Source organism: Pseudophryne corroboree, chromosome 1 (assembly GCF_028390025.1).
Source record: "Pseudophryne corroboree isolate aPseCor3 chromosome 1, aPseCor3.hap2, whole genome shotgun sequence".
NCBI lineage: Eukaryota > Metazoa > Chordata > Amphibia > Anura > Myobatrachidae > Pseudophryne > Pseudophryne corroboree.
The window spans coordinates 1225606882-1225678970 of NC_086444.1; the positions used below are offsets into that span (position 1 = coordinate 1225606882).

Here is a 72089-nt window from a genome sequence, read left to right on the forward strand (position 1 = left end):
CGTCATTATATAATATATACCTGTCCTGCAGTAGTGATATATATATTTCTCTGACGTCCTAGTGGATGCTGGGAACTCCGTAAGGACCATGGGGAATAGCGGCTCCGCAGGAGACTGGGCACAAAAGTAAAAGCTTTAGGACTACCTGGTGTGCACTGGCTCCTCCCCCTATGACCCTCCTCCAAGCCTCAGTTAGATTTTTGTGCCCGGCCGAGAAGGGTGCATGCTAGGTAGCTCTCCTGAGCTGCTTAGAGTAAAAGTTTTAAATAGGTTTTTTATTTTCAGTGAGACCTGCTGGCAACAGGCTCACTGCATCGTGGGACTAAGGGGAGAAGAAGCGAACTCACCTGCATGCAGAGTGGATTGGGCTTCTTGGCTACTGGACATTAGCTCCAGAGGGACGATCACAGGTTCAGCCTGGATGGGTCCCGGAGCCGCGCCGCCGGCCCCCTTACAGAGCCAGAAGAGCGAAGAGGTCCGGAAAAATCGGCGGCAGAAGATGTTCCTGTCTTCAATAAGGTAGCGCACAGCACTGCAGCTGTGCGCCATTGCTCTCAGCACACTTCACACTCCGGTCACTGAGGGTGCAGGGCGCTGGGGGGGAGCGCCCTGAGAAGCAATAAAACATGTTTTAAACCTTATATGGCTAAAGAAATGCATCACATATAGCTCCTGGGCTATATGGATGCATTTAACCCCTGCCAGTTTTCCTAAAAAAAGCGGGAGAAAAGGCCGCCGAAAAGGGGGCGGAGCCTATCTCCTCAGCACACAAGCGCCATTTTCCCTCACAGCTCCGCTGGAAGGACGGCTCCCTGACTCTCCCCTGCAGTCCTGCTACAGAATCAGGGTAAAACAAGAGAGGGGGGGCACTAATTGGCAGAAATTACATATACAGCAGCTATAGAAGGGAGAAACACTTATATAAGGTTATCCCTGCATATATATAGCGCTCTGGTGTGTGCTGGCAAACTCTCCCTCTGTCTCCCCAAAGGGCTCGTGGGGTCCTGTCCTCTATCAGAGCATTCCCTGGGTGTGTGCTGTGTGTCGGTACGATTGTGTCGACATGTATGAGGAGGAAAATGATGTGGAGGCGGAGCAATTGCCTGTAATAGTGATGTCACCCCCTAGGGAGTCGACACCTGACTGGATGGTCGTATGGAAGGAATTACGTGACAGTGTCAGCACTTTGCAAAAAACTATTGACGACATGAGACAGCCGGCAAATCAGTTAGTGCCTGTCCAGGCGTCTCAAACACCGTCAGGGGCTCTAAAGCGCCCGTTACCTCAGATGGTCGACACAGACACAGACACGGATACTGACTCCAGTGTCGACGGTGACGAGACAAACGTAATGTCCAGTAGGGCCACACGTTACATGATCACGGCAATGAAGGAGGCTTTGAACATTTCTGATACTACAAGTACCACAAAAAAGGGTATTATGTGGGGTGTGAAAAAACTACCCATAGTTTCTCCTGAATCAGATGGATTAAATGAGGTGTGTGACAAAGCGTGGGTTTCCCCCGATAAAAAACTGCTGATTTCTAATAAATTATTGGCATTATACCCTTTCCCGCCAGAGGTTAGGGCGCGTTGGGAAACACCCCCTAGGGTAGATAAGGCGCTCACACGCTTATCAAAACAAGTGGCGTTGCCGTCTCCTGATACGGCCGCCCTCAAGGAACCAGCTGATAGAAAGCTGGAAAATATCCTAAAAGGTATATACACACACATACTGGTGTTATACTACGACCAGCAATCGCCTCAGCCTGGATGTGCAGAGCTGGGGTGGCTTGGTCGGATTCCCTGACTGAAAATATTGATACCCTGGATAGGGACAGTATATTATTGACTATAGAGCATTTAAAGGATGCATTACTATATATGCGAGATGCACAGAGGGATATTTGCACCCTGGCATCAAGAGTAAGTGCGTTGTCCATTTCTGCTAGAAGAAGTTTATGGACACGACAGTGGTCAGGTGATGCGGATTCCAAACGGCATATGGAAGTTTTGCCGTATAAAGGGGAGGAGTTATTTGGGGTCGGTCTATCAGACCTGGTGGCCACGGCGACGGCTGGGAAATCCACCTTTTTACCCCAGGTCACCTCTCAGCAGAAAAAGACACCGTCTTTTCAAACTCAGTCCTTTCGTCCCCATAAGGGCAGGCGGGCAAAAGGCCACTCATTTCTGCCCCGGGGCAGAGGAAGGGGAAAAAGACTGCAGCAGGCAGCCTCTTCCCAGGATCAGAAGCCCTCCCCCGCTTCTGCCAAGTCTTCAGCATGACGCTGGGGCTTTACAAGCGGACTCAGGAACGGTGGGGGCCCGTCTCAAAAATTTCAACGCGCAGTGGGCTCACTCGCAAGTGGATCCCTGGATCCTGCAGGTAGTATCACAGGGGTACAAATTGGAATTCGAGACGTCTCCCCCTCGCCGGTTCCTGAAGTCTGCTCTACCAACGTCTCCCTCCGACAGGGAGGCAGTATTGGAAGCTATTCACAAGCTGTATTCCCAGCAGGTGATAATCAAGGTACCCCTCCTACAACAGGGAAAGGGGTATTATTCCACGCTGTTTGTGGTACCGAAGCCGGACGGCTCGGTGAGACCAATTTTAAATCTGAAATCATTGAACACTTACATAAAAAGGTTCAAATTCAAGATGGAGTCACTCAGAGCAGTGATAGCGAACCTGGAAGAAGGGGACTATATGGTGTCTCTGGACATCAAAGATGCTTATCTCCATGTCCCAATCTACCCTTCTCACCAAGGGTACCTCAGGTTTGTGGTACAGAACTGTCATTATCAGTTTCAGACGCTGCCGTTTGGATTGTCCACGGCACCACAGGTCTTTACCAAGGTAATGGCCGAAATGATGATTCTTCTTCGAAGAAAAGGCGTCTTAATTATCCCTTACTTGGACGATCTCCTGATAAGGGCAAGGTCCAGGGAACAGTTAGAGGTCGGAGTAGCACTATCTCAGGTGGTGCTACGTCAGCACGGGTGGATTCTAAATATTCCAAAATCGCAGCTGATTCCAACAACACGTCTACTGTTCCTAGGGATGATTCTGGACACAGTCCAGAAAAAGGTGTTTCTCCCGGAGGAGAAGGCCAGGGAGTTATCCGAACAAGTCAGAAACCTCCTGAAACCAGGACAAGTGTCAGTGCATCAATGCACAAGGGTCCTGGGAAAGATGGTGGCTTCTTACGAAGCGATTCCATTTGGAAGATTCCATGCAAGAACTTTTCAGTGGGATCTGCTGGACAAATGGTCCGGATCGCATCTTCAGATGCATCAGCGGATAACCCTGTCTCCAAGGACAAGGGTGTCTCTCCTGTGGTGGTTGCAGAGTGCTCATCTTCTAGAGGGCCGCAGATTCGGCATTCAGGACTGGATTCTGGTGACCATAAATATCCTGGAACTAAGCGCAATTTACAATGCCCTGAGTCAAGCAAGGCCTCTGCTTCAGGGTCAGTCGGTATTGATCCAATCGGACAACGTCACGGCAGTCGCCCACGTAAACAGACAGGGCGGCACAAGAAGCAGGAGGGCTATGGCAGAAGCTGCAAGAATTCTTCGCTGGGCGGAAAATCATGTGACAGCACTGTCAGCGGTGTTCATTCCGGGAGTGGACAACTGGGAAGCAGACTTCCTCAGCAGACACGACCTCCACCCGGGGGAGTGGGGACTTCACCCAGAAGTCTTCCACATGATTGTAAACCGTTAGGAAAAACCAAAGGTGGACATGATGGCGTCTCGTCTCAACAAGAAACTAGACAGATATTGCGCCAGGTCAAGGGACCCTCAGGCAATAGCGGTGGACGCTCTGGTAACACCGTGGGTGTACCAGTCAGTGTATGTGTTCCCTCCTCTGCCTCTCATACCCAAAGTACTGAGAATCATAAGAAGGAGAGGAGTAAGAACTATACTCGTGGCTTCGGATTGTCCAAGAAGGACTTGGTACCCGGAACTTCAAGAGATGCTCACGGAGGACCCGTGGCCTCTACCTCTAAGAAAGGACCTGCTCCAGCAGGGACCTTGTCTGTTCCAAGACTTACCGCGGCTGCGTTTGACGGCATGGAGGTTGAACGCCGGATCCTGAAGGAAAAAGGCATTCCAGATGAAGTCATCCCTACCCTGGTCAAGGCCAGGAAGGATGTAACCGCAAAACATTATCACCGCATTTGGCAAAAATCTGTTGCGTGGTGTGAGGCCAAGAAGGCCCCTACAGAGGAATTTCAACTGGGTCGTTTCCTACATTTCCTGCAAACAGGACTATCTATGGGCCTAAAATTAGGGTCCATTAAGGTTCAAATTTCGGCCCTGTCGATTTTCTTCCAAAAAGAACTGGCTTCAGTGCCTGAAGTTCAGACGTTTGTCAAAGGGGTACTGCATATACAGCCTCCTTTTGTGCCTCCAGTGGCACCTTGGGATCTCAATGTAGTGTTGAGTCTCCTAAAATCACATTGGTTTGAACCACTCACCACTGTGGAATTGAAATATCTCACATGGAAAGTGGTCATGCTGTTAGCCCTGGCGTCAGCCAGACGTGTCTCAGAATTGGCGACTTTATCATATAAAAGCCCTTACCTAATTTTTCATTCAGACAGGGCAGAACTGAGGACTCGCCCTCAATTTCTCCCTAAGGTGGTTTCAGCGTTTCACATGAACCAGCCTATTGTGGTACCTGCGGCTACTAGGGACTTGGAGGACTCCAAGTTGCTGGACGTAGTCAGGGCCCTGAAAATATATGTTTCCAGGACGGCTGGAGTCAGAAAATCTGACTCGCTGTTTATCCTGTATGCACCCAACAAGCTGGGTGCTCCTGCTTCTAAGCAGACGATTGCTCGTTGGATTTGTAGTACAATTCAGCTTGCACATTCTGTGGCAGGCCTGCCACAGCCAAAATCTGTAAAAGCCCATTCCACAAGGAAAGTGGGCTCATCTTGGGCGGCTGCCCGAGGGGTCTCGGCTTTACAACTTTGCCGAGCAGCTACTTGGTCAGGGGCAAACACGTTTGCTAAATTTTACAAATTCGATACCCTGGCTGAGGAGGACCTGGAGTTCTCTCATTCGGTGCTGCAGAGTCATCCGCACTCTCCCGCCCGTTTGGGAGCTTTGGTATAATCCCCATGGTCCTTACGGAGTTCCCAGCATCCACTAGGACGTCAGAGAAAATAAGAATTTACTTACCGATAATTCTATTTCTCATAGTCCGTAGTGGATGCTGGGCGCCCATCCCAAGTGCGGATTGTCTGCAATACTTGTATATAGTTATTGTTACAAAAATCGGGTTGTTTATTGTTGTGAGCCATCTTTTCAGAGGCTCCTACGTTTATCATACTGTTAACTGGGTTCAGATCACAAGTTGTACGGTGCGATTGGTGTGGCTGGTATGAGTCTTACCCGGGATTCAAGATCCTTCCTTATTATGTACGCTCGTCCGGGCACAGTATCCTAACTGAGGCTTGGAGGAGGGTCATAGGGGGAGGAGCCAGTGCACACCAGGTAGTCCTAAAGCTTTTACTTTTGTGCCCAGTCTCCTGCGGAGCTGCTATTCCCCATGGTCCTTACGGAGTTCCCAGCATCCACTACGGACTATGAGAAACAGAATTATCGGTAAGTAAATTCTTATTATTTTTTATATCATTATCATCCAGTCTATACTAGCAGACGCAGTACGGTAGTCCACGGCTGTAGCTACCTCTGTGTCGGCAGTGCTCGTCCATAATTGTATACCTACCTGTGGTGGGGTTTTTTTTTCTATCTTCTTCATACTAGTAGTTTAGGAGTCTGCTGCTGACAGTGTCCAGCAGGTCCGTCATTATATAATATATACCTGTCCTGCAGTAGTGATATATATATATTTTTTATATCATTATCATCCAGTCTATACTAGCAGACGCAGTACGGTAGTCCACGGCTGTAGCTACCTCTGTGTCGGCAGTGCTCGTCCATAATTGTATACCTACCTGTGGTGGTTTTTTTTTTCTATCTTCTTCATACTAGTAGTTTAGGAGTCTGCTGCTGACAGTGTCCAGCAGGTCCGTCATTATATAATATATACCTGTCCTGCAGTAGTGATATATATATATATATATTTTATATCATTATCATCCAGTCTATACTAGCAGACGCAGTACGGTAGTCCACGGCTGTAGCTACCTCTGTGTCGGCAGTGCTCGTCCATAATTGTATACCTACCTGTGGTGGGTTTTTTTTTTCTATCTTCTTCATACTAGTAGTTTAGGAGTCTGCTGCTGACTGTGTCCAGCAGGTCCTTCATTATATAATATATACCTGTGCTGCAGTAGTGATATATATATATTTTTTATATCATTATCATCCAGTCTATACTAGCAGACGCAGTACGGTAGTCCACGGCTGTAGCTACCTCTGTGTCGGCAGTCACTCGTCATCCATAAGTATACTAGTATCCATCCATCCATCTCCATTGTTTACCTGAGGTGCCTTTTGGTTGTGCCTATTAAAATATGGAGAACAAAAATGTTGAGGTTCCAAAAATAGGGAAAGATCAAGATCGACTTCCACCTCGTGCTGAAGCTGCTGCCACTAGTCATGGCCGAGACGATGAAATGCCATCAACGTCGTCTGCCAAGGCCGATGCCCAATGTCATAGTACAGAGCATGTAAAATCCAAAACACCAAATATCAGTTAAAAAAAAAGGACTCAAAAATCTAAAATAAAATTGTCGGAGGAGAAGCGTAAACTTGCCAATATGCCATTTACCACACGGAGTGGCAAGGAACGGCTGAGGCCCTGGCCTATGTTCATGGCTAGTGGTTCAGCTTCACATGAGGATGGAAGCACTCAGCCTCTCGCTAGAAAAATGAAAAGACTTAAGCTGGCAAAAGCACAGCAAAGAACTGTGCGTTCTTCAAAATCACAAATCCACAAGGAGAGTCCAATTGTGTCGGTTGCGATGCCTGACCTTCCCAACACTGGACGTGAAGAGCATGCGCATTCCACCATTTGCACGCCCCCTGCAAGTGCTGGAAGGAGCACCCGCAGTCCAGTTCCTGATAGTCAGATTGAAGATGTCAGTGTTGAAGTACACCAGGATGAGGAGGATATGGGTGTTGCTGGCGCTGGGGAGGAAATTGACCAGGAGGATTCTGATGGTGAGGTGGTTTGTTTAAGTCAGGCACCCGGGGAGACACCTGTTGTCCGTGGGAGGAATATGGCCATTGACATGCCTGGTGAAAATACCAAAAAAATCAGCTCTTCGGTGTGGAAGTATTTCAACAGAAATGCGGACAACATTTGTCAAGCCGTGTGTTGCCTTTGTCAAGCTGTAATAAGTAGGGGTAAGGACGTTAACCACCTCGGAACATCCTCCCTTATACGTCACCTGCAGCGCATTCATCATAAGTCAGTGACAAGTTCAAAAACTTTGGGCGACAGCGGAAGCAGTCCACTGACCAGTAAATCCCTTCCTCTTGTAACCAAGCTCACGCAAACCACCCCACCAACTCCCTCAGTGTCAATTTCCTCCTTCCCCAGGAATGCCAATAGTCCTGAAGGCCATGTCACTGGCAATTCTGACGAGTCCTCTCCTGCCTGGGATTCCTCCGATGCATCCTTGAGTGTAACGCCTACTGCTGCTGGCGCTGCTGTTGTTGCTGCTGGGAGTCGATGGTCATCCCAGAGGGGAAGTCGTAAGACCACTTTTACTACTTCCACCAAGCAATTGACTGTCCAACAGTCCTTTGCGAGGAAGATGAAATATCACAGCAGTCATCCTGCTGCAAAGCGGATAACTGAGGCCTTGGCATCCTGGGCGGTGAGAAACGTGGTTCCGGTATCCATCATTACTGCAGAGCCAACTATAGACTTGTTTGAGGTACTGTGTCCCCGGTACCAAATACCATCTAGGTTCCATTTCTCTAGGCAGGCGATACCGAAAATGTACACAGACCTCAGAAAAAGACTCACCAGTGTCCTAAAAAATGCAGTTGTACCCAATGTCCACTTAACCACGGACATGTGGACAAGTGGAGCAGGGCAGACTCAGGACTATATGACTGTGACAGCCCACTGGGTAGATGTATGGACTCCCGCCGCAAGAACAGCAGCGGCGGCACCAGTAGCAGCATCTCGCAAATGCCAACTCTTTCCTAGGCAGGCTACGCTTTGTATCACCGCTTTCCAGAATACTCACACAGCTAAAAACCTCTTACGGCAACTGAGGAAGATCATCGCAGAATGGCTTACCCCAATTGGACTCTCCTGTGGATTTGTGGCATCGGACAACGCCAGCAATATTGTGTGTGCATTAAATATGGGCAAATTCCAGCACGTCCCATGTTTTGCACATACCTTGAATTTGGTGGTGCAGAATTATTTAAAAAACGAGAGGGGCGTGCAAGAGATGCTGTCGGTGGCCAGAAAAATTGCGGGACACTTTCGGCGTACAGGCACCACGTACAGAAGACTGGAGCAACACCAAAAACGCCTGAACCTGCCCTGCCATCATCTGAAGCAAGAAGTGGTAACGAGGTGGAATTCAACCCTCTATATGCTTCAGAGGTTGGAGGAGCAGCAAAAGGCCATTCAAGCCTATACAACTGACCACGATATAGGAGGTGGAATGCACCTGTCTCAAGCGCAGTGGAGAATGATTTCAACGTTGTGCAAGGTTCTGCAACCTTTTGAACTTGCCACACGTGAAGTCAGTTCAGACACTGCCTGCCTGAGTCAGGTCATTCCCCTCATCAGGCTTTTGCAGAAGAAGCTGGAGACATTGAAGGAGGAGCTAACACAGAGCGATTCCGCTAGGCATGTTGGACTTGTGGATGGAGCCCTTAATTCGCTTAACAAGGATTCACGGGTGGTCAATCTGTTGAAATCAGAGCACTACATTTTGGCCACCGTGCTCGATCCTAGATTTAAAACCTACCTTGGATCTCTCTTTCCGGCAGACACAAGCCTGCAGGGGTTCAAAGAACTGCTGGTGAGAAAATTGTCAAGTCAAGCGGAACGCGACCTGTCAACATCTCCTCCTTCACATTCTCCCGCAACTGGGGGTGCGAGGAAAAGGCTCAGAATTCCGAGCCCACCCGCTGGCGGTGATGCAGGGCAGTCTGGAGCGACTGCTGATGCTGACATCTGGTCCGGACTGAAGGACCTGCCAACGATTACGGACATGTCGTCTACTGTCACTGCATATGATTCTCTCCCCATTGAAAGAATGGTGGAGGATTATATGAGTGACCGCATCCAAGTAGGCACGTCAGACAGTCCGTACGTATACTGGCAGGAAAACGAGGCAATTTGGAGGCCCTTGCACAAACTGGCTTTATTCTACCTAAGTTGCCCTCCCACAAGTGTGTACTCCGAAAGAGTGTTTAGAGCCGCCGCTCACCTTGTCAGCAATCGGCGTACGAGGTTACTTCCAGAAAATGTGGAGAAGATGATGTTCATTAAAATGAATTATAATCAATTCCTCCATGGAGACATTCACCTGCAGCAATTGCCTCCACAAAGAACACAGGGAGCTGTGATGGTGGATTCCAGTGGGGACGAATTGATAATCTGTGAGGAGGGGGATGTACACGGTGATGAATCGGAGGATGATGATGAGGTGGACATCTTGCCTCTGTAGAGCCAGTTTGTGCAAGGAGAGATTAATTGCTTCTTTTTTGGTGGGGGTCCAAACCAACCCGTCATTTCAGTCACAGTCGTGTGGCAGACCCTGTCACTGAAATGATGGGTTGGTTAAAGTGTTTATACAACATAAGGGTGGGTGGGAGGGCCCAAGGACAATTCCATCTTGCACCTCTTTTTTCTTTCATTTTTCTTTGTGTCATGTGCTGTTTGGGGAGTGTTTTTTGGAAGGGCCAGCCTGCGTGACACTGCAGTGCCACTCCTAGATGGGCCAGGTGTTTGTGTCGGCCACTAGGGTCGCTTAGCTTACTCACACAGCTACCTCATTGCGCCTCTTTTTTTCTTTGCGTCATGTGCTGTTTGGGGAGTATTTTTTGGAAGGGCCATCCTGCCTGACACTGCAGTGCAACTCCTAGATGGGCCAGGTGTTTGTGTCGGCCACTTGGGTCGCTGAGCTTAGTCACACAGCTACCTCATTGCGCCTCTTTTTTTCTTTGCGTCATGTGCTGTTTGGGGAGTGTTTTTTTGAAGGGCCATCCTGCGTGACACTGCAGTGCCACTCCTAGATGGGCCAGGTGTTTGTGTCGGCCACTAGGGTCGCTGAGCTTACTCACACAGCTACCTCATTGCGCCTCTTTTTTTCTTTGCGTCATGTGCTGTTTGGGGAGTGTTTTTTGGAAGGGCCATCCTGCCTGACACTGCAGTGCCACTCCTAGATGGGCCAGGTGTTTGTGTCGGCCACTTGGGTCGCTGAGCTTAGTCACACAGCTACCTCATTGCGCCTCTTTTTTTCTTTGCGTCATGTGCTGTTTGGGGAGTGTTTTTTTGAAGGGCCATCCTGCGTGACACTGCAGTGCCACTCCTAGATGGGCCCGGTGTTTGTGTCGGCCACTAGGGTCGCTGAGCTTACTCACACAGCTACCTCATTGCGCCTCTTTTTTTCTTTGCGTCATGTGCTGTTTGGGGAGTGTTTTTTGGAAGGGCCATCCTGCCTGACACTGCAGTGCCACTCCTAGATGGGCCAGGTGTTTGTGTCGGCCACTTGGGTCGCTGAGCTTAGTCACACAGCTACCTCATTGCGCCTCTTTTTTTCTTTGCGTCATGTGCTGTTTGGGGAGTGTTTTTTGGAAGGGCCATCCTGCGTGACACTGCAGTGCCACTCCTAGATGGGCCAGGTGTTTGTGTCGGCCACTTGGGTCGCTGAGCTTAGTCATCCAGCGACCTCGGTGCAAATTTTATGTCTAAAAATAATATTGTGAGGTGTGAGGTGTTCAGAATAGACTGAAAATGAGTGGAAATTATGGTTATTGAGGTTAATAATACTTTGGGATCAAAATGACCCCCAAATTCTATGATTTAAGCTGTTTTTTAGGGTTTTTTGAAAAAAACACCCGAATCCAAAACACACCCGAATCCGACAAAAAAAATTCGGTGAGGTTTTGCCAAAACGCGTTCGAACCCAAAACACGGCCGCGGAACCGAACCCAAAACCAAAACACAAAACCCGAAAAATTTCCGGTGCACATCTCTAAAAGTTATGTGCGCCAGTTATGCTATGCAAAGCGTTCACCTAAACCTGCAGACCACACAGCCCAGCCATGCTGTAGGAGCAGTCACACCCGTTGTCTATACAGTATGTACTGAGCAGTGTCATGTAGAGCAGGGGTGTCAAACTCACGGCCCGCGGGCCACATGCAGCACCTACCACAGCCTTTTACGGCCCGTTGGCATGGTTTAACTTGGGGCATAACTGCGTCCCCGCCGTTCCTCTTCCATCCGCCACACTGACATTGCCCTGCTGCCTGCACCGCCCACCGGCACGCATACACTAAGTCACGGCCAGCGGCGGTGTGGAGCAGCCAGCAAGGAGCCGCGGAGCCCTGACAGACTACATAAACGTCATTGGCTGCCTAACTGCTATTTGATGCAGTTAGGCAGCAAGGCAGGGCACAAGTAGCAGGGCGCTACATGTGCCCTGTTACATGCTAATGTGCCATTCTGGTTATTATGCCCAGTAGAGCAGGCAGTGGTGCAGTGTTTAAGGGCCCTGTTGGCACATAGGGGGTGTGGTGGCCACAAAGGTGGGCTGTGCAGGGGGCATGGCGGAGGAGCGAGTGGCTGGGTGGGGATGTGGGAGACTTGCCCACATTTCTGGGCAGCCGGGAGTGCCACACAATATTTGGGAGCTGCCCGGCTGCTTCCGGAGAGTATGCAAGTATAGGTGTTTGCAGTGCCTGCACATTCTCCGGGGTAGCAATTTGCATAGGGGCATGTTCTCTTCTAACGGCAGATGGGGAGAGAAGACATGTAGAGAGGCCGCACATGTGCACACTTGGGTCAGAGGTCACTTGTGATGTCAGTACACCTCTGTCTCTGTCACACCCAATCGCAACCACAACATTTTTTCTCTAAAGGGCAAAACCATGCTGCACTGCAGGTGAGGCAGATGTAACATGTGCAGAGAGAGTTAGATTTGGGTGTGGTGTGTTCAAACTGAAATCTAAATTGCAGTGTAAAAATAAAGCAGCCAGTATTTACCCTGCACAGAAACAAAATAACCCACCCAAATCGAACTCTCTCTGCACATGTTACATCTGCCGCCCCCCCCCCCCCCCTGCAGTGCACATGGTTTTGCCCATTAGAGAAAGATTTTGCTTTTGCGATCAGGTCTGAATTAGGCCTAAGGAGTCCCAGGCTGCTCTTGCCATACCAATGATGCAGGTTTCGATGGTGTGACCGATGGTGCATGTAAAGACAGACGGATACTCGCATTAGAAAAAGGGAGACATGTACTAAGCACTGGTAATAGTGGAGAAGTTGCCCATGGCAACCAATCAGCTGCTCTCTTTACTTTTATAGTATGCAAATTATAAATGTTACGTCAATGCTGATTGGTTGTCATGGGCAACTTCTCCACTGGCTCACTTCTCCACTTTTATCACTGCTTAGTACATGTCTCCCTAAGTCAGTTAACCAGCTGCCATGGCAAAATGGAAAGTGTCCGTAAATACAGTATGTCTGATCAGGTCCTTACTGTTTTTTTACTGAGGTTTATTCCTGCCATTTCCCACACATGATGATCGCTCTCTCTCCCGTCTCCTCTGTAAATAGGTACAGGAGGTAGAAGTGTTTTGAGGGTACCAATTTTCAAATCAAACATTTCCCGGGCAGGGGATGTTCTGCACTCAGCAGCATGCAGTGACCAACTATCGTATTCATTTATGCAGAGCTGTCCTGACATTCCATAAGACCGTATCGTATGCATCACTATTGCTCGCAACAAATATTATGGGCAGCTTGTTTATTTGCAAACATTAAAAGTGTTCCCTAAGTAACAGATATTTCTTATCACTGGGAAGTAACACAAATCCGGCTCCTGTGTGTATTGCTCAGGATGGCTGAGCTGTGTGAGGAAGACATTGGCTGCTAGCCCAGAAAGTGTACGATGCTGCCTCCCCAGATTGCTATTGGGTGAGTAACTCTCTCAGATGGGACAGGAGGTACACACAGGGTATTGTCATGGTAACACATAACTTCAGACATAGAAAGTGTATGGCATGATGCAACAGCCTCCCACACTACCACTGAGAGCCACCACCCCCGTCACATGGGCCCAGTACAGGGGAGGACAGATGTGTCAGACACTGGCAGCTGATAGCATCATTATGTTGCTGGTCCTATTCCTGCTGGGCATGGCCCCAGGTGAGTGTAATCTCTACTGTGCTATACTGTCTCTGCTGTGCCATACTCTCTCTGCTGTGCCATGCTCCCCCTGCTGTGCCATACTCTCCCTACGGTGCCATGCTCCCTCTGCTGTGCCATACTCTCCCTGCTGTGCCATGCTCCCCCTGTTGTGCCATACTCTCCCTGTTGTGCCATACTCTCCCTACTGTGCCATGCTGTCCCTGCTGTGCTATACTGTCCCGGCTGTGCCATACTCTCCCTGCTGTGCCATGCTCCCTCTGTGTGCCATACTCTCTCTGCTGTGCCATACTCTCCCTGCTGTGCCATACACTCCCTGCTATGTCATACTCTATCTGCTGTGCCATACACTATCTGCTGTGCCATACACTCCCTGCTGTGCCATACACTCCCTGCTGTGCCATACTCTCCCTGCTGTGCCATGCTCCCCCTGTTGTGCCATACTCTCCCTGTTGTGCCATACTCTCCCTACTGTGCCATGCTGTCCCTGCTGTGCTATACTGTCCCGGCTGTGCCATACTCTCCCTGCTGTGCCATGCTCCCTCTGTGTGCCATACTCTCCCTGCTGTGCCATGCTCCCCCTGCTGTGCCATACTCTCCCTGCTGTGCCATACTGTCCCTGCTGTGCCATACTCTCCCTGCTGTGCCATACACTATCTGCTGTGCCATACACTCCCTGCTGTGCCATACACTCCCTGCTGTGCCATACACTCCCTGCTGTGCCATACTCTCCCTGCTGTGCTACAGTGCTATACACTTACTGCTGTATTACTCTGTAGTTACTAAACTTTCAGAACTCTTCTCACTTTCAAGGGCTCGGCTTTCCCTGTATACTACCTGAATATAAGTCTGTGTTATTAGTCAGCAGTTCTTGTACTTACTAGTCAACCCCGTTGCTTGAAATCGAGACAAAATAATATATTGTTCTACAGTGTGGCCATTTGTAGACACGCTTTTCTCTTTGAATGTTATGCTTGGTTTTGGCACTGTGTGAGATTGGTAATTTGGTCATGTTGTACGACTTTTATTCTGTTGCACCATCTGCGGTGTGTGCTTTAGACTGGAGACTATTTGTTAGTAGGAAACAGAATTCCCCCCAAAACAATCCGTGAAATTCGATTGCAAATCTTTTTGGCGAGCGCTTCACTGCAATTTACAGCCCAACCGTCCTGACCACTTATCAGAATTCTGTGGCCTTACTGCACATCTACGTCACACACCCTATCGGATGACACCCAAACATCGCTGTTGAGTATTTACTCTCACAAAGAGCATTCCACCAAGCACATGACGTGACAGAACTCCTGGCTGTGAGCCCAGGCAGTGGTTACTTAGTCATACCTGAAGATAATTATGTATCAGGTGCTGGAAAGGGCGAGGGGTCACAGACAAACAACAGACAGAGAGGGGAGGGGGTGCAAATTCCCACCCCTAAATTTCCCTTCAGCACACTAAAAATTACCTGTAGCCATCCCTGAACCTATCTGGTAATCGAAATTCAGAGAATTAGTTTACACATGTTTGCAAACACATGTTTAGCTGCTGAGCCACTTTCAAGGCTTCTCCGATGTCAGCAGTCCTAACACTACACTAACTAACACTAAGTTTGCAATCATTGCAATCATTGCATTCACATGGATATTGTTCCTATTTAAAGTCTAGTATACGGCTGGATAGACGTCGGCTGGCAGTGCTTCCATAGAAGTGCTGACATAAAAGTGTTATTATAAAAATAGCGTTATACCTGCGTTAAACCGAAGGAAACCAGAAGAAAAACATCAACACACCAACACTACCACAAAAGGACTGCCTTACTGCTCAAAAGTATGTAATTCATCTTATGCATATCATCCGTTTTTAAAAAACCTAGGAAAAGGCATCCCCAATCTGCTCACTACAGTTCTCTCTTATGCAAACTTATGTATGTTTCTTTATGTAATGATTTCTTGAAAATGTCATTGCATGTGTGGGGAAGTTGCTCAGTGAAACAGTTTAGTATTGCATACTAGCTGGTGATTACCTCCTTTGAACATTAACCCATTGTGGTCAGGTGTACTATGTCTTTATATTTAGTAAGGTATAGTCATGGTGTAAAGGACAGAGTATGATTACTGATTAGTAAAAGAAAACAAATACTGAGCAACATCCCCAAACAGGTAATTTCAACTTTAAACTTGTCATTTATTTTGTACGCTCTGGACATGGCTACTACTAACAAATGCACAGAAACATTTTTTAAAGCTATGTCTGCAAATGCTAGGAGCTTAGGAGACAAAATTCCAGAGCTAAGTGCGATAATGACAAGGGATAACCTGGATTTTGTGGCAATTACAGAGTCTTGGTGCAATGAGAATCATGACTGGGACTTAACTATACCAGGATACAATTTATTTAGGAAAGATAGAATAGGAAGAATAGGAGGAGGGGTAGCAATGTATGTGAAAAAAAGCATAAATGCTACTTTAATACAAAATATTGAAGCCAAAACTGAGGCCCTTTGGGTCACCATAGAAACTGGGAAGAAGGACATTATTCGCATTGGGGTGATCTATAGACCACCAGGCCAGGGGCAGGATTTGGACAGGAACCTATTGTTGGACATCTCTAAAATGGCTTTTAAGGGAGAAGTCATAATCATGGGAGACTTTAATTTACCTGATGTAAATTGGGAGGGGTCTTTTGCAAGTTCAGCTACAAGTGGCAAATTTCTACATTCCTTACAGGGAGCATCTCTCAAGCAATTGGTGACGGAGCCCACTCGCAAAGACTCAATATTAGATCTAATTCTTACAAATGGTGATAGGATATCTGATATATATGTGGGTGAGCACCTGGGATCCAGTGATCATCAAGCAGTATGGTTTAGTATAAAGACAGGATCCAACTCCTCTCACACAAAAACAAAGGTGTTGGATTTTAGAAATGCAGACTTTGCAAAAATGGGGAGATGTTTAAGTGATTCATTGGCAGACTGGAGGAACTTGGAAGGGGTGCAGGAGAGGTGGAAAAAAATTAAAAGTGCATTACTAAGTGTAACAGACCTTTGTATCAAAATGGTTAGGAAAAGCACCAGGAAAAGGAAGCCAGTGTGGTTCACAAAAGTAGTATCAACTAGTGTGAAAGCAAAAAAGATGGCTTTTAGGAAATACAAACAGACTCCAAATAATAACGACAAAGAGGTATATCTGGACAGACGGAAGGATGCTAAGAAAGTGATCAGACGTGCAAAGGCAGAAGCTGAGGAGAAAATGGCCCAGTCAGTAGATAAAGGGGGCAAAACTTTTTTTAAGTATATAAGTGAAAGGAGAAAATCAAATGGAGGAATAATAAGACTTAAGACAGAGAGTGGGCATTTGGTGGAGGGAGACAAGGCAATAGCAGATCACCTAAATAATTATTTTTGTTCAGTATTTACTACAGAAGAAGGGATGGGGCCACAGTTAAATTGCAAGGACATTCATAAAAATAAGGTAGATGAAAATACATTTACAGAGGAGAAGGTCCTAACAGAACTTTCAAAACTAAAAGTGGATAAATCAATGGGACCAGATGGGATACACCCAAGGATACTCAAAGAGCTAAAAGATGTCCTGGTTACACCTTTAACAGAATTATTTAACCAGTCACTAAATACAGGTGATATTCCAGAGGACTGGAAAAGAGCAAATGTAGTTCCACTGCACAAAAGTGGAAGCAAGGAAGAAGCAAGTAACTACAGACCAGTAAGCCTTACATCAGTAGTAGGGAAAGTAATGGAAAAACTATTAAAAGAAATAGTAGTGGAATATCTTAAATCAAACAACTTACAGGATCCAAAACAGCATGGATTTACTGGTGGGAGATCATGCCAAACAAATCTTATTGACTTTTTTGACTCTGTGATGAAAATAATAGATCAAGGGGGAGCTGTAGATGTAGCATATCTAGACTTTAGTAAGGCATTTGACACTGTCCCACATCACAGACTGCTAAATAAACTTGAAAGCCTGGGGGTGGATTATAAATTAGTGAAATGGATAAGAACCTGGTTGCAGGATAGGAAACAGACAGTTGTAGTTAATGGAGTGCAATCTATGGAGGGAAATGTTACCAGTGGAGTACCCCAGGGATCTGTACTTGGTCCAGTTCTCTTTAATATCTTTGTTGGTGACATTGCAGATGGTATTGAAGGGAAGATATGCCTTTTTGCAGATGATACAAAGATATGCAACAGGGTAGACACACCGGGAGGGGTCAAACAAATGATTGATGACCTAGGTAGGCTTGAGAAATGGTCAAGAACGTGGCAACTACAGTTTAATGCTAAAAAAATGCAAAATCATGCACTTGGGTCTCAAAAACCCAAAGGCTAAGTATAGTATCAAGGGTACTATAATGGAAACTACTGAGGAGGAAAGAGATTTAGGAGTCACTATTTCAAGTGACTTGAAGGCAGGAAAGCAATGCAACAAAGCAATGAGAAAGGCAAGTCAGATGCTTGGTTGCATAGGGAGAGGAATCAGTAGCAGGAAAAAAGAAGTGATAATGCCACTGTATAGGTCATTGGTAAGGCCCCATCTGGAATACTGTGTCCAGTTCTGGAGACCCTATCTCCAGAAGGATATAAATACATTAGAGAGTGTACAAAGAAGGGCAACTAAAATGGTGCATGGCCTACATCACAAAACGTACCCGGAAAGGCTACAAGATCTTAACATGTATAGTTTGGAGGAGAGAAGGGAAAGGGGAGACATGATAGAAACTTTCAAATATATAAAGGGTCTTAACAAAGTTCAGGAGGGAAACATTCTTCAAAGGAAAAGAAGTATTAGAACTCGAGGGCATACATTGAGACTGGAGGGGGGGAGGTTCAGGGGAAATTTAAGGAAAAATTACTTCACAGAAAGGGTAGTGGATAAGTGGAATAGCCTCCCATCAGAGGTGGTAAAGGCTAAGACTGTAGGGCAATTTAAACATGCTTGGGACAGGCATATGAATATCCTTTCAAAGAATCAAGGTTAAAAAAGGGTTGAGATTGCCTAAAGGATAAAATAAAAAAGGGGCAGACTAGATGGGCCAAGTGGTTCTTATCTGCCGTCAAATTCTATGTTTCTATGTTACATAATAGCAGTGCCCACATAGGGCCATGTAATTTGTCACAGTAGGCCTCATGATAAAGGCTATTACTAAAACACTTCCAGACAGAGAGCTAACTTACCCAGGAGCCACCCCCAGGATCTCCCATTGGCACTACAAGGAACAGCATGCCTTCCAAATGCTGCTCCCATTCAATGCCTCTCGCACACAAGCAGACAAACAATGATAGTTGCTTGGTCATTCCTGGAGATAATTATGTATCAGGTGCTGGAAAGGGCGAGGGGTCACAGACAAACAACAGACAGAGAGGGGGGGGGGGTGCAAATCCCCACCCCTAAATTTCCCTTCAGCACACTAAAAATTACCTGTAGCCATCCCTGAACCTATCTGGTAATAAAATTCAGAGAATTAGTTTACACATGTTTGCAAACACATGTTTAACTGCTGAGCCACTTTCAAGGCTTCTCTGATACAGCAGTCCTAACCTACATAATAGCAGTGCCCACATAGGGCCTTGTAATTTGTCACAGTAGGCCTCATGATAAAGGCTATTACTAAAACACTTCCAGACAGAGAGCTAACTTACCCAGGAGCCACCCCCAGGATCTCCCATTGGCACTACAAGGAACAGCATGCCTTCCAAATGCTGCTCCCATTCAATGCCTCTTGCACACAAGCAGACAAACAATGGTAGTTGCTCGGTCATACCTGTAGATAATTATGTATCAGCTGCTGGAAAGGGGAGACAGGTTTCATATCTGGTGTAACTGTTACATGACCTCCACCAACATCCCGCTACCACTATCCCAACGGTCTGCATGCCGACCAACAGGGACTATTTCCACTCGTGGGTGTCCACGACACCCATAGAGTGGAATAGAACCGAGCCCACAGCGTGGCAAGCGCAGCGAGCCCTTAAGGAGCTTGCCGCACCTCTCCCCGCTGGGTTCCTGGCGTCGGTATGCTAGGTCGACAGGGTCACTAGGTCGACATGTACTAGGTCGACAGGTCAAAAGGTCAACATGAGGTTTTTTTTTCTAACGTTTTTTTGGTGTTGTTTTCTTTGTAAAGTGACGGGTAACCCCAATTAGTGCACCGTGTCTCCTCGCATGGCTCGCTTCACTCGCCATCCATGCGTCGGGTAAGATGCCTCGCTCTGCTACCGCTGCGCTCGGCACAGGTTTCCGTTCCCGATCGTAGTCCACGTGGATCGTAAAGTATGAGAAAGTCCAAAAATGTAAAAAAAAAAATGTGAAAAACTCATGTCATCCTTTTGACCGGTCGACCTATAACATGTCGACCGAATGACCGTATCCCGTTATTACACTGTTATAGTGTACTTATTACACTTTCACTTCTCTCTATGAATCTGTTGTCACAATATCATTCTCGTATCACCTCTCCGGTTTCCTCCATTACTTCTTGTTACAGATATGACTCATTAGTGTCCTCCGTTAGCGGTTTCTGACTTTTCTCATGTGGTTTTTACACAGCTCAGGAAATGCGAGGATTAGAGAAATGATTTCTGATAATTTTCTATATCATCCCTATTGCCTGACATTGCATTCTCTGTTCCTACCTATCACTACTCTGTGTCCCCCTAATTCATACCACCATCTATAGACCATGCTGTGGACGGGGGTGGAGAGCACGAGACAGGTATTTTAGCGCTTACATGGCCCATCCGGTGGATTCCAGTCAGCTGCATTCAAGGATTCCAATATTAGGGTGGCCTATTTACAAAGCACATACATTGGGTTTATCCTTCAGAAATGGGGGTTTCCTGGGGATTGCTAGATTATGGGGACTATTATCTTCAACAACTGGAGGGTCGCAGGTTGAAGACCCATGCTTAAGTTTCTGTTGTTGTTAATTATTACAAATCAGGTTTGTTTGAACAGTGATAACAAGGTTCATTATTCTGTGAAGACCCCTAAACAGAGTAAATAATTAAACCCATTTTGCTTATCTATAAAGAAATTACAGTGGATTACTCAGCAGCAATTTCCCACCATGCTGGAAACAGCAATTAATACTGACTGCCATCCCGAGTAGCTAAAGGAGAGAGATTCAGACAAAAAAATAAGGGGGACATTTACTAAGCAGTGATAAGAGCCAGTGGAGAAGTTGCCCCATCAACCAATCAGCAGCTCTGTATCATTTTATATTATGCAAATTCTAGATGTTACTTCAGTGCTGATTGTTTGCCATGGGCAACTTCTCCACTGGCTCACTTCTCCGCTCATATCACTGCTTAGTAAATGTCCAACAACCCAAAACAGCAATCCAACAACCCAGAACAGAAGAATGATCTCCTAATGCGCAGTTATTGTGATGTCTTCCCACACCTAGGTGTCGTCTCCCGAGGAATCAGCTATCTGGTCGGATCTCAGTTCCACATCTATATGAAGGAGTTATGCAACGCCAGCGTTTTTGACATTTTCACTGGCGGCCTGCGAATTGGGACGTATCATGATGGACTACAAGGACTGAACATTTACCAGAATCGCCTGGAGTTCATCAAACGGAACTGCACCCTCATACTTCATGAGATGGAATTGGTCCCTCAGAATTTTACGGTTAATGTTGCAACGTTAGAAAACGATGTAATCAAGGATTATAGCGAGACCTTCGCCCTCAGCGTCCCTGGTGAGTCTGTCAGACGTACAGGTGATGTTTGGTGACAGAACTGAAAGTGAAGGTGACGTGGGTAAGTGTTATATTAACTGAGATACAGATTCTGCAAATGGACAGGGATACAGTACATCCGGAAAGTATTCACAGCGCTTCACTTTTTCCACATTTTGTTATGGTACAGCCTTATTCCAAAATGGAATAAATTCATTGTTTCCCTCAAAATTCTGCACACAATACCCCATAATGACAACGTGAAAAAAGTATTTTTGAGGTTTTTGCAAATTTCTTAAAAGTAAAAAACTAAGAAATCACATGCACATAAGTATTCACAGCCTCTCAGTACTTTGTTGATGCACCTCTGGCAGCAATTACAGTCTCAAGTCTTTTTGAATATAATGCCACAAGCTTGGCACACCTATCTTTGGGCAGTTTCGCCCATTCCTCTTTGCAGCACCTCTCAAGCTCCATCAGGTTGGATTGGAAGCGTCAGTGCACAGCCATTTTCAGATCTCTCCAGAGATGTTCAATCAGATTCAAGTCTGGGCTCTGGCTGGGCCACTCAAGGACATTCACAGAGTTGTCCTGAAGCCACTCCTTTGATATCTTGGCTGTATGCTTAGGGTTGTTGTCCTGCTGAAAGATGAACCTTCGCCCCAATTTGAGGTCAAGAGCGCTCTGGAGCAGGTTTTCATCCAGGGTGTATCTGTACATTGCTGCATTCATCTTTCCCTCTATCCTGACTAGTCTCCCAGGTCCTGCCACTGAAAAACATCCCCACAGCATGGTGCTGCCACCACCATGCTTCACTGTAGGGATGGTATAGGCCTGGTGATGAGCGGTGCCTGGTTTCCTCCAAACATGATGCCTGACATTCATACCAAAGAGTTCAATATTTGTCTCATCAGACCAGAGAATTTTGTTTCTCATGGACTGAGAGTCCTTCAGGTGCATTTTGGAAAACTCCAGGTGGGCTCCCATGTGTTTTTTTACTAAGGAGTAACTTCCGTCTGGCCACTCTACAATACAGGCCTGATTGGTGGATTGCTGCAGAGATGGTTGTCCTTCTGGAAGGTTCTCCTCTCTCCACAGAGCAATGCTGTAGCTCTGACAGAGTGACCATCTGGTTCTTGGGCACCTCCCTGACTAGGGCCCATCTCCCCCGATCGCTCAGTTTAGACAGCCGGCCAGCTCTATATGGAAAAAGTGAAGTGCTGTGAATACCTTCCGGATGCACTGTACATGCTATAGCCTAATCTCCCGAAACAGCTGGGACGCTCCCAAAAATCAGGTGGAGCACCTGGCCTCCCGAAAAAGTGGTCAAGTCTTCTGGGAAACAGCCGCTACCCACCGCCTAGCCGAGCAATGCCGGTAATCTTGCCATTGTATAGCAGGGGCTGTGGCCACAATAGTGGGATCATTGAAAGCACCCCACCCCTGTACCACCTCCTTCGACTTTCCATGCCCACCGGACGCATCAAGGGACTTATTCAGGTTGGTTAGCAAACCAAAAAAGTAAGAAATTGGGCAAAACCATGTGCACTGCAGGGGGGTAGATGTAACATGCGCAGAGAGAGTTAGATTTGGATGGGTGTGTTCAAACTGCTGAATTGCAGTGTAAAAATAAAGCAGCCAGTATTTACCCTGCACAGAAACAATATAACCCACTGAAATCTAATTCTCTCTGCACATGTTACATCTGCCCCCCCCCCTGCAGTGCACATGGTTTTGCCCAATTGCTTACTTTTTTGATTGGCTAACAACTCTGAATAAGCCACCCCCCCCCTCCCATGCCCCCCACTGTGCCTCTCACCAGAGGGAGCAGCCATTAATAAGGATATAGGGCTTCATTTAGTAAACATTAAAATGTCTTGGGCTAAATGTAATAGGATGTCTTACTACTGTATTATTACTGTGTTTAGATCGGGTGCTTCGTGGGAGGGGCGGGGCTAAGCATCCCGACCCCCGTTTTCGTCACTCCAGGGTCCCAGAGATGCGGCCTGCCCCTGGAGACTGGCATGCCTGCTGTGCTGGCTACTACAGGGTAACAGGAGCCGAGTTGCTGCACGTAATGTTACAGTGCAGCACCCGGCTCCTGTCACTGAGCAGGAGCCGGCACTTTGGAGTCACCCCTCGGCGGGTGACACCCGGGTGCGAGCCGAACCCCCTTGTGACGCCACTGTCACTAACACATTTTAAAAAAAATCCACAGGTGGAGCTAATAATTTCACTTGTGATTCTGTGAGGAGAACTGGAAAACATGAACTGTTGAGGACCTGTGCACTAGAGGGAATGGCCACATCTTGCAGTGGGACAGCACCACCTACTGGCCAGACTACTGTAAAACATCTCAGAGAGTCTTAAATTGCCTGATTTTCCCTGCAGTATTTTTTTTAATGTTTATTAAGATTTATTTATTTAGCGCCAGCACATTCCATGGCATTCAACAACTAGGCACAGAGGTGGGAAATGATCACGATGGAGGTAAATCCACCAAATATGTGATATCACAGTCACTTAGATAAAACAGAAGGATGTTACGCTAATTGTAACGGGGAAATGTCTCACAGTGGTGTCATTCTCTGAGAATTGGACCAGCGTTTATAAGCACAAGGTGGCAATGTAATAAATTGTAATGGAGGACCTGTTCGGGACTCCCTCCGATATAATAGCCGGACCGGTGTGACATTGCTGCTCCTGTAACATCATATTGTTCTGGATTACTGGTGTTACTACAGCCTGGTACATTGTGTCACATTACCACAGGTGCTGATTGTCCGCACAGTAACCATGGTTACCCAGCAGTAGTAAGGCAGTATATGGTGTATGCGCAGTATTAATTGACAGTAACCATGGTTATCCAGCGGTAATAATGCAGTATATGTTGTATGCGCAGTATTAATTGACAGTAACCATGGTTATCCAGCGGTAATAAGGCAGTATATGTTGTATGCGCAGTATTAATTGACAGTAACCATGGTTATCCAGCGGTAATAAGGCAGTATATGTTGTATGCGCAGTATTAATTGACAGTAACCATGGTTATCCAGCGGTAATAATGCAGTATATGTTGTATGCGCAGTATTAATTGACAGTAACCATGGTTATCCAGCGGTAATAAGGCAGTATATGTTGTATGCGCAGTATTAATTGACAGTAACCATGGTTATCCAGCGGTAATAAGGCAGTATATGTTGTATGCGCAGTATTAATTGACAGTAACCATGGTTACCCAGCAGTAGTAAGGCAGTATATGTTGTATGCGCAGTATTAATTGACAGTAACCATGGTTACCCAGCAGTAGTAAGGCAGTATATGTTGTATGCGCAGTATTAATTGACAGTAACCATGGTTACCCAGCAGTAGTAAGGCAGTATATGTTGTATGCGCAGTATTAATTGACAGTAACCATGGTTACCCAGCGGTAATAAGGCAGTATATGTTGTATGCGCAGTATTAATTGACAGTAACCATGGTTACCCAGCAGTAGTAAGGCAGTATATGTTGTATGCGCAGTATTAATTGACAGTAACCATGGTTACCCAGCAGTAGTAAGGCAGTATATGTTGTATGCGCAGTATTAATTGACAGTAACCATGGTTACCCAGCAGTAGTAAGGCAGTATATGTTGTATGCGCAGTATTAATTGACAGTAACCATGGTTACCCAGCAGTAGTAAGGCAGTATATGTTGTATGCGCAGTATTAATTGACAGTAACCATGGTTATCCAGCGGTAATAAGGCAGTATATGTTGTATGCGCAGTATTAATTGACAGTAACCATGGTTACCCAGCAGTAGTAAGGCAGTATATGTTGTATGCGCAGTATTAATTGACAGTAACCATGGTTACCCAGCGGTAATAAGGCAGTATATGTTGTATGCGCAGTATTAATTGACAGTAACCATGGTTATCCAGCGGTAATAAGGCAGTATATGTTGTATGCGCAGTATTAATTGACAGTAACCATGGTTATCCAGCGGTAATAATGCAGTATATGTTGTATGCGCAGTATTAATTGACAGTAACCATGGTTATCCAGCGGTAATAAGGCAGTATATGTTGTATGCGCAGTATTAATTGACAGTAACCATGGTTATCCAGCGGTAATAAGGCAGTATATGTTGTATGCGCAGTATTAATTGACAGTAACCATGGTTATCCAGCGGTAATAAGGCAGTATATGTTGTATGCGCAGTATTAATTGACAGTAACCATGGTTATCCAGCGGTAATAATGCAGTATATGTTGTATGCGCAGTATTAATTGACAGTAACCATGGTTATCCAGCGGTAATAAGGCAGTATATGTTGTATGCGCAGTATTAATTGACAGTAACCATGGTTATCCAGCGGTAATAAGGCAGTATATGTTGTATGCGCAGTATTAATTGACAGTAACCATGGTTACCCAGCAGTAGTAAGGCAGTATATGTTGTATGCGCAGTATTAATTGACAGTAACCATGGTTACCCAGCAGTAGTAAGGCAGTATATGTTGTATGCGCAGTATTAATTGACAGTAACCATGGTTACCCAGCAGTAGTAAGGCAGTATATGTTGTATGCGCAGTATTAATTGACAGTAACCATGGTTACCCAGCGGTAATAAGGCAGTATATGTTGTATGCGCAGTATTAATTGACAGTAACCATGGTTACCCAGCAGTAGTAAGGCAGTATATGTTGTATGCGCAGTATTAATTGACAGTAACCATGGTTACCCAGCAGTAGTAAGGCAGTATATGTTGTATGCGCAGTATTAATTGACAGTAACCATGGTTACCCAGCAGTAGTAAGGCAGTATATGTTGTATGCGCAGTATTAATTGACAGTAACCATGGTTACCCAGCAGTAGTAAGGCAGTATATGTTGTATGCGCAGTATTAATTGACAGTAACCATGGTTATCCAGCGGTAATAAGGCAGTATATGTTGTATGCGCAGTATTAATTGACAGTAACCATGGTTACCCAGCAGTAGTAAGGCAGTATATGTTGTATGCGCAGTATTAATTGACAGTAACCATGGTTACCCAGCGGTAATAAGGCAGTATATGTTGTATGCGCAGTATTAATTGACAGTAACCATGGTTACCCAGCGGTAATAAGGCAGTATATGTTGTATGCGCAGTATTAATTGACAGTAACCATGGTTACCCAGCGGTAATAAGGCAGTATATGTTGTATGCGCAGTATTAATTGACAGTAACCATGGTTACCCAGCAGTAGTAAGGCAGTATATGTTGTATGCGCAGTATTAATTGACAGTAACCATGGTTACCCAGCAGTAGTAAGGCAGTATATGTTGTATGCGCAGTATTAATTGACAGTAACCATGGTTACCCAGCAGTAGTAAGGCAGTATATGTTGTATGCGCAGTATTAATTGACAGTAACCATGGTTACCCAGCAGTAGTAAGGCAGTATATGTTGTATGCGCAGTATTAATTGACAGTAACCATGGTTACCCAGCGGTAATAAGGCAGTATATGTTGTATGCGCAGTATTAATTGACAGTAACCATGGTTACCCAGCAGTAGTAAGGCAGTATATGTTGTATGCGCAGTATTAATTGACAGTAACCATGGTTACCCAGCAGTAGTAAGGCAGTATATGTTGTATGCGCAGCATTAATTGACAGTAACCATGGTTACCCAGCAGTAGTAAGGCAGTATATGTTGTATGCGCAGTATTAATTGACAGTAACCATGGTTACCCAGCAGTAGTAAGGCAGTATATGTTGTATGCGCAGTATTAATTGACAGTAACCATGGTTACCCAGCAGTAGTAAGGCAGTATATGTTGTATGCGCAGTATTAATTGACAGTAACCATGGTTACCCAGCAGTAGTAAGGCAGTATATGTTGTATGCGCAGTATTAATTGACAGTAACCATGGTTACCCAGCAGTAGTAAGGCAGTATATGTTGTATGCGCAGTATTAATTGACAGTAACCATGGTTACCCAGCAGTAGTAAGGCAGTATATGTTGTATGCGCAGTATTAATTGACAGTAACCATGGTTACCCAGCAGTAGTAAGGCAGTATATGTTGTATGCGCAGTATTAATTGACAGTAACCATGGTTACCCAGCGGTAATAAGGCAGTATATGTTGTATGCGCAGTATTAATTGACAGTAACCATGGTTACCCAGCAGTAGTAAGGCAGTATATGTTGTATGCGCAGTATTAATTGACAGTAACCATGGTTACCCAGCAGTAGTAAGGCAGTATATGTTGTATGCGCAGTATTAATTGACAGTAACTGAAAGGATTCCTCCTCTATTCTTTAACCCTCGATGTGATAGCCTCTTAGACGTCCGTGAGTGTAAACCTTTTTTGCTACGAGTAACATGCACAACACAAGCAGTAAAGATTCACACTGTTTATTGTTTGTTTAACAAAAGTATATAAAAGAAAGGATTTAGGGCGTGTATATCCCAAGTCAATAACTAATTGGACAGAACACAAAGGGGGCTAACATAACATGATTGGCTAGGAACTGCCGCAGTGGAAGGATATGCATATATGGGCAAGTTGGTACTCAAATAGGAAGGTTATTCACACGGTATAAAAAGATAACGGACAAGGACAGTAGCAAAAAATGTGCTGGAACAAACAGTTCTGTAACACAAACAATTCTATGACATGTGAAGCAGAGACGAGCTTTAACCCTTTCATTCCCCTCTTAGAATCATTATTGTTATACTATATGATTCTTGCAAAGCTTACGTCTTTCTGCACGCCAATGGCGCAATTTTTAGCCTGAGCGGGAGTTGCAGTAATTGTTGGGCATTTTAAGAAGGGTTAATCGTTGAGTTAATGATGTTCCGTGTTTATCCTTTTCATCTAAGGCTTCAGCGGGCTTATAGCCCCATGGGGTACCTGTGTTCCAGGCAGCCGCGGACCATGAGCTGCAATCATTTCCCCAGTTATGGCCTGTAACGCAAATATAAGGTACCTCGGGGCTTAGGTTGTCTGTGGTGTCAGCGCGGATCTGGTAGTCAACAGACTTTTGGACAGCAGCTAGTTGGGGGAATTGGAAATAATCTAGTATGTAGGTTGCGGTGTATGTGGTGGAAGAGTTATACCATAGTGTCAGTTTCCCTTATTCTGAGTTATATCAACCTCAGTCATTGAGAGGGGAAAATGGGCCAGTAGGGCTATCGAGATAGTCCCCAGGGTAAAGATAGGGGGCATTTTCTTCATCCTCCTCTGGTCTTCTGTCTTCGCTAGGTGGGAGGTCAGGGCTGTCCGCCCCTGTTCGTACCTCACTGGAATCACCTGTTTCCTCCTCTAGGTCTGGTCTAGGAGTTTTCTTTACTCGGGAAGCATGGATCCAGGTGGGACTCTCTTCTGTCAGGACTGCGGTTCGGGTTACAGCAACGACTTCCGCCTCTGGGCCATAGGTGAAGTCTCCTGGGCTCTTGCTGCGGGGGAGGATCTTCACCACTACTCTGTCTCCGACCTTAAAAGGGTGTGTTGGTTCCTGTGGATTCAGAGGGTTTTTTACAAGCGACATCATGTTCAATCTCATCAAGTTTGGTTATGAGGGCCCTGACATACTCTTCCCTTATAAGTTCTAGATCTCCTTCCTGTATCATCAACGGTTTCTTAGCCCAGGGTGTGGGGAAGGGTCTACCCATTAGTATTTCAAAGGGTGAGTATCCTAGAGTTTTCTGTGGGGTCATTCTGATTTCTGCTAGGATAATGGGAAGGACCTGCTTCCATTTGTGGAAGGTACCTCCTGTGGCCTTCCTTAGTTTGTCTTTGAGGGTCCTATTCATTCTTCCTACGACCCCTGAACTCTGCAGGTGGTACGGGATGTGAAACTTCCACTCCACCTGCAGAGCTTTTACTAAGGCCTGTGTGATTTTGGCTGTAAAGGCTGAGCCTTTATCACTATTTATTTGCAGGGGGCACCCCCATCTAGGGATGATTTTCTGTGTTAGGATTCTTGCTACTATCTTGGCATCCTCTGACTTAGTTAGGAATACTTCTGGCCAGCGAGAGAACATATCTACAATGACCAGGGCATATTCTTGTTTACCTGTACCAGGGATATGGGTAAAATCAATTTGTAAGTGTGTAAAAGGGGTGGTGGGGTATTCAAGATGCTGGTGTTTCGCTTTATTAGGGTTGTTAGGGTTGTTCCTGAGGCAGGTGATGCATCTGCTAACATATTGGTCCACAAGTGTTTTGGCCTCAGTAACATAAAAATCATTGGTTAGTAGGAGGAGTGTTGTGGCTTTACTATGGTGACCAACACCATGGTAATGGGCAATGAGCAAAGGGGCACTGGACTGGGGTATACAGGGTTTCCCCTCTTTGCAGATTAATCATGATTTAGGATTTTTCTGCAGATTTGGGTAAGTCCAGTCGGAGAGATCAGTATTAGTCGCAGCAGCTTGAAGTTGAGTGAGCAGATGGACGTTGTCAAGGGAGGGACATGCTCTAGTGAGTGCAATGAGTTCTGCAGCTTGCGCGGACTGATAAGGTATTGGTAGGGTTTCCAACACAGTGTCAGGGAGGGTGACAATGGCATAGCCAGCCTGGTATGTATTGTCATTGGGCCTACTACAGGAGCCGTCAACAAAAACTATGTCTGCGCCTGGTATGGGAACGGGAGACATGTCAAGTCTGGGAGAAGTTTCAGCTTCAATGGAAGCAGCACAGTCATGTAGGTCGGGTGGTTCATCCTCGGGACCTTTCAAGCCTAAAAGGGCATTGAGAATGGGTGCAGGGCCAGAAGAACTAGCAGTGTACTTGATGGTAAGGGTAGGGTTACTCAAAAGGAGTACTTCATATCCACTAAGGCGTTGTGCTGACATGTGCTGTGTGTGTAAGCCTTTAAGTATTGCCAGGACATCATGTGTGGTGTGGAGTACTGTGATGTGGCCTAAAGTGAGGGTAGTGGCCATTTCTGCAACCATTGCACAGGCTGCCAAAGCCCTGAGGCAGGCAGGCATACCTTGCACAGACACTGGCATGACTTTGGAAAAAAAATGCCACGGGGCGCAACTTCCCTCCATGAAACTGTGTGAGCACCCCCGCCATGGTTTTACAATTGTCCCTTGCATATAGATGGAAAGGTAGTATATAATTGGGGAGGCCAAGTGCCGGACTTTTCATCAACATACATTTTAAACTTTCATATGCAGTTAACATTTCTTGTGACCATTGTACAGTTTTAGGTTTGTCCTTCAGTGTGGCTTGTCTCAAAATGTTATCATAATAAGAGCAATCAGAAATCCACTGTCTGCAGTAATTTACCATACCCAGGAAGGACAGTAGTTCCTTCTGGGTAGTTGGGGTGACCAGGCCCAATACAGACTGTATGCGTTGTGGACTGATTTTCCTCTCTCCCTGAGTGAGCACAAAACCTAAGTAATCAACATGCTTTTTACACCATTGCATTTTTGTTTTGGACACCTTGTGTCCACATTCACAAAGCCAGTTTAGTAATGAAACACCATCCTCTCGGCAGGCCTCCTCAGTTTGACTACAGAGCAGCAGATCATCTGCATACTGTAGCAGGACTGAACCATGGTGAGGTTGCCAGGGCCTCAATGTGGCCTGGAGACAACAGGTGCGTCAATAATCTGCACCAGGTAAGTTGTTTACCCTCAAAAGAAAAGGCAAAAAGTAATTGTGTCTGTGAATCTACAGGTATGCTGAAAAAGGCATTCTTCAAATCAATTACAGAGAAGAACGCAGCATCTGCAGGGATTGCAGAAATGAGTGAGTTTACATCTGGAACAATTGGTGCAATTGGGACAATTAACTGATTGATCGCTCTGAGATCCTGTACAAATCTTATACTGCCATCAGCTTTGGCAACAGGGTTCACAGGAGTACAGTATGGTGATACAATATGTCTGAGAATACCCTGTTGTAAGAATTGCTGTATCATGGGGCGGAGACCTTCTATAAACAGGTTGTGAGTCGGGTTTGAGATTGGCCTTATATGGTGTGCATGAGATTAGGCCAGTGTCATATGGACCTTCCGACCAAAGAGCGGGGTTTACTTGAGCTAAGTCAGGCATTGGTGGGTATCCCATTGACTCCCATTGAAGGAGCAGTCTTTTCCAAATCACCATCATATAGGTCAGAACACAAAACACTGGTTGTTGTACCGCTGTCCACAAAAAAGGGAACTTTACTTCCATTTATAATAAGTGGCAGCAGAGGTGAATCTTTCCCTGACTGCGGGGTTGGTTCGGTCTGTCAAAGCGTCTGGAGTTCTGATAGTTATGAGTGAGTGCAGGTTTCTTTACATCAAAACACCCTGCAGCCTCTTTCTCATACAGATGTTTTTTTTAAATCTATCGTACTATCAGAAGTCCAGGAAGAGACGCTTTGCTTAACAGAAACTATGACAGAAGGTAGAAGGTTGTTAATGAAGGTGGAAATGAGTAAGCTTTCTGAGTTAATCAAAGGTAAGCCAGCGTCATCTGTCCAGCAGTCCTTAAACCTTTTCCAAAACTCAGTAACAGACTATGAAGGTTTCTGTTTACAAGCTACAGCGACAGGCAAAGAAGCACAGGCAAAGAAGCACGGGTTTTAAAGACTTCCTTCATATGTGTATAGCTGCGTCCTTTGCAAGCTTTGCGCAAATAAGATATACAGCCATCGGGGGTAATGGTGGGCTTGGGACAGTGTTTTACTATTATCTAAACTCTGGGTTACTGGTGCGTTAGGGATAGAGCTAGTGGACGCATTTTCTAGCAGTGGAGTTGGAGGCGATCCCATCTGGTGTGAAAGGGTTACTGCTGCTAAGAGATCTGTGTCTTTAAGCGCAGGATATATTGGAATGTAAGGGGGAGGCGAGAGGGTTTTCAAAGATTTACAGTTTCTCACTTCCTTTTTTCTGTGCTGTTGGGAACTGATATTTTTAATCCTCCATATAGAAAGGGTAATTACTGCCTTCCCATGGGAATGGGTCCTGTCCTGCTTTCTCTGTCTACCCTGCTAAATTATCCACCCAGGGATCAATCAAATAATAATCAGAGGTAGAACTACGGGCCACGTATTCTTTACATGTCTCGGAGGGGGGTATACAGTTTTCTTACGCTGACCAGAGCCCATAGTAAAAACACAATTTCCAACAACTTTCTATGCATGCATCAGCTAACCAGTTAATTAGTTATTGACAATATCACAATATCATCTGCATAGTACTTTAACAAAAAACAATTGATAGTAATAATCTGTACGTTTACTCACCACTCGTACAGGGACTTGGAAATGCAGCGTATTGTGATAGGAAGCAAGAAAGTTATAAGGGTATTCAACAGACGTGCACTTACCACCCGTCAAGCTGAATACATGAAACTTATACTCTAATATCTGTTATTAATAAGTAGACAATCAAATCGAGGTATAATCTACGTTATGTATAGACTCCCAGGTCTATTTTAAGTATCCCAGATACTAACGTCTTTGGAGAATTGCGCTTGGACCCCCGGTCCCTTCTCAGACGTATCTTTAAGTCCCAGACATTAAAGATGTTTGGTCACGTGTTCCCAGAACACTGACACGGATTCAGCTTCAGTGTATGACCGCAATCCCGTACGGCAAAGACAGACAATAAATTCTCTATCTTACCGTCCGGGGACGACCAACTGAATCACGGACGGAGCCCCCATTTGAAAGGATTCCTCCTCTATTCTTTAACCCTCGATGTGATAGCCTCTTAGACGTCCGTGAGTGTAAACCTTTTTTGCTACGAGTAACATGCACAACACAAGCAGTAAAGATTCACACTGTTTATTGTTTGTTTAACAAAAGTATATAAAAGAAAGGATTTAGGGCGTGTATATCCCAAGTCAATAACTAATTGGACAGAACACAAAGGGGGCTAACATAACATGATTGGCTAGGAACTGCCGCAGTGGAAGGATATGCATATATGGGCAAGTTGGTACTCAAATAGGAAGGTTATTCACACGGTATAAAAAGATAACGGACAAGGACAGTAGCAAAAAATGTGCTGGAACAAACAGTTCTGTAACACAAACAATTCTATGACATGTGAAGCAGAGACGAGCTTTAACCCTTTCAGTAACCATGGTTACCCAGCAGTAGTAAGGCAGTATATGTTGTATGCGCAGTATTAATTGACAGTAACCATGGTTACCCAGCAGTAGTAAGGCAGTATATGTTGTATGCGCAGTATTAATTGACAGTAACCATGGTTACCCAGCAGTAGTAAGGCAGTATATGTTGTATGCGCAGTATTAATTGACAGTAACCATGGTTACCCAGCAGTAGTAAGGCAGTATATGTTGTATGCGCAGTATTAATTGACAGTAACCATGGTTACCCAGCAGTAGTAAGGCAGTATATGTTGTATGCGCAGTATTAATTGACAGTAACCATGGTTACCCAGCAGTAGTAAGGCAGTATATGGTGTATGCGCAGTATTAATTGACAGTAACCATGGTTACCCAGCAGTAGTAAGGCAGTATATGGTGTATGTGCAGTATTAATTGACAGTAACCATGGTTACCCAGCAGTAGTAAGGCAGTACATGTCGTATGCGCAGTATTGACAGTAACCATGGTTACCCAGCAGTAGTAAGGCAGTACATGTCGTATGCGCAGTATTGACAGTAACCATGGTTACCCAGCAGTAGTAAGGCAGTACATGGTGTATGCGCAGTATTAATTGACAGTAACGTGTAGTTTCATTGCGCTGTTTATCTAGAAATGACTTTGTATTGTCACATTGTATGACACCCAGTTCGTGTTATTTATTTATTTTTTATTAAGGGACAGATTTATCAACGAGTAATATTCTTGCTATCACTCGTTACGAATGATAAATGGCGCTCCGGCCAATCAGCTCCTAACTGTCATTTTTCAAGCACATGACATGAGCTGATTGGCTGAAGCAACATTTATCATCCGTCACAAGAATATAACTTTAGATAAATCTGCCCTTATGGGGTATATTTACTAAAGTGCGGGTTTTTTAGAAGTGAGATGTTGTGTATAGCAACCAATCAGATTCTAGCTTTTATCTTCTAGAACAGGGATGGGGAAACTTCGGCCCTACAGCTGTTGCTGAACTACACATCCCAGCATGCCCTGCAACAGTTTTAGCATGGCCAAAGAGCAAAACTGTAGCAAGGCATGCTGGTATGTGTAGTTCAACAACAGCAGGAGGGCCGAAGTTTCCCCATCCCTGTTCTAGAAGGTGATAGATAAATGATAAGTAGAATCTGATTGGTTGCTATAGGCAACACCTCCTCTTCTGAAAACCCGCACTTTAGTAAATATACCCCATAATGTCCTATTTATGTGTAAGGCGTGTCTCAGTGATTGGTGTGAGCGTTCTGCCATTATCACACGTGTACCAGCGCAGTGTCACAGCGTTCTCTGTCAGTGGCTGAATGGTGAGTTAGAAGTGTGTATATACTGTATACTGTGGGGAGCAGGGAAGTCTGTACCTGTGGGGTTCCGATGACATCCGGTCTGAGACCCCCTCTTCAGCCCAGAACTCCCCCTGCAGGCGGGCGCCCCAATATGCACATTATATATTACACCGCAGCTGGCAGGGCCCATCGCCATTACTGCGAGAACTGGACCCTTGTCACAGAGCAGTGTGGTTTCTCCACATGACAATATATGTATTTATCTAGAATGTACACAGCATTACATACACTGTACTGTACTGTAATTGGAATATCTTTGTAATAAAAGACCAGAGTCCGTTGTTTCTTTATTGTCTGTATTTCTTTGTTTTCCAGAAACAACATCGATATTAACAACAAGCACTAATACCACAATAGAAGACAGCGCTGCACAGCTAACAGGTCAGGATATAATAACACCGTATTCCAGGTGCCACCGTGCAGAGAGGAAATGGGAATGTGCGGTGCCGTATGGTGCAAATTACACCCAGGCCGAAGGGATGGGGGCAAATCCTTACTCCTCTGCAGGGACCTCTCTCCACTATTACTCTAACCACGAGCCTAATTCAGACCTGATCACAGCAGCAACAATGTTCTCTAATGGACAAAACCATATGCCCTGCAGGGGGGGACGATGTAACATGTGCAGAGAGAGTTAGATTTAGGTGGTGTGTGTTCAAACTGAAATCTAAATTGTAGTGTAAAAATAAAGCAGCCAGTATTTACCCTGCACAGAAACAAAATAATACCCCCAAATCAAACTCTCTCTGCAAATGTTACATCAGCCCCCCCTGCAGTGCACATGGGGGGTCATTCCGAGTTGATCGCTCGTTGTTGTTTTTTCCGCAACGGAGCGATCTATCGCTAACGCGCTTGCGCAATGTTCGCACTGCGACTGCGCCAAGTAAATTTGCTATGCAGTTAGGATTATTACTCACGGCTTTTTCTTCGTTCTGGTGATCATAATGTGATTGACAGGAAATGGGTGTTACTGGGCGGAAACTGGCCGTTTTATGGGTGTGTGCGGAAAAACGCTACCGTTTCTGGGGAAAACGCGGAAGTGGCTGGAGAAACGGGGGAGTGTCTGGGCGAACGCTGGGTGTGTTTGTGACGTCAAACCAGGAACGACAAGCACTGAACTGATCGCAGATGCCGAGTAAGTCTGGAGCTACTCAGAAACTGCTAAGAGGTGTGTAATCGCAATTTTGAGAATCTTTCGTTCGCTATTTTAAGAAGCTAAGATTCACTCCCAGTAGGCGGCGGCTTAGCGTGTGCACAGCTGCTAAAAGCAGCTTGCGAACGATCAACTCGGAATGAGGGCCCTGGTTTTGTCCATTAGAGAAAGATGTTGCTGCTGTGATCAGGTCTGAATAAGGCCCCATGTCAGGAGCTGTAATTGCTGGAAGATCCCCAGTTCCATGGGAGACTTCCTTACAATGCTTATATAGGGGATTATTTCATCAAGAGGTTCCCAACCCAGTGCTCTGCAGGATTGTATTATTACAGTTTAGTATGACTAGAATGAAATCAGTAATCGCTGCAGTTTATTTAAAAAAATGATATATATTTTATTTTTATTATGTGCTACTTGAATTTGCAGAATTTGGAAGAGCATGCTATATTTATGTATTTAGGGGATAAATGAGGCGTTACGTAGATAACGGACATGTCTGTAAATGACGTATGTTGAGCTCCCCCCCACCCCAGTCCTGTATCTGCCCTGTCTGTATAATGGCGGAAGATGTGACCCTTACACTCTGCTTCCTCTGCAGGCTGCTTGGTATCACTCTGTATCTCTCTGTATCCTGCCACCAGCGGCCTCCTGTCTGTGCTGGGTGAGTACCCTGTAGATCTTTCTCTAGAGGTGAAAGGTTATTATAGGCAGCCTGACCCCTGGTATGCTCCGGCTGCACTACGATCCCTGTCTTTGTACTGCAGCGGCCTGTCTGGCAATGTGCATTGGGGTAATATAGATATCACTTGGGGGTAAATATATCAGTGTCAGGGTCTGTGGGTAACTATATACCTCTGATGCTACATGCCATTAGTCTGGATTTACTATGCTTTGTAAATTAGCTTTGGAGGCATCCTTCCTAAAGTACTCTAATGTTCATAGGCTTCGCTCCACTCCTCAGCTGGGAGAGGGATCTTTGGAGGTCCGACCCCCTTTCTCCTCCTCGGTCCTATGGAAGTATTACATTATGATGAGGGAATGTAACCTTGCACTTTGCTTCCTCTGCAGCCTGTATTATACATTTGTGCCCTTCACTGAATGTCCTCAAGCATCTGCAGGGTGAGTGTAACCTTATTATTGTCCACCTGCCCCCAGCTTGCTCTGGTGCCGGACACTACAGGTCCTGTGTTTGTACACTTACAGTATATGAAGAGAATGGTGAACTTGAGTATTGTAGGCACTATAGGGATGGATGGATCTTGTTAGGTTAAGTTGATGTCTGTAAAATGACATACAGTAGGGTTTGGCAGCTGATCAGTTGGAGACCAGATATATACAGTATATGATGGAGTCAGTATGGATGGTGTAATGGATATCATTACTGCCTCACTGCACTGAGGTTCTGGGTTCAATGCCCACCATGACCGTAACTGTGTGGAGTTTGTATGTTTTCCCGTGCTTCAGTGGGTTTCCTCTGGGTACTCTGCTTTCCACCTACAATCCAAAAATTGACCCAGTTTGAAATCGCTATAGATCTCTGCAACCGCCAACCGCCCATGAATGAAACGCTTGCCACTTGAAAGGGCGGGGTATAGAGTTCCGGATAACCACCGCTAGAGGCCTCCCCCGAGGCACCCACAGCCCCTAGTATGAGTTGTTCACAGGACACTCTGAGAGGCATTTGGGATGAATTGAACTACGCTCCCGATGTGGTGCGTACAGCAGGTGGATAACTCATTAAACCATTTGTATCTTTTTGTGTAATTGTAACATGTTGTCACCGCAAATTATACTGCTTTACAATTGGGTCCATCTTATTAAGACACCCTGTATACTGACTGCTAGGTTAATTGGCTCCCAATAAAACTTAACCCTAGTGTGTGTATCCATGTGGTAGGGTATATAGATTGTAAGCTTGTGTGACTGGACAAATATTCTCTGTAAAGCGCTACGGAATATGTGTTATTATAAATTAACTGGTAGTAATAATAATAAAGATGTACATCCATCTCCTATATTATGCCTGACCATATACTGTAAGTGACTACCTCTGCTGTAACTTTCACATCCATCATTTACCATCTGTGTCCTCTCTCTGGCCTCCAGTCTGCCTGATCCCCATGATTTGTGTTGCAGGGGTACAAGATCTGATCAGTAGACGCTGTGTTGCACCTATGCGGCGTATATTAGGACTACAAGATAAATCAGAGACTAGAGGTAAGCCTGTAAAGAGACGATGCACTGCCAGAGTGGGGGTGGAGACTATTGGTAATGCAGATTAGGATCAGTGCGCCTGATTCAGAGTTTCAGGAAATGGCTTGTGCTATGATCACGATTGCTATACAGGTGCGAAAATATGGTCATGACTCAGCCGCTGTATTACGTCTTACCTGGCGCATCCGCCGCTCATGTACTACAGTGGAAACATTGGTGGCGTATTCGTCACCTAAGACACCTGACCTGTCCTGCTTTAAATGAATTGATAGGGCAGCACGGATGGTGTAATGGTTAGCATTGCTGCCTCACAGCACTGAGGTTGTGGGTTCATGCGGTGCCTAAAAAAGAAGCACAGACGGGATTGAATAATCTGGGAAGTGTCACATGGGCGCGCCATTCTTCCTATCACAGCGACGGCAGCCCCTGGCTTACCGTAGGGCTCATTACCCTATGTATTGCTTTGTGAGGGTGGAAATAATTGGTCTCCTCTATGGAGCTATCGCCCAAAAAATGTTATATGGTCACCGTGCCCAAATATTACATGTCTGCAGGAAATATGGGCTCACAGGTGTAACTCTATTACTGTATTGTGTGTCAGGGAAATGGCTTTGGGCTCGTGAATTAACACGGCGTTCCCTCCCTCTATGTTTTGCAGGTGGTCCGCCTCAGAAAATTTTAAGTCGGGTTTGTTTGATAAACCGGTATATCTCTCTGCTCTGTCAGCTTGTCAGCATCTGCCTGTGGCTCGCCTGTGGTAAGAAGCAATCAGCGCACATAATAGGCCTACAGGGGGCGGCGCAGAGCTGAAGGCAGGTCAGTTTTGCAGACGGATATTGTGGATGGTGGCACAGCGCGTGCTCCGCAGCTCCAGAGTCGTACATAGCGCAGCTGCGGCTGAAGGGTGTAACTGGGTGGTAGCCGGGCTTTCACAAGGAGACTCAGGTGCAGATGTACTAAAGCCTTGGAGAGAGATAAAGTACCAGCCAATCAGCTCCTGTCTGTCGTTTTTCAAACACACATGATAGGTAGGAGCTGATTAGCTGGTACTTTATCTCTCAACACTTTATCACTCCCGAGGCATTCGCCCCTAATGGCCTTATTTGTCAATGAGTGATACACTTCACTGTGAGTAATAAATTGCACCAGCCAATCAGCTCCTAGCTGTCATTTTTCAAACACAGCCTGTGACATGGCAGTTAGGAGCTGTTTGGCTGGTGCAGTTTATCACTCACAGTGAAATGTATCACTCATTGATAAATAAGGGCATTAGTCTGGTGCGGTGAGATGGAGTGTACGCATAGACACGTCTATTTTCAGATGTTCTCTTGCAACAGGGATAGAGCAGGAGTGAGTATGCACAGGTAATGATGGTGGCTATGAAGAATAGGGGCGCTAGATATGTTCTACTCTGCATGTGGGTGAATATTCTGCGTTTCTCCGCGCACATAATCTGGGTGTAATTACAGATGATTCGCCTCCAGCACTGCATCAGCTCTGCTGTACTTACTGCAGTCACAGTAATAAAGAGTAATGTCCGGGTGCACATGTAATTCCTGCTCAGTGTTATCCATGTGTCCCTGTGTAGTGTCCCCGGGACGTGTGCTGGCTGCACTGTAGATGGCAGAACATGGGGAATTGTACAGTACAAGAAAAACAATGGGAGAGCGCTAATTTAATCTGCAGTAGATTTTATTATTCAATGATTAATAAAACTAAAAATAGTACCGGCCAGTATCAATAAAATTGACTCATATTTTAGTAAAACACATGTACATTACACCAATACATATAAACAGTGACCTGCAAAAAGCTGTATTATAAACGTGCACCAAATCTCTGTTTGAAAGTCCTTAATTGATACTTTCTATTTTTGGCTACAAGTTTACTGTTCAGTCCACATATCCAATGTAGCAATATACGCATGCACCTGATAGTTTTTTTCTTTGCAGTTGATAAGTGCCAGTTACTTTAATAATGCAATTAGTCACTTTTTGTTAGTTTTGACTGCAGTATTTGTTTGATAAAAAGCAGTCATGCATGGCCATGCAAAGAATATATCTGTGCTAAATCCAAAGCTGTTGTTAGCAGATAAGATATCTTAGCATACTTTTTATGGGTCAGTCAGCAAACCTCTTTCACCGTAGTTGGGTGATTATCCTCCCGGCTGCAGCTCTTTTATTCAGCCTTATCTGGAGTCCGTATATCACCTCTATAGCAGCGATGTTCCTCCCGGCTGCTTACTCACTGTCAGCTTTCTCGGAGGTAGTGGTCACTTCTCCGCCTTGTGCCCCTTCTTTGCACAGGGGTATCTTAATAACCAGCCGGCTGGTAAATGTAACTCCGCTATCCCGTGTGTGTGGGAGACAAAACAGACGCGTTTCCCCGCCTCTTTAGACCTCGGCGGCTTCCTCACACTGAGGTCTAAAGAGGCGGGGAAACGTGTCTGTTTTGTCTCCCACACACACGGGATAGCGGAGTTACATTTACCAGCCGGCTGGTTATTAAGATACCCCTGTGCAAAGAAGGGGCACAAGGCGGAGAAGTGACCACTACCTCCGAGAAAGCTGACAGTGAGTAAGCAGCCGGGAGGAACATCGCTGCTATAGAGGTGATATACGGACTCCAGATAAGGCTGAATAAAAGAGCTGCAGCCGGGAGGGTAATCACCCAACTACGGTGAAAGAGGTTTGCTGACTGACCCATAAAAAGTATGCTAAGATATCTTATTTGCTAACAACAGCTTTGGATTTAGCACAGATATATTCTTTGCATGGCCATGCATGACTGCTTTTTATCAAACAAATACTGCAGTCAAAACTAACAAAAAGTGACTAATTGCATTATTAAAGTAACTGGCACTTATCAACTGCAAAGAAAAAAACTATCAGGTGCATGCGTATATTGCTACATTGGATATGTGGACTGAACAGTAAACTTGTAGCCAAACATAGAAAGTATCAATTAAGGACTTTCAAACAGAGATTTGGTGCACAGCTTTTTGCAGGTCACTGTTTATATGTATTGGTGTAAGGTACATGTGTTTTACTAAAATATGAGTCAATTTTATTGATACTGGCCGGTACTATTTTTAGTTTTATTAATCATTTAATAATAAAATCTACTGCAGATTAAATTAGCGCTCTCCCATTGTTTTTCTTGTTCTATTGATTTGAGGGGTTTTTAAACCAATTACCCCTGGGACAGCAGCAATTTCTTCTGTGGAATAAAGGCGCCTGTGGTTTTTTGGAATTGTACAGTACTCTGCAGAAGGGGTTGGTGCTTCCAGGTATAAACCTGGTGACATCTCGCTGTCCCTGCTCGCTGGGGACTATGAATTCCCAGGAATAGGAGAACGGGCGGATCTGGCTCATTCATCTCACCTGACCTCAGCCCATACAGTTATTGAAAAAGAGATTGTTGTAAACTCCAAAGTGATTACATTCAGAAAGTGATAACATCTGCGTGGTGGGGGCGGTCCTGTGCCCGCCTCTCTGCAATCACCTTTCTGTTGTATTAGTGTATTGGTTTGGTTTTGTGTGAAAACGTTGTCCCATGCCCCTGACCTAGCAGTGTTTCTAAAGATTGCACATTCTTCTTCACAAACGTTATGTACTTTTGATATACGGGTTCTCACAATACCGACTCTGGCATCCTGTTGTTTGAAATCCTGACAGGGGTGAGGTAAGTATGTTACCCCTTGTCTCCTACTCTCTAACCCTAACCCTGCCTTCCCGCAGCCTAACCTTAGCCTCCCCCTGTGGTGCCTAACCTACCCCCCCCTCCTTCCCTGCAGCCTAACGCTAACATCCCCCCTACCCCTGCAGCCTGACCCTTAAATCTAACTTCCCACCGGAGGTGCCTAACCCTAACCCCTTCCTCCCTGCAGTCTAACCCTAGAACCCCCCCTCCCTCCGCAATCTAACCCTAATTTCCCCAGGTGGCACTTAATCCAAACCGCCCCCCGGCACTAACCCGCCCGCTATACTTACAGTCGGAATGCTGGCTGTCAGGATTCTGGCGTTGGTCTCCTGACCCTGTTGCGATTCCGGCGTTGCCATTCTGGCAGGTGTCGGTATTCTGTCTGTTGTCGCTTGTGATGGACGCCGCCTGTAAATGTGCACCATCTTCCAGTAAAGGAGCCTTACTGTGTAGTGTCCATCCGGGAGGTTGAAGTCTCTGGCCCTACAATTGTGACATCAAAATAAAGAATTATTCAGTTTTTGTTATAAAGACATGTCTGGTAAGAGTGTTATTTCTGCCCACAGGGTGTCTGGAAAGGCCAGCCAGGATCTCCATTATAGTATGTGCAGCCGTCTCCTCTGCTGCCCAGCTATATTATGCCTGCCCACGTAAGTATCCATCTCTGTGATCTCTCATATCCATCACTAACCATCTAGGCCTATAACCCCCCTGATCCCCATGATTTGTGTTGCAGGGGTACAATATCTGATCAGAAGATGCTGTGTTGCACCTGTGCAGCGTATATTAGGACTAAAAGATAAATCAGAGACTAGAGGTAAGTCTATAAAGAGAAGATGCACCGGGGGAAGTGTATTGCTAAGGTAGATTAGTATGGGTATTCTTTCCAAATTATATAACAACTTAAAATCCAAATTTCAACCCCACATTATATAGTTGAATTGGGAATTAACCCATAAAAAGCTTATTGTTTATACAGATGTGTCCTCCCTGTAAGTTAAACAGCCTTCTAGTCCCGCAATGCTGTGGAGTGACACGATAGTGCCTAGCAACTTTACGCGTGACTTTTCCCATTCAAATGCATCTTATTTGCAAAATGATGTGAATAGGATGCATGAGCAGCTTCTGCTGATTAAAATGATATGCAACATACCTGTATTCTGTGTGCAACCGTGGCTGTATCTGCATACGTAATGCTGTGCTGCATTACATATGAAAACACTGTAGCGTAGTATTTCATATGCAGATACAGTCGCAGCTGCGCACAGAATATAGGCATGCCGTATGTCATTTTAATGAGCAGAGTCTGCTTGCGTGTCCTTTTCACGTAGTGATGCAAATTTTTAGGCATTTTTAGTGGAGTTGCACGGGACCTGTCAGCTTACTGACGCTAGGCATCTCCCGCTGCATAGCATATTGAGGCAAGATGTATGCAGACACATCTGCATTGTATAAATCTTCATTAAAATGCCTAATGTTCCGCATCAATCCCAACTGTCACACTATGAAAATTCCCATGGTTCCGAGCCCTCAATCAGTGCACTGGACCAGAGAGTAGCTCCCAGGGAGAAGATACCGGAGCCTTACCATGAGGTGGGAGAATGTGTGCTTAGTGCAGTTCTGTCTCCTACTGGTTCTGTTATGTTTGTTTGTTTATTATATAAAGTTTAACCTTTTCATGACCACTTATGTTTATATTAAGTAAGTACAGTATGTTTGATACAGCCTATAACAGGGGTTCCCGACTATGGTTCTCAAGGCACACTAGCAGTCCACTTTTTAAGTAAAGACATACTCGAGCACAGGTGACTTAATTAGTACCTCAGTTATGTTAACCATCTGTGTTCAAGCATGCATATCACTTAAACCTAGACTCTTAGAACTGAGGTTGGGAAACCCTAGCCTACAGTATACCATCTACACCATGTATTCCGTACACTGTCCAGTGTATGAAAAGGGTAATGTGTACATACTGTATATGTCCAGCAGGTCAGTACTAGATGCGTCCTCTTTTAGACTTGGTGCGTACAGGCCGGAGTATACAGATGGCGGAACTCTATGGGTCATATTAGTAGGCTGCAATTTTTTTCTTCAGAGATTTTGCCACAGGTTTAGGAGCAGCAAATTTTTGTAAGGCAAAAGGTACCTGCTGGCCGCCGCTATAAATCCTCCACAAATACACAGAAAAATCAACACTTTTTCCAAATCGTACCCTATTATACAGTATTTGGCCCCATTTCTATTTCGTTCTCTGGATCCAACCGTGCGATCCACCATATGGCCTCATGAATGAAGCCTATGTCTACGTTTCTATGTTTCTAAGCCTGAAACAAATCTTTTACCAGTGTGTTATGGAATGCCGGGAACAGGGCGACAGCTCTTCTGAGAACCGGATCACACGAGTTGGGAAGCACGAGACAACAGGGTCTTCAGAGTAGCTCTGAGATAGGGCGACGGCCGTTTCAGAGATAGTCAGCTGGACCCTTCAGGCTTGACATGGAGTTTAGGTCATGGAGGACATTTAAAAAAAAATCCTCTCCAAAAGCTTTTTGAAAAAATTAAGAGATACTCAGATGCCATCAAAAGAGTTTGAAAACATAAATATTCACGATAGTTAGTAAAAATATTGATTGATAAATACAGTACAGTGGGTCCCTATCTGAGGTGTGTTTTCTTTATAGTCTGCGTTTTGTTTAGAAGTCCTATAGGTATTTTTCTATGTGTGTGAGTGTGGTTTTACTGTGTGTTTTTGTTTTATTTTCTTATGTTTCATGTTTTTGTATGTGTATTTCTGTTAAGTCCGCTAATGTCTGTACAAGGCACCACAATCCTCCGTAGCCTAATTGCATTATATTCCAAACAACCAATGTTGCCTGTCAAAATCAATTCATTCACTGTACCTGTTTTCTTAGCAATCACCTGTTTGAGCGGGTTGGGTTCAGGAGTTTGTAAACCTAGCCCTCCACCCTGCGGCATAACCCTAACCTCCCCCAGATACGTATGTTCGGGATTCCTGCGCCGGTCTTCTTGCTGCCGGCACCGGTCCATACTTCAGAAGCCAACGACATTCCATATGAGCCTGATCCTTTTTTCAGGGGGTTTGCCGGTGATTTTACAGCAGTTTTAAGAACCGCTCCCTGATAAATGTGGTTTCTATCCTGTTGCACGTTCTAAAACATCAATGATATACAACTCCAAAGTGTGGTTTCATGTAGCGGTATTGACCTTAATAAATTGACGGATTGCAAAACTACCAGAAAACCAAAATCATCCCTTAGTAAATCTAGCTCCTAGACTAAAGGCCCATACACACTAGGAGATTTTCATTTCAAAAGACTTTGACAACATCTCTGAAAGATATTTCTTTCACCAAAGTTTAGCCAGCTAATACTCTGACCATTATTACCAGAAGATCGCTGGAGGAGGCCTAGCTACGTTCATGTGTTACATGACAGTGGGGGTCATTCCAAGTTGATCGGTCACTAGCTAGTTTTAGCAGCCGTGCAAACGCTATGCCGCCGCCCACTGGGGAGTGTATTTTAGCTTAGCAGAAGTGAGAACGCTTGTGCAGCCGAGCTCTGCAAAAACAGTTTGTGCAGTTTCTGAGTAGCTCTGAACCTACTCAGCGCTTGCGATCACTTCAGCCTATTCGTGTCCGTGTTTGATGTCATACACCCGCCCAGCGAACGCCCAGCCACGCCTGCGTTTTTCGGGCATGCCTGCGTTTTTGCAAACACTCCCTGACAACGGTCAGTTGACACCCAGTAACGCCCCCTTCCTGTCAATCTTCTAGCGGCCGCCAGTGCGAAGAAAAACTTCGCTAGAACCTGAGCACAACCACAAAGTGCTTTGTACCCGTACGTCGCGCGTGCGCATTGCGGGGCATACGCATGCGCAGAAATGCCGTTTTTTCACCTGATCACTGCGAAAATCGTCAGCGACCGATCAACTCGGAATGACCCCCTGTGTGTGGTTGGGCTATACAATACCTGTGATTTCCAGTAGCACCTGTCCTATTATTTAGTTATAATGTGCAGTCGTGAACTGATATAAATTTGACCTTTTAGGGAAAGTTACTGAATGTCTTCATCACGCCCAAATATCTACAGATTTATAAAGTGATGATGTTTTCCCAGCAGCGCTCTATATAGAATGATATCCGGGCAGAGTCACTCTGTAGCTTAGAGTAAGCTGGCTGCTCCTGTATGTAACATCCCATCCGTCCAATGTACTCCAGTCCGAGAACTCACAGTATACTAATAGAGAACTGAATTCAGACCTTTTCTGCTCTCCGTTTCCCAGGTGATGGCGCTAACTGTAACCGGCGGAGACGGCTGATCTATGACCTCTGCTTTATCATTATACTGGATCTTATACTGACAATCTGCCCATTTGTAATTTACTACGCAACATCTACATGTAAGTAATTATTATGTACCTACAGTATGTACCTTGCAATGTTCAATACCTGGTGAATGTATAGCATCAACAAGGCAGAATATTCAGCTAAAAACCTGTAAAGATAGGTACAGAATGGCTGTGAGGCAGTAATACTAACCTAAGCCATACATGTGCTGTATGGTGAATACAGCACATGTATGGCTTAGGTTAGTATTACTGCCTCACAGCCCTGCAGTCATGGGACCAATTACCAGTCATAGCACTATATGTGTGGAGTTTGTACGTTCTCACAGAGTTCGGGTGGGTTTCCTCTGGGTGCCCTGGGTTCCTCCCACACTAGTTGGTTCATTGGCTTTTGACAAAACAGTAACCCGTGTGAAAGGCAGTGTTAGCTCCAATGGTGCAGGGGCTGATGTCCCTACTATGTGCGTGCTATATACTGTAAATAACTGCTAATCAATAAAATATATAACACATCTGTAGAACAGTTATTGGTAACTTGCTACTATTAGTGGTTCACCTTCAACTGCCCTCTAGCTTCAGAAGGGCCACACGGTACCTTAATCTCAGTAATACATGAGCCCAGCACCTCTCACTAATGAAAGGCCCCTATCTGTAATAACACATTGGTAGGCATTTAAGGCGATTGTTACAAGGGGGGGACACGTGTCACCCTCGGCCGCCTCTTGCCTGTAACTGCAATAGAACATACAATGTGTTACTGTACAGCATGATTGGCCCAATCCCCCAATGGTCAGGTCAGGAGATTAGGAATATTAAACATGTTTAAAAATCCAGATCCCCCGATCCAATCCAGGATCAGGGAATCGGTCATTTTTAGCATGTTCAATATCCCCGGTCCCCCGACAGATTAGCGATTGTCACTGCCCGCCGAATGGCAAATCCGGTCAGCAGAACGGGGGATCGGGGCTGAATAGGGGGCCTTTACAGTCTACTGGGGAATAGGAGCGTTATACTCAAGGAAAGGCTCTACAGATTGCATATTGGTGCAGTGGGCTGTACTGTATGATCCAGTCACACAGCAGTGCTGGGGTCAGCGGGACGTGTGAGTGTATAGAGAGAGAACATATGTTACGTTATGTGTGGGCTGTATAGCAGGTGGGTCACAGGGGGCTCCCGTGATCTTGTTCCCATCATATGGGAGCGGACGGTATAAGAGAAGCTGAAAGGTCGAAGAAGATAACATACAAGATACACTGGTGGTATAGATAGCGCAGGTGATGAGCAGAAGTGAAGCCCAAGAGCTTACATTCTAAATGGAGGGGGTAAACAGTTGGAGGGTGGGTGGCAGTGAGACACAGTGGGTAGGGGGAGTGAGAGGGGGGGGGGATTGTGTCAGCAGTACCTAGTGCATTGATTGGTCAGAGAGCACTACTAGCGCTACGTAATGTAGGTGACAGGGACTCTACACTTGGGTCTTACACAGGAGACTGGCAGGTGAGTGATGTAAGGATAAACTTATAGTAACTAGGTAGGTAAATGCCAGGTCAGGACCTATTTATAGCTCGGTGATGGCGGCTGACGTGTATTGCGCCGTAGGGAGAGACAGTAACTGATTATTCATTTATTTTCCAGGTCACAGAGTCACTCATGAAACTCTGGGCTTCTGTATAGCAGCGTTGGTCTCTGTGGGTACAGCCGCAGTGATTTTCCTGTTCTGTAAGTACTGCGTCACTGTGCTGTATATAATGGATGTGATGTAACAGGCTGTCTGCAGGCCTCTCAGGAGAAGTGTGGTCTGGGGATGGGACAGGCTGCAGGGCACCTACTGAACCGCATGCCAGGCGTGTGGAGCTGGAGCAGGGACCGGCTGCTGGAAGGCTGATACCTCTGGTTATGGACATACTAGAGACAAGCTGCCGGGGTCCAGTGAAAGGGGAGAGTCCCAGCTCTTGGAGTATACCCTCAGAAACACTCTAAGTCAGACAGAACTGGAGATATCTGGCCAGGAAGAGCAAATAACGGGCCCAGACAGGGGCTGTTTCTGTGAAGTCGGATATCTCTCTGGTTCCCTATGACCAATTTTCAAAGTTCTGGTGACTCTGTAAAGAGGGGACCCTCAGATATCAGCCTCAGGCCCATAGATTCCTGGTGCCCTAGGGCAACTACCAATTAAGCTCAATGGAATAGACGGCCCTTTGTCAATCATGTGAAAAATGAATCACCCCCCCCAAACTTAATAGCTGGCTGTGCCACCTTTAGCAGCAACAACTGCGACCAAACGCTTCTGATATCTGAAGCTCAGTCTCCCGCGTCACTGTGGGGGTATATTGTCCCACTCTGCGTCCATTCAGCCACACTGGAGAGCTTTGGAACATGAACTGTCCATTTAAAGTCTTGTCCTGCTACAGCATCTAAATTGAGTCAGATCAGGACATTGACTAGGCCACTCCAAAACCTTCATTGTGTTTCTTTTCTAAACGCAACTCTTTACACCAAATGGGGCGGATGACCCCGATCCACACACTTACCTGTAACAACATGCACAAATCGTCACATCATCGACACAAGGAGACTCCGTCTATTCTAAAATCCGTGTCTGCAACGTTCCTTGTTTGCAAAGGGGCCTTCAAGAAGATGTCATTCTAATATCTCCTGTGCTGCCATTATAATAATCACCTCTATATACTGCACTATGGCCCTCATTCCGAGTTGTTCGCTCGCAAGCTGCTTTTAGCAGCTTTGCACACGCTAGGCCGCCGCCTACTGGGAGTGAATCTTAGCTTATCAAAATTGCGAACGAAAGATTCTCAAAATTGCGAATAGACACTTCTTAGCAGTTTCTGAGTAACTCCAGACTTACTCGGCATCTGCGATCAGTTCAGTCCGTTTAGTTCCTGGTTTGACGTCACAAACACACCCAGCGTTCGCCCAGACACTCCCCCGTTTCTCCAGCCACTCCCGCGTTTTTCCCAGAAACTGTAGCGTTTTTTCACACACACCCATAAAACGGCCTGTTTCCGCCCAGAAACACCCACTTCCTGTCAATCACATTACGATCACCAGAACATAGAAAAAAACGTGAGTAAAATACCTAACTGCATAGAAAATTTACTTGGCGTAGTCGCACTGCGGACATTGCGCATGCGCATTAGCGACTAATCACTCAGTTGCGAGAAGAAAATAATGAGCGAACAACTCGGAATGACCCCCTATGTACAGTATGGAGGCGATCTCCAGTCACTGTATCCAATTGGTTGATAGACCATCTGGTGATTAGCGCAGGTTTCATAACGAAACCAAAAGATTCAGACCAATTCCTACCCGTTACCGGGCTGAGAACGATGAGGTCCATACACTGAACAGTAATCACTGAAGCCAATGGATTGGTCGGTGTGAACAGTTCTAGTGCAGTGTATGGCCAGCCTTCCTGTCACTCATACAGTAACATTAGCATTCTTATACAATGGATGATTTTATAATATGAATTATTAATTTGCAACATTAATTATTGTACCTGTATAGACTTTGGGGGTAATTCCAAGTTGATTGCAAATTTTTTAGCAGTTGGGCAAAACGATGTGCGCTGCAGGTGTGGCAGATATAACATGTGCAGAGAGAGTTAGATTTGGGTGGGTTATTTTATTTCTGTGCAGGGTAAATACTACCTGCTTTATTTTTACACTGCAAATTAGATTGCAGATTGAACAAACCCCACCCAAATCTAACGCTCTCTGCACATGTTATATCTGCCTCCCCTGCAGTGCACATGGTTTTGCCCAGTTGCTAACAGAATTCCTGCTGCGATCAACTTGGAATTACCCCCTTTGTTAATAATTCCACACAACACAAGTACGTCATGCTGCATGAGTTGAATTGTAACAAAGAAAAGATAAATTAAAAGTGATCTTCATTAGTAATTTGGTATTTGGTGCATTAACGATGGTTGCCTGATTCCAGACTTCGCTGTACACTTTCCTTTAGGTTGCGTACGAAACGCTACTGAGACCAACGTCAGCGCTGAGGATCCAAAGTCCAACAGTCCTGATACGGAGTCATCACCACAAGCTGAATTACTAAGTCAGGAAAAAGGAAACGGCCTGAGTACAGACGCACAGAGAGCGGTGAGCAGCAGCTTCTGCGCGGTACCGTGTGATCTCAGTCCTGCAGCTAGCACAGGCGTGGTACAGTACCACCGATAGAGAGACATGGGGACGTCAGGTTTGTATGGGGGATGCGATGCCACCCGATGTATCAATATTGGGAATGCAAAGCATTCCAGATATTGGGGGTCATTCCGAGTTGTTCGCTCGATGTCGATTTCCGCAACGGAGCGATTAAGGCAAAAATGCGCATGTGCATGGTACGCAGTGCGCATGCGCTAAGTATTTTAGCACAAAACTTAGTAGATTTACTCACGTCCGAACGAAGAATTTCAATTGTTGAAATGATCGAAGTGTGATTGACAGGAAGTGGGTGTTTCTGGGCGGAAACTGACTGTTTTCTGGGAGTGTGCGGAAAAACGCAGGCATGCCGGGATAAAACGTGGGAGTGTCTGGTGAAACGTGGGAGTGTCTGGTGAAACGGGGGAGTGGCTGGGTGAATGCAAGGCGTGATTGTGACGTCAAACCAGGAACGAAACGGACTGAGGTGACCGCAGTGTAGGAGTAAGTCTCTAGCTACTCAGAAACCGCAAAGAATTATTTATTTGCAATTCTGCTAATCTTTCGTTCGCAATTCTGCTAAGCTAAGATACACTCCCAGAGGGCGGCGGCCTAGCGTGTGCAATGCTGCTAAAATCTGCTAGCGAGCGAACAACTCGGAATGAGGGCCGTTGTCCCCTGCAGCTGCACCATCTGAATATGGCAGTAGCCCCTTGTAGCTTATGTGCTACAGATCGCCATTGTAGCCGGCGGCAGGTTCTCCTGGAACCCTCCCCGGAAGTGGCCTCTGTGTTGTGCGGTCAGAGCTGACTTCGCATGCGCAGAAGTTCCTGGCAACCGTCACAGCGCATCGCAGAGCCCCCATCCCCTACCTGTGCTGAAAGATACATTCAGGGGATAGGATCACATATTGCAATGAGATCCTGGATGGTAAAATCCCGCCCAGATCACATTAAATATATGTGATCCTTGATAAATGGACCATTTAGTAACATGGCGCAGACACAGAATACAGATTAAAGTGGAATTCTGGTATAGTCAGCCAGAGTATTAATAAGATCACCCTTTTGTGACCCTGACTTACAGAACTGCTCTGCCCTCTCTCTTAGGATGGAATTGACGTTGCAAATACCAATGAGCGGAACAGTAACACTGACGGCCCAAATCCCAACGTGCCTGGTACAGAACCTCCACTAAACCACGTCCTTCTTGGATAGGAATAAGAAAAGCTCAATCTCCGGCGGGATGTCTGAGTTGTGGCATCTGCCAGACGACTAAGATCATTTGCTTTAGCCAAACTCAGGACCCTGTGAACTACTAAAGCCATTGTATTACTGCGGGTGTTCCTCCAAGTGACTGTATTATCCGCTAGGAGACTTCATTTATTTATTAACAGTTTCTTATATAGCGCAGCATATTCCGTTGCGCTTTGAAGCACCTAGAGACTAATGGTGACAGCAGACTATCAGATGGACACCCAGTTTTCTCACCTGATTCTGTATGGTCTTCCTGTTGGGTGGTGAGAGCTGCAGATGCAGATTCCTTGTTATAACGCACTACTTTTGTACATTGCACTGAGTATGTAATAGCTTTTTATAACTGACTGATTCAGATATGTACGGACAAATCCAAATATTGGGAGTCTGCGCAAGCACGTTGTACTCATTGGCGGTCTGGATCTTACAATATCGCTCACAGTGGATTGGTTGTGGGAGGGGGGCCCCAAAGTGGTGTCTTGCTTTGAGCCCCGTAAGGTTTGAAGCCGCCCCTAGCAGGGAGTGCCATGGCTTTGACACCAGAAGGCTTAGGGGGCCCCCGAACCAAGTTATATAGTTGTCTACCAAGTTATGGAACTGGCTTCTAAGCGAATAGGTCCTGGCCTGAGAAGAGTTTAGAAGATCTCCAACCAAAGTATAATTTCCTCCTTTAGGATGTATCCCTCTAGGGTAGGAGATAGTTGGACCATGCCCCCTCCTCCCCTGCACTTACACTCACTGCAATCCTCAGCCATGAAGGCCCTACAGACTCGGGGCTGTCGTGTCATATTTCAAAGCTGCCAGTAAGGATGGAGCACTTGAAGCTTCACCATCAACAAATAATGTGAAACATAAACCAGGGCACCTCTATGGGGCATAACGTGAAGAACCGCTGGGAAGAGAGGTGTCTCCTAGAAACATTAGGGCGGGTACCCCTTGAAAATGGTGCTATGGGGATCACAAAGTTTTGGTTATTCCTCAGATTGTTATCCAGCACTGGCCTGTTGACAGGATTTACAAATGCACAAATTAATGTTAATATTCAATTTATTTATATAAGAATGTATATATGTTTATATGTGTGTATGTATGAAAGTAAGTAAATCTATTTTCTGCTTTTTGCTATAAACAGTTTAATAGTCTTTATTCCTAGATTTGATAGTCACCAGTGGGACCTCAGGCCTTTCATACAGTATGCTGGTCTCCAGAGTGTCAGACTGACCCACAGAGGTGCAGGGGAAATCCCCAGTGGCCCACCCACTTCTCTAGGGGTCAGGCTCCAGAACAAGCACTGGGGTTATTACATGATTACAATATTAGAGGCTGAGTGGAGCAGGGTCACTGATGAACATGGACGCTTGGTTCACTGCTATAGAAACCACACCAGGATTTGCCCTCCTGCCAATCAGAGTGGGTGATCACACTCTGGATCTCTTGTTGGCTGTGGGCTTTACCATAATGAACACAGTTCCTGTCAGTGATCCGGATGGAATTGTGGCTCTGCCTTTATTCACTTACCTACAATCAAGTCATCCCAGGGGTAAGAGCATAGATTGGTAAATGTCCTTTACAACGGCCTGTATTTCACCTATACTACTCCTAAAGCAGTTCTCATTGAGTTTTAGACACTGACAGCCAGTAATTTTTATATATATATATATATATATATATATATATATATATATTTATTTATGTGTAAAACACCCTGGCTTGGGTGTATATGCACGGCATGGCACTGCAGACCTGTAAATAGAAGTGCCATGCCGTGCATATACACCTGAGCCAGGGTGTTTTATACATGCAACTATAATTAAAGTGGTGAAGGCACGCAGGCAATTGATCTCTTAAGCAGAGTGCAGGACCATTTCTTTTATATATATATATATATATATATATATATTTATATATATATATATATATATATATATATAACCATCTGTGGGACACGGTTAATTACAATGACAATTGCTTCATAGGTCCGCTTAGAAGGATCTCTATTATTGCTATAAGACCCCTGAAGAAGTCCTATGGACGAAACGCATTGGTTTGTTATCTACAGACTATGTTGATGTCAGAAATTAAACCGGAAGCATAATTTGCCCACACTTGCATATGTTCTGTACAATTGTATTTAATTGTCAAATTGTTTTATTGCAGATGAACTATGCATTTGCTGACAATATAATGATTGTAAAATTCGTTTATATCAACATGCTGTTTAATATGTGAATACATTTTTATTATTTGAGATTGTATGGTCAATTTGAAGAAATTGAGATCCAAAGGTGGTGTGACACTCTTACAAAAACATTGGGGGTAATTCTGAGTTGATCGCAGCAGGATTTTTGTTAGCAGTTGGGCAAAACCATGTGCACTGCAGGGGGGGGGGGGGGGTTGGCAGATATAACATGTGCAGAAAGAGTAAGATATGGGTGGGTTATTTTGTTTCTGTGCAGGGTAATACTGGCTGATTTATTTTTACACTGCAATTTAGATTGCAGATTGAACACACAACACCCAAATCTAACTCTCTCTGCACATGTTATATCTGCCTCCCCCTGCAGTGCACATGGTTTTGCCCAACTGCTAACAAAATTCCTGCTGCGATCAACTCTGAATTACACCCATTATCTTGTAGCTCCCTTAGGAACTATTGTGAACTACTTCAATTACTTTAAGGTCTACAAAATCACCTAAGGAACATTATATTTATTCCAATTGCATGTCTGTGGAGACTGTCTAACACTGGACATATGCACTTCATTTGGAAGTTACAATTAGGTAACCCAGTGCACAGTTAAATACCGAACTGTGATTGATACTTTATGTCACAGTATCCAGTTACATTGCAACAGTTTATTTGTTACATTTTGCTGGTTGTTCCAATATGAATTGTGTCCTGGTTTTTTGACCATTGAATTGATTTTACACTAGAAAAAGAATTAACTAATGAACAAATACTTTATTTTGAATAGTTTTAAGGTTGTTTTGCGCTCTCTACTTTTTCTTCACTTACTGGATGTCCCAGCGCTTTCTTAAACTCTACATGTCTAAGACTGAGCTGATCATCTCCCCTCCCTCCCGCACAACCTCGGTATCCGTTCACATGGTCTACCATGTTATGGTCGACAGTCATTAGGCCGACCACTATTGGTCGACATTGACATGGTCGACGTGTCAAAATACTGCATTGCATATAACATTTTAAGGAGTGTGGTGGCCCACTAACAAGCCGACATGCATGTTTCGCTGTACGGGCAGCCAGAGCCGGCCCTAACCAATATGATGCCCTAGGCAAGATTTTGGCTGGTGCCCCCTAGCACCACAGCTGGTTCCGCCTCTGACCTTGTACCCCCTATATTTTAAATAGGAACAGTTCGCACATTTGGCGCACAGCCCAAAAAGGGGTGTGTTTTTGCTGCCAAGGGGCATGGTCACACAATAACCCCAATTCCAATTATGCCATACAGTTCTGCAACTTTATTCACATATGATCATGCGATAGTGTCCATAATTCATATTACATTCCACAGTAGTATCACTTTACCTTATAAACGTTACTCCTCACTGTAGAGCCCCTTATTCACATTTCATCACACTGAATTGCTCCTTATTCACATTACACCACATCCTATTGCTCTTTATTCACATTAGACGACACAGTAGTGCCTTTTCTATACGCAACGCCACATAGTAGAGCACCTTATACACATAATGCCACACATTAGTAATGCATTTACACACATTCCACACAGTAATGCCCCTTACACATATGAGACACCTTATTAATGTCCTTATAAACATAATGCGCCTTACACATTATGACAACCTTTATTAATGCCCTTTTACACATAATGTCCCTTACACATATGCCGCACAATATTAATGCCCTTATACACATAATGACACACATAGTGCCCCCTACACATTTGCTGCACATTATTAGTGCCCCCATACACATAATGACACACATACAGTAGTACCCTGTTACACATATGCCGCACATTATGATAATGACACACATAGTGCCCCTTACACATATGTTGCACATTATTAATGCATTTTTACGTGACACACATAATGCTCCTTACACATATTCCAAACACTACTGCACAACCAACCCACTCACATGCACACAGCACTTACACTGCTACTAGCACTGTGACCTCTGCCTCTGCTTGGATACAGATGTGTCCTCATAAATATTGCCTCAATGCTAACGTCGGGCACACCTTTTTTTAATGAAAATTCATCTTATTTGCATTGCTATGTGGCTAGGATGCACAAGCAGCTTCTGCTGATTAAAATGATATGCAGCATGTCTATATACTGTTTGAGACTGTGGCTGTATCTGCATATGAAATGCTACACACAGAATATAGGCATGCCGCATATCATTTTAATCAGCAGAAGCTGCTGATGCCCCTAGGCATATCAAATGCCCTAGGCAATTGCCTAGTTTGCCTATGCCTATGGCCGGCTCTGCGGGCAGCTTTAAATGTAATATGCAATGCAGTATTTTGTGTAATAGATAGTGATACTTTACCTGCACCAGCACTGATCTCTATCGAGCCGAGCCGTAGCAATTAGCAATTAGGATTTGTTCAGCAGGCTGTGTGTAGGAGTTCAGGAAGATAGACAAATTACCACTCGAGATAGCAGCAGAGTGGATCACCCTAGGTTATTACAGCAAACAGAGATAGCAGACATTTGCTTCACTGAACAGCATATATCGGGGGATTATCTGATAACCACCATTATTGAAGCTGATACTACTCTGTGCTCAGTAACCACTGCATTGCTTGTAATAAAACTATAGGAATTAGGAATTGTAATATAAGCATTGGTTCAGAGTTATATTACATCTAAGGGGTTATCAGAGCCAGCAGCAGCGGCATTTATTACCATCACAATCCCTATAGAGAAGACCTATTACTCTATATAGGACAACCGACCCCAAGGGTGCTAGGAGCACTGCCCAAATATATATCATTCATGAGTATTACATTTTTCACTTTCACTATTCTGGACGCCTTCAGTGGATGTTTCATATTGTGCACATATCTGTATACCTAGATAACACAAGTGATTTATCATTATTATTATTATTTTTACAAGAGGTGTATACGCACATGATCAATGAAGATAATAGCGTATTATGCACTCATAATGGAAGTGATATTCTTTTCACAGGTATACATGTGTACGATTCTTGAATACCACATACATCAGTGAAGTAATAATATTGTAAACCCTCTATCCTGTACATGAATCTGTGTTGCAACAAATGTTGCTCTTATGTTACATTAGTCATTTTGCAACATCCTCTCCTTCTATTTCTAAATAAATGGGGACTAAAATATACTCACTCTGTGCCTATGTTTGTAAATAATCATTACTGCAGTATCTCAGCACATCTTTCAATTGACTCCATCACTACACGGGGCATATTTGGATGACCCCGGACTTATGATAAGGCAGCGTTACTGATGCACTCAGAACACAGTACGGAAGGAGATATATAGCATTCTGTAATATAAGGCACCAGTGGTATAATACACATTTTCTATGTTTCAACCACCAGTACCATTGGAGTGAATGCTCTCTAACTAAGAGCAACTCACCTGAACATTACTATCTACTAGGGAAGAGGTCTCTCATTGTGTTATATTCTCCACTGTATCCGCGTACCAGAGGCAGTGTCCCACTCATTACACCCCACTATTTGTGGCAACATTTAATTGTTCCACACGATACCAATTACACCTAGGACTGGTAAATATCACCCAGTCTACATCCTGAGTGGCTATTGTCTCACATATAAATAATTATACTAGTTGCAGGAGTCATTGTGGTGACCCCACTTTTTAAGAATCTGTCTCACACTTTCTTTTCTTTATTTTCACGTATGTGTTTGTATATGTCATGTTTTTAACCTCTATGTTTTGCTGTATGTGTCCCATGACAAGGACCTTCTCAATATTAATAAAGGTAATAAAAGTTACGTTTTATTTTTGACAATCAACCCAATCAATTGATATAGTGCACCCAACTCAACAACCGTCTTTCCAGTTCTCTTTATATGTTTTACTTGAATAATCCTCAAATGCTCAAATCCAGCTGTCTTCTGCCACCTGATACTTATTCCAGTGTCATCTGCTGGTGTAGTTATGCTTAGTTACCCTGTACTTGTCCGATATTGTCTTCAAATATAAATCACTGTTTTCCTGTTTTGATAATGTGCATATGTATTCTGTAATTGGGCGCTGCGGAACCCTTGTGGTGCCATATAAATGAAGGATAATAATAATAATAATAATAATAATAATACATTTAGACTATGGATTATAACTTGCACTTAAAAAGGGTCCTGCAGTTTTGAGTTCAGTGTAATTTATGTATTTTTGTTCACGGTGTAAATGTTCTTAGAAAATGTATAAGGGTGTCCATATAGTATTATAGATTATAGATTATTTAGACAGATTTGTTATTAAGAATTATCCACATTGTTCATAGGAATTTATTAGAATATATGAAATACGTAAATAGAGAAACTGTTTCAAAATTACTTAATTGTTAGCAATAGAAAATACAATGTATAACTGTATTGTGGACGGAAGGTATACTGACCACTATCAGCTGTTTCCCTTCATTGTACTTTGTGTAATAGAATGTTTGACATGTTGGTGTAAAAAAATAACGAAAAGGAGAAGGTTTAGGGATAAACTTTCTGGAGTGCACCTTCCAATGGGTGAGATTTTGCTGTGTACCGGAATTATATTAGATCTTAAATTGCTAAAATACTTAGTGTATAGAGTATATGGGGGTCATTCTGAGTTGATCGCTCACTAGCAACTTTTTGCAGTGCTGCGATCAGATAGTCGACGCCTATGGGGGAGTGTATTTTCACTTTGCAAGTGTGTGAGCGCATGTTCAGCCAAGCGCAGCTAAAATATTTTGTGCAGTTTCTGAGTAGCCCAGGACTTACTCAGCCGCTGCGATCACTTCAGTCTTTTTGGTCCCGGATTTGACGTCAGACACCCGCCCTGCAAACGCTTGGACATGCCTGCATTTTTCCTACCACTCCCAGAAAACGGTCAGTTGCCACCCACAAACGCCCTCTTCCTGTCACTCACCTTGCGATTGCCTGTGCAAATGTTTTCTTTGTAAAATCCATCGCCCAGCACCGATCCTCTTTGTACCCGTACAACGTTCCTGCGCAATGCGGTGCATACGAATGCACAGTTTTGCCGAGTTTTGACCTGATCATAGTGCTGCAAAAAGTTGCTAGCGAGCGATCAACTCGGAATGACCCCCATAGAGCAATTTGAGGGACCGGTGGTGCTCCCTAGAGTTGTGTATATAATCAAAAGGAACAAAGTAAAAGAAAACTCTCTTTTTTGGGGTGCACTCTTAGTTATAATTAAAACTTTACTTTTATTAGAGAAAAAAAAAATCCAAATCTACAAACAAACATTCAAGAATTATTTAAAATATATAGCACAGTATATAATGGCCTTACCTAGGCCTGGTTTGAACAATTAAGTATCAATTCCCCTTAAGATATTTATTGTAATGCCCACCAACTGGTGTAGTTTCTAGATAAGCTGGAATATTCAACAATGTGTTTCCTTTATATAAAATAGATTGCAATATGCTGGGTCAGGTTACCATAGCTGCGGGGGGGGGGCAGCAGTGGGGGTGGAGCCAGCAGTGGGGACAGAGGCGGAGCTCGGCAATGAGCTCATCTCCCTATGTAGTGAACGGGTCCCATGTAGCATCAACTCGGCAACCCGTTCACACTGCCCCTGACCCGCTATTCAGCCCGGGAATAACACTGCTTTATTACCGGGTTGAATTACCGGGTCAGGCGACCGGGAATTAGACCATACCCGTTTCACACAGCACACCATCCTGTGTTGACCCGGCAATATACCGGGGTGATACCGGTTTATTTGAGCAGTGTAAAAGGGGTATTATTTAGCTCTAACAAGGAATTCCTAGAGTGTATTGGTCCCTACACACTGGCCGATTACACTGAAAGATATGAATGACCTCGTTCATTAATGAATGAGATATCGTTCATATCTTTCAGTGTGTATGCACCAACAATGAACGACGTGTGGCCACGAGCTCGCTCCTCGGTGTTGGCTCGTTTATGCCTGCAAGCCAATAAGGACAAAATCATCCATATTAGCATGCAGGGCTATGGGGCCAGGTGATGGTGGGAGTGAAGAAACTTCACTCCCACGTCAAACCCCCCATCCGCCCTCCCCCCGGCTATTGCCAAGTGTGTAGGTGTTATATTATGTGTGCTGTGTATTTTCTGCTGATATGTTCTTCACCACTAGGGGTCACCATACCTGGGAATTGTTCTGTTTTGTGGTCAGGTGTAATAATTAGGGTTCTATCCCAGCTTGAGTCATCTGTTGTCTGTGCTATATAATTGGCCTAAGATCCAGCATGCATTGCTGGATCATTAATGTTGTTTGTCTGTCAAATCTATCAGTCTTAGTATCCTGTGTTCCGGTTTAAACGTCAGTTTTCCAGACAAGCCTGCCAGTCCTGGTTTCTTGCATTCCAGCCCTCTGTTACCGTCCAAATATAGCCTTCAAACCGTGTTCTCCAGCGTTCCTGAGTTTATGTTTGGACTCCAGTTTACTGGCACCGCCAAGCTAAGTTTTTTCAAGTTTCTGTGATACAGTACCCTGGAAATATTTCTTTCAGTCTGCTGTGCCTGACATCACTCTTGTTCTCCTGCATGCTTCTCCATCATAAAGTATAACTAACTGTTTTCTGCTGCGATCTGTGACTTGGAGTTCTGTTTTGCATAAAGGGAGATCTTAATAGAATGATCCAGCCTGACAAACAAGAAGATGCCAAAAAACTTTTGGACTCTTTTGCTAAAATCCTGTCTGTAGAACTCCCTGTAATTATTGGTCATGTTACACTCCCCTGTGCAAATGTTTCTCTGCTCTCCCTACAAACTGACATCACTTTGCTGCGTGCCCAGAATGCACAAATCCTCATGTTTCTGCCAGAGTTTTTGTTGAAAGTCTCTGCTATTACTCAAGTGGATTCTATCCATTTTCCAGTACAGCCAGCAAAGGAATTCACTCCTGCACCTGAGAAAAGTGTGAATCGTGACTATAATTCATTGAAGACGTCAGTCTCACAAATGCCTGCAAGTATTATGCAACCAATTGCGTTGATTAAAAAGGATGCAAGTGGTCCTCGTGCCCCCCTTACAGAAACTGAAAGAGCCTTTCGCATTTCTAACCAGTTGTGCCTGTACCGAGCCAGTCCCAAACATTTCCTTTACTCCTGCCCTCTTAGTAGGCCTGAGACTGGGGCCAATGGAATGTGTTCAGCTTTGGGAAGGAAGTATTTATTTGCCAGTTCCACAAAAGAGTCCGATGGTTCAACAGATGTTCAGTCTCCAAAAAGGCATCATGCTCCAGACAGAGTCCAGACACCAACAGGGGTATCTAACGATCACCTAATATCTTGACAAATTTCCAGACCCCAGCAAGAGTATTCCGATGATCAAACCGATATTCTGTCCGTTGTCCAGATCTTAGCAGGGGAATCCAAGATTTCAACCAAGGTCCAGACTCCAGCAGGGGTATCCGATGTTTCAGACAACACCATGTCCAATGTTTCAGGCCACGCCATGTCCAATGTTTCAGGCCACGTCATGTCCGATGTCCAGATCTCAACAGGGGGATCCAATATTTCAGCTGATGTCCAGACCCCAGCAAAGGTATCCGTTGTTCAAGCCAAAGTCTTGTCCGAAGTCTAAAACTGCAGGGGAATCTTATTTCAGCCAATGTACAAACCCCAGGAGGTGTGTCCAGTCCAGTAACCCCAGGAGGGGGGTCCAGTCCAGTAACCCCAGGAGGGGGTCCAGTCCAGTAACCCTGGGAGGGGGATCCAGTCCAGTAACCCCGGGAGGGGGGTCCAGTTGAGTAACTCCAGGAGGGGGGTCCAGTCCAGTAACCCCGGGAGGGGGTCCAGTCCAGTAACCCCAGGAGGGGGTCCAGTCCAGTAACCCTGGGAGGGGGATCCAGTCCAGTAACCCCGGGAGGGGGGTCCAGTTGAGTAACTCCAGGAGGGGGGTCCAGTCGAGTAACCCTGGGAGGGGAGTCCAGTCAAGTAACCCTGGGAGGGGAGTCCAGTCAAGTAACCCTGGGAGGGGAGTCCAGTCGAGTAACCCTGGGAGGGGAGTCCAGTCGAGTAACCCCAGAAGAGGAGTCCAGTCGAGAAACCACAGAAGGGAAGTCCAGTCGAGTAACCCCAGGAGGGGTGTCTTGCCAGTACCTAGAAGAGATTTTGTGTGCTGCTGGTCCCATAAGGTAACTTCATGTCCTGCTGGTCAGTCCAGAGGAAGGATTGTCTGCCGGCCACCGAACTACCCTTGCCTTTGAGCATGAGGTCCCATCTGCCCTTGCCTTCAGGCATGAGGTCCCATCTGCCCTTGCCTTCAGGCATGAGGTTCCATCTGACCTTGCCTTTGGGCATGAGGTCCCATCGGCCCTTGCCCTCGAGCATGAGGTCCCATCTGCCCTTGCCATCGGGCATGAGGTCCCATCTGCCCTTGCCCTCAGACATGAGGTCCCATCTGCCCTTGCCCTCGGGCATGAGGTCCCATCTATTCTTGCCTTCAGGCATGAGGTCCCGTCTGCCCTTGCCTTCGGGCATGAGGTCTGAGAGGTGCCCGCCTTGCCAGAAGTCTGAGAGGTGCCCACCTTGCCAGAGGTCCAAGAGTTGGCCGCCTTGCCAGAGGTCCAAGAGGTGTCCACTTTTCTGGAGAGTCCATCAGTTTGTAAGGACCAGCCTATATATTTTGATGAAGATTTCTCCCAAATTGAGTCATTTCTTAAGCAGAACCTTGAGTCAATTGACTGTGCCCATTCTGACATTATTGCTAACATGCTGATGAGGTGCAAAGGGAAGGCCTTGATGTGGGCATGTTCCTTGGTGGACTCTCAAGACCCAGTTTGCAGGACTTAATCATGTTTGTCAAGGCTTTAATTGAAAGATTCAGCCCATCAACAGTTTCCTTAATTCTCCGGGAGGACTCTGAATTAAGCTCCCCACGGTCTTCTTCTAATAAAAAAAAGAAAATGACTCTTTAAGGCATATGGAATCTGCCTTGTAAAGGGAGGGATTATGTTATATTATGTGTGCTGTGTATTTTCTGGTGATATATGTTCTTCACCTCTAGGCGTCACCATACCATGGGTTTTGTTCTGTTTTGTGGTCAGGTGTAATAATTAGGGTTCTATTCCAGCTTGATTCACCTGTTGTCTGTGCTATATAATTGGCCTAAGATCCAGCATGCATTGCTGGATCATTAAAGTTGTTTGCCTGTCAAATCTGTCAGTCTTGGTATCCTGTGTTCCTGTTTAAACATCAGTTTTCCAGACAAGACTGCCAGTCTTGGTTTCTTGTGTTCCAGCCCTCTGTTACCGTTCAAGTCTAGACTGCAACCGTGTTCTCCAGCGTTCCTGAGTTTATGTTTGGATTCCAGTTTACTTGCACCACCAAGTTACGTTTTTTTTTTTTCATGTTTCTGTGATACCCTGGAAATATTTTCTCTCACTCTGCTGTGCCTGACATCTTTTTTGTTTTCCTGTATGCTTCACCACCATAAAATAAACCTACAGGATCTGTGACTTGGGGGTAAATTTACTAAGGTGGGAGATTTTTAGAACTGGTGATGTTGCCCATAGCAACCAATCAGATTATATATTTTATCTGCTAGAAGCAGCTAGATAAATGGTAAGTAGAATCTGATTGGTTGCCATGGGCAACATCACCAGTTCTAAAAATCTCCCACCTTAGTACATTTACCCCTTGGAGTCCTGTTTTGCATAAAGGGAGTTCCTAACAGTAGGAGCTATGAGTCATCTGCTGTTGGTGTGTTGGTGACCTATTAAACTGTTGCACTTATCTATAAAGAACTCATTACAACATTGTCCTAAACTGTAATCAACAGACACATTGTTATTCGTACTGAAAAACTCTCAGCATAAGCCTACTGTATATATATATATATATATATATATATATATATATATATATATATATTAGTTTACCTATCAAAAACCTCAGTGAATCATGATGTAAATAACTAGATAGATCTGGAAACAAAAAGATTGGAAGGAAGCGAGACATATACTCTGTACCAGGCTTCTGCTTTTGAAAATCTCCCAGATGGGCACCCAATTCTCAATGAGAGAGCCTTTTAATGGTACATAAATGATATGTCCCAAAGGGCCTGCATCTGCTGTTAACTATCACAGTGCCGCACAAATGGTGCAAGTTAATAAGAGTGCATGGGAGAGGTTGGACTGTGCTATACCGGTAAAATAATGTTAATAACAAGCACACTAATGTGTGTATAATCTGCCCAAGGAAATATATAAACTGGATTTATATAAAGTGCAATGACTATATTGGATAGAGCATGCTCAAAAAAGTCAGGTAAGTGGAAGGAAGCTTTCACGCAGAATGACGCCAGGAGTTTCTGCTTTCTTCAATCATATCCAAGACATTGAATTGCGGATGAGAGGATCACTCGGCATCTATACGTGTAACGAGAGTGCTTCTGTAACCACTAAATGGGGCCGATGAGAGAGCACTGAAAAAGGGAGCAGCAAGAAATACACAGATAGTGTAGTCTAACAAAGTTTCTCTAGAAGAATAAACATTTTGCTTTCCCTAATGCACACTGAGTGAAAAATAACAGTACATAATGGGCCTAATTCAGTAAGGATTGCACATTCTGCTAATTAGCAGAATTTGTAATCCTTTGGATCGCATACTGGGGGCTGCCGTGCATGCTGACCGCCGCCTCCCCCAGTTCAACAAGCAGAAATTGTGACCGAATCGCAATTTCTGCTTGTTAGCAGAAACTAAGGATGGCTCCTGCCGGCGCAGCTTAGCTGCGCCTGCAGGAGTCCGGCCACCATGTCCTTGATTGCAGTAGCTGCGTGTGATCATGCACCCAACATGCCCTGTTCGCGCCGCACTGCCCCCGTTTGTCCGTCTCCACAATGCTCCATCTCCTCCCTGGTAATGGAGCGTTGATCGCCCCGCGACCGCCTCTGCCTGATTGACAGGCAGAGCTTAACGCATTTTCTCTGACGTCCTAGTGGATGCTGGGTACACCGTAAGGACCATGGGGAATAGCCGGGCTCCGCAGGAGACTGGGCACTCTTTAAAGAAAGATTAGGAACTACATCTGGTGTGCACTGGCTCCTCCCTCTATGCCCCTCCTCCAGACCTCAGTTAGAATCTGTGCCCGGCCAGAGCTGGATGCACTTAGTGGGCTCTCCTGAGTTCACTAAAAAGAAAGTATTTGTTAGGTTTTTTATTTTCAGTGAGATCTGCTGGCAACAGACTCACTGCTACGTGGGACTTAGGGGAGAGAAGCAAACCTACCTGCTTGCAGCTAGCTTGTGCTTCTAAGGCTACTGGACACCATTAGCTCCAGAGGGATCGAACACAGGGCCCGACCTCGATCGTCCGTTCCCAGAGCCGCGCCGCCGTCCCCCTTGCAGAGCCAGAAGACGGAAGATTCCGGAGAAAAACGGCGGCTGAAGACTCCGGTCTTCAATAAGGTAGCGCACAGCACTGCAGCTGTGCGCCATTGCTCCCACAGCACACCACACGCTTCGGTCACTGGTGGGTGCAGGGCGCTGGGGGGGGCGCCCTGGGCTGCAATTAGTATACCTTACTTGGCAAAATGCACATAATACAGTTCTAAACTGTATATGTGCCTAATCCCCCGCCATAAATATTATTAAAAAAAGCGGGAGAAGCCCGCCGCTGAAGGGGCGGGGCTATCTTCCTCAGCACAGCCAGCGCTATTTTCTCTTCACAGCTCCGCTGGAAGGACGCTCCCCTGGCTCTCCCCTGCAGTATACACTACGGAAAGGGTAAAAAAGAGAGGGGGGGCACATAAATTTAGGCGCAATATTGTGATAATAAGCAGCTATTGGGGGAAAATTCACTGTGTAAGTGTAAATCCCTCAGTTATATAGCGCTCTGGTGTGTGCTGGCATACTCTCTCTCTGTCTCCCCAAAGGACTTTGTGGGGTCCTGTCCTCAGTCAGAGCATTCCCTGTGTGTGTGTGCGGTGTGTCGGTACGGCTGTGTCGACATGTTTGATGAGGACGCTTACGTGGAGGCGGAGCAGGAGCCGATAAGTGTGATGTCGCCCCCTGCGGGGCCGACACCAGAGTGGATGGATATGTGGAAGGTATTAACCGACAGTGTCAACTCCTTGCATAAAAGGTTCGATGACGTAACAGCTTTGGGACAGCCGGCATCTCAGCCCGCGCCTGCCCAAGCGTCTCAGAGGTCATCAGGGGCTCAAAAACGCCCGCTACCTCAGATGGCAGACACAGATGTCGACACGGAGTCTGACTCCAGTGTCGACGAGGATGAGACCAATGTACAATCCACAAGGGCCATCCGATGCATGATTACGGCAATGAAAAATGTGTTGCACATTTCTGACATTAACCCGGTTACCACAAAAAAGGGTATTATGTTTGGGGAGAAAAAGCAGCCAGTGACTTTTCCCCCATCTGATGAGTTAAATGAATTGTGTGAAGAAGCGTGGTGTTCCCCAGATAAGAAACTGGTGATTTCTAAGCGGTTACTAATGGCGTACCCTTTCCCGCCAACGGATAGGTTACGCTGGGAGACATCCCCTAGGGTGGACAAGGCGCTCACACGCTTATCAAAAAAGGTGGCACTGCCGTCTCAGGATACAGCCGCCTTAAAGGAGCCTGCAGATAGAAAGCAGGAGGCTATCCTGAAGTCTGTGTATACACACTCGGGTACTATACTGCGACCTGCTATTGCTTCAGCATGGATGTGTAGTGCTGCAGCGGCATGGTCTGATTCCCTGTCAGATAACATTGATTCCCTTGACAGGGATACTATTTTGCTAACCATAGAGCATATTAAAGACGTAGTCTTATATATGAGGGATGCACAGAGGGACATTTGCCGGCTGGCATCTAGAATTAATGCAATGTCCATTTCTGCCAGGAGAGTATTATGGACTCGGCAGTGGACAGGTGATGCTGATTCTAAAAGGCACATGGAAGTTTTGCCTTATAAGGGTGAGGAATTGTTTGGGGACGGTCTCTCGGACCTCGTGTCCACAGCAACAGCTGGGAAGTCGACCTTTTTACCTCAGGTTCCCTCACAGCCTAAGAAAGCACCGTATTATCAAGTACAGACCTTTCGGCACCAGAAAGGCAAGCGCGTCAGAGGCGCGTCCTTTCTGCCCGGAGGCAGGGGTAGAGGGAAAAAGCTGCACCAGACAGCCAGTTCCCAGGAACAAAAATCCTCCCCTGCTTCCACTAAGTCCACCGCATGACGCTGGGGCTCCACAGGTGGAGCCAGGTGCGGTGGGGGCCCGTCTCCGGAACTTCAGCGACCAGTGGGTTCGCTCACAGGTGGATCTCTGGGTTCTACAAGTGGTATCTCAGGGATACAAGCTGGAGTTCGAGACGTCTCCCCCTCGCCGTTACCTCAAATCAGCCTTGCCAGCTACTCCCAAGGAAAGGGAGGTAGTACTGGCGGCAATTCACAAGCTGTACCTCCAGCAGGTGATAATCAAAGTTCCCCTCCTTCAACAGGGATGGGGTTACTATTCCACAATGTTTGTGGTACCGAAACCAGACGGTTCGGTGAGACCCATTATAAATTTGAAATCCTTGAACACTTATATAAGGAAGTTCAAGTTCAAAATGGAATCGCTAAGGGCGGTTATTGCGAGCCTGGAAGAGAGGGATTTTATGGTATCACTGGACATCAAGGATGCTTACCTACATGTCCCCATTTACCCACCTCACCAGGAGTACCTCCGATTTGTGGTACAGGACTGCCATTACCAATTCCAAACGTTGCCGTTTGGTCTGTCCACGGCACCGAGGGTATTTACCAAGGTAATGGCCGAAATGATGATACTCGTACTTGGACGATCTCCTTATAAAGGCGAGGTCCATGGAGCAGTTGTTGGTCGGTGTAGCACTATCTCAGGAAGTGCTACAACAGCACGGCTGGATTCTGAATATCCCAAAGTCGCAGCTGGTTCCTACGACGCGTCTGCTGTTTTTGGGTATGATTCTGGACACAGAACAGAAGAAGGTGTTTCTCCCGGAGGAGAAGGCCAAGGAGTTGTCATCTCTGGTCAGAGACCTCCTGAAACCAAAACAGGTGTCGGTGCATCACTGCACGCGAGTCCTGGGAAAGATGGTAGCTTCTTACGAAGCAATTCCCTTCGGCAGGTTCCATGCAAGGATCTTTCAGTGGGATCTGTTAGACAAGTGGTCCGGATCGCATCTTCAGATGCATCGGTTGATCACCCTGTCCCCGAGGGCCAGGGTGTCTCTGCTGTGGTGGCTGCAGAGTGCTCATCTTCTCGAGGGCCGCAGATTCGGCATTCAGGACTGGGTCCTGGTGACCACGGATGCAAGCCTCCGAGGTTGGGGGGCAGTCACTCAGGGAAGAAACTTCCAAGGACAATGGTCGAGTCAGGAGACTTCCCTACACATAAATATTCTGGAACTAAGGGCCATTTACAATGCCCTAAGTCAAGCAAAACCCCTGCTTCAAAACCAGCCGGTGCTGATTCAGTCAGACAACATCACGGCGGTCGCCCATGTAAACAGACAGGGCGGCACAAGAAGCAGGATGGCAATGGCAGAAGCCACAAGGATTCTCCGATGGGCGGTGAATCACGTGATAGCACTGTCAGCAGTGTTCATTCCGGGAGTGGACAACTGGGAAGCAGACTTCCTCAGCAGGCACGACCTCCACCCGGGAGAGTGGGGACTTCATCCAGAAGTCTTCCAGCTGATTGTAAATCGTTGGGAAAGGCCACAGGTGGACATGATGGCGTCCCGCCTCAACAAAAAGCTAAAAAAATATTGCGCCAGGTCAAGGGACTCTCAGGCGATAGCTGTGGACGCTCTAGTGACACCGTGGGTGTACCAGTCGGTTTATGTGTTCCCTCCTCTTCCTCTCATACCAAAGGTACTGAGGATGATAAGAAAGAGAGGAGTAAGAAATATACTCATCGTTTCGGATTGGCCAAGAAGAACTTGGTACCCGGAACTACAAGAAATTATCTCAGAGGACCCTTGGCCTCTGCCGCTCCGACAGGACCTGCTACAGCAGGGGCCCTGTCTGTTCCAAGACTTACCGCGGCTGCATTTGACGGCATGGCGGTTGAACGCCGGATCCTGATGGAAAAGGGCATTCCGGTTGAAGTCATTCCTACACTGATAAAAGCTAGGAAGGATGTGACAGCAAAACAATATCACCGCATATGGCGAAAATATGTTGCTTGGTGTGAGGCCATGAAGGCCCCAACAGAGGAATTTCAGCTGGGTCGATTTCTGCACTTCCTACAGTCAGGAGTGACTATGGGCCTAAAATTGGGATCCATAAAAGTCCAGATTTTGGCCCTGTCTATTTTCTTTCAAAAATAACTGGCTTCACTGCCTGAAGTTCAGACGTTTGTTAAGGGAGTGCTGCATATTCAGCCCCCTTTTGTGCCTCCAATGGCACCTTGGGATCTCAACGTAGTGTTGGATTTCCTAAAATCACATTGGTTTGAGCCACTTCAGACCGTGGAGTTGAAGTATCTCACGTGGAAAGTGGTCATGCTTTTGGCCTTGGCTTCGGCTAGGCGTGTGTCAGAATTGGCGGCTTTGTCATGTAAAAGCCCTTATCTGATCTTCCATATGGACAGGGAAGAATTGAGGACTCGTCCCCAATTTCTCCCTAAGGTGGTATCAGCGTTTCATTTGAACCAACCTATTGTGGTGCCTGCGGCTACTCGGGACTTGGAGGATTCCAAGTTGCTGGACGTAGTCCGGGCCCTGAAAATCTATGTTTCCAGGGCGGCTAGAGTCAGAAAAACTGACTCGCTGTTTATCCTACATGCACCCAACAAGCTGGGTGATCCTGCTTCTAAGCAGACTATTGCTCGCTGGATCTGTAGCACGATTCAACTTGCACATTCTGCGGCTGGACTGCCGCATCCTAAATCAGTAAAAGCCCATTCCACGAGGAAGGTGGGCTCTTCTTGGGCGGCTGCCCGAGGGGTCTCGGCTTTACAACTTTGCCGAGCTGCTACCTGGTCGGGATCAAACACATTTGCAAAATTCTACAAGTTTGATACCCTGGCTGAGGAGGACCTTGAGTTTGCTCATTCGGTGCTGCAGAGTCATCCGCACTCTCCCGCCCGTTTGGGAGCTTTGGTATAATCTTCATGGTCCTTACGGAGTACCCAGCATCCACTAGGACGTCAGAGAAATTAAGAATTTACTCACCGGTAATTCTATTTCTCGTAGTCCGTAGTGGATGCTGGGAGCCCGTCCCAAGTGCGGACTTCTTCTGCAATACTTGTATATAGTTATTGCTTAACTAAAGGGTTATTGTTATGAGCCATCTGTTCAGTGAGGCTCAGTTGTTGTTCATACTGTTAACTGGGTATAGTTATCACAAGTTGTACGGTGTGATTGGTGTGGCTGGTATGAGTCTTACCCTGGATTCCAAATCCTTTCCTTGTTGTGTCAGATCTTCCGGGCACAGTTTCCTTAACTGAGGTCTGGAGGAGGGGCATAGAGGGAGGAGCCAGTGCACACCAGATATAGTACCTAATCTTTCTTTAAAGAGTGCCCAGTCTCCTGCGGAGCCCGTCTATTCCCCATGGTCCTTACGGAGTACCCAGCATCCACTACAGACTACGAGAAATAGAATTACCGGTGAGTAAATTCTTATTTTCTGCAGCCCCCCGCAGAAAATGCAGTATGGGAGCTGCACATATGCCTGAATCTTTTTCTCAATATTTGCGGTTTGATCACACACTGTGATCCAACCTGAATTAGGCCCAATATCAGATAATGGAGATCTTGGTTGCATACATCTGCAGATATAGGGCTAAGCCACCAGGCTGAACGACAAGGCTTCTCTGTCATTGGGGGTCCCTAACACTAGGCATGGGTCCGGGGTGCAGGACCCCATCAAGCCGGCGCAGGCCGGCCGCCCCAGGGCAGCCCACAGGTGAAAATTAGCAAGGGTTAATTAAGAAGCACATAAGTGCTATGTAAGTGATAGGTGTGAGTAAAATAATACAAAAATATATAAAATGTGATTAGGAAAAAACACAAGAGTTAATAAAGTGTTAGGGAGTGCCGACTTAAAGCAGCCCAGCCATACCGACACAGGGTATGCCTAACACTTTATTAACACTTATGTTTTATTATAGATTGATATATATATTTAACAGTTTCTTATATAGCGCAGAAAATTCAGTTGCACTTAACGATATATAAATATAATCCGAAGGAGCCCCAGAGAGATCACTGTACCGGGCCCCAAGATTTCTGTTGCCGGCCCTGGGTAAATCCAAATATAAGGGAGTCCAGTGTTACACAGTACCTGTGCAGATCATAAGCGTACTGATGGAAGATCAAATGGACCCTCCTACGCTTGTAGTCTAAATCAATCACTGTCACTGTTGTGGTAATATATTTAGATAAACACTGCTTCTATATGTTGTGGGGTTTTATAATGATACTAGGTGATTCATCGCGCCCTACGGGCGCTCTTCACACCGTCGGAAGGGGCTACGCCCCGTTAACCCCTGCAGGCCTTTGAACATACGCAGGCCGGTAGGTAACAGAATCAGAAACGCAGGGCAGTATAGAGGGCATACAGAAATGGTGTCTGGTTGAGAAAAGATAGAGAGGCGTGGGGGGGGGGGGAGGGAATGTACAGAAACGCTGTGCGATCGGTAAAGGATAGGGAGAGTCAGGGTGGTAGGGAGAGGATAAAGAGAGGCATGGTGTTAGAGAGAAAATACCGTTGCAAGAGGCTAAGACCCGGTAACCCCTGCACGGGCTTCAACTGTGCTATAATTGTTATTATATGGAGTATTACCTGAAAATGTTTTTATGTCAGTGGGTAAATATTGTAAGGGTGAAGGGCGTGCGATTGTCAAGGGGGCGTAGCCCTTTGTGAGGGCGTGCAGAGTGTCCGCAGGGCACAATGAATAACATAGTGTAGTATATACTGCTATAGATAGGACACCAAAGTGCTGTGGCCACAGGTAGCAGCAGCGCTTATACACACGATGGCCACAGGTAGCAGAGCCGCTTATACACACAATACCCACAGGTAGCAGAGCCGCTTATACACACTACCCACAGGTAGCAGAGCTGCTTATACACACAATACCCACAGGTAGCAGAGCCGCTTATACACACAATACCCACAGGTAGCAGAGCCGCTTATACACACAATACCCACAGGTAGCAGAGGCGCTTATACACACAGTGCCCACAGGTAGCAGAGGTGCTTATACACACAGTGGCCACAGGTACCAGAACCGCTTATACACACAGTGGCCACAGGTACCAGAGTCGCTTATACACACAATACCAACAGGTAGCAGAGGCGCTTATACACACAATGGGCACAGGTAGCAGAGGCGCGTATACACACAATACCCACAGGTAGCAGAGCCGCGTATACACACAGTGCCCACAGGTAGCAGAGCCGCTTATACACACAGTGCCCACAGGTAGCAGCGCCACTTATACACTATAGCCACAGGGGTGTAGTACGGCTGACCGCCGGTCAGCTTACCGACGCCGGGATCCCGGCAGCATACCGACGCTGGGATCCCGGCGGGGAGGGGTGAGTGCAGCAAGCCCCTTGCGGGCT

The 72089-nt window shown here is 45.6% G+C and overlaps 1 protein-coding gene across 1 annotated transcript; it reads left to right on the forward strand.

Annotated features, from left to right (window-relative positions):
* The first annotated feature begins 13188 nt into the window (after positions 1-13188).
* Positions 13189-52452, forward strand: LOC134930754 (uncharacterized). The gene is made up of 13 exons (XM_063925357.1): positions 13189-13330; positions 20759-21055; positions 34789-34854; positions 36225-36287; positions 36695-36745; positions 37763-37843; positions 38499-38597; positions 42109-42192; positions 42279-42359; positions 45845-45961; positions 47540-47623; positions 49889-50028; positions 51177-52452. The coding sequence occupies exons 1-13, from the start codon at positions 13189-13191 to the stop codon at positions 51282-51284; spliced, it is 1413 nt and encodes a 470-aa protein (XP_063781427.1). The 3' UTR covers positions 51285-52452.
* The last annotated feature ends 19637 nt before the right edge of the window (positions 52453-72089 follow it).

Excerpts from the sequence above, each read along its gene's own strand:
- LOC134930754 (XM_063925357.1), top strand. The coding sequence starts at position 13,189 with ATGCAACAGCCTCCCACACTACCACTGAGAGCCACCACCCCCGTCACA. Across the intron at positions 42,193-42,278 it reads GCTATATTATGCCTGCCCAC|GGGTACAATATCTGATCAGA; the intron begins GTAAGTATCCAT and ends TTTGTGTTGCAG. Across the intron at positions 42,360-45,844 it reads AGATAAATCAGAGACTAGAG|GTGATGGCGCTAACTGTAAC; the intron begins GTAAGTCTATAA and ends TCCGTTTCCCAG.